The sequence below is a fragment of the Cervus elaphus genome, chromosome 4 (genome assembly GCF_910594005.1).
Source record: "Cervus elaphus chromosome 4, mCerEla1.1, whole genome shotgun sequence".
Classification (NCBI taxonomy): domain Eukaryota; kingdom Metazoa; phylum Chordata; class Mammalia; order Artiodactyla; family Cervidae; genus Cervus; species Cervus elaphus.
In genome coordinates, this window is record NC_057818.1 from 64,369,266 (window position 1) to 64,440,424 (window position 71,159).

Consider the following 71,159-nt stretch of genomic DNA (forward strand, 5'->3'; position numbering starts at 1 on the left):
TCAATATTCAGCATAATACTTTTACGGTGACTGGATTGCCTGAAAGTCACTAAATTTATGTTACAATATTTGTTAGCAAGAAAATTGGCTTGGCATAGGATAAAAATTTTTGAATGAACACTTTAGAAATAATTATGTTTTAGCTTTTCCAAGTTTTAAAAGCTGAGGATTCTACTTGAAATATATAGGTAAAGCTACTAGAAATAATAACGGAAGCATTTTAGTATACAACAGGAAAGTAGGATGTGTGTTTTCAGTGAAGAAGATAGGAGGAATAAAATCACACTTCATTAAGATAAGGGCTCCCCCTTGCTTCTCTTCAAGCAACTCTTTCCATAACTTTGAAACATCTTGAAAGATTTACTTAGGGTTTTTTTTTCCCCATTTATTTTTATTAGTTGGAGGCTAATTACTTTACAATATTGTAGTGGTTTTTGCCATACATTGACATGAATCAGCCATGGATTTACATGTGTTCCCCATCTCAATCACCCCTCCTGCCTTCCTCTCCATCCCATCCCTCTGGGTCTTCCCAGTGCACCAGCTCTGAGCACTTGTCTCATGCATCCAACCTGGGCTGGCGATCTGTTTCACCCTTGATAGTATATTTGTTTCAATGCTATTAGATTTAAAAAACCACATCTCAGAGATAGAGAACTCGCTCAACATGTCCTCTTGTCACCTGTTCCCATCACTCCCTCACTCCGTGGAACTGGACTTCCAGGGCCAAGGGCGGGTGGACATTCTTGACGGCTTGCTGTGTCGTTTTCTCAGCAGATCTGAGCCTCCTCGATTCTCTAGGATGTTGTGTCAGGATGTCCACCAATTTGGCCAGAAGCTGATCCGCAGGCGGCCGCTGGAGCCCAGGGAGGAGTCTGAGAGTGGCAGGGCCCACTGTCTGAACACCATAGACCTGACAGCCCTGGGTGTGAGCGGTACCCTAGGAGCTGGTGTCTACATCGTGGTTGGAGAAGTGGCTGTGTATGAGGCTGGACCAGCGATCGTCATCTGCTTCTTGCTGGCTGGCCTGTCGACTCTTTTGTCCGGGCTCTGCTACGCGGAGTTGGTGGCCTGGGTACCACGCTCAGGTTCTGCGTATCTCTACAGCTACGTCACTATGGGTCAGCTGTGCGCCTTCATCATTGGCTGGAACCTCATCCTGTCCTTTGTTGTCGGTGAGATGGTGGGGTGGGGGAAGGTGTGGGGCTTAAAATCAGGAAATTCAGAGCGGGTATTGAAGTCATCACTGACTCATGAGAACATCGTTAATCCACCTTGTTGGGGGACGTGGGTAACTGTGGCAGGAAACCCTTATAACTATCTTCTAGTTAGGTCAGTTCTGCTCTCCTTAAATGACTGAACCAAGAACAGGGCAGGAAAAGGAACCGAAAGGAGTGGGTGTTAAGGAGGCATGTCCCCCAGGCCCTTCCCCTCACCATATTGAAGTCTCTGTTCTGCTGTTTCCTTTGTGGGATTTTTGTTTACAATTCAACTTAAATTTTCACCCTCACCTCCCAGTCCTCTAGGTCCCACTTCCCTGTTACAGTTTCTGGCCTCACATTAATCTCCTCCTAACGTATTAAATAGTTGACCTGTTTTGTGAATCATCTGGGTCTGCTCTGCGTGCCAAGTCGCTTGAGTAATGCCCAATTCTTTGCGACCCCATGGGCTGTAGCCCACCAGACTCCTCTGTCCATGGGATTCTCCAGGCAAGAACACTGGAGTGGGTTGCCATTTCCTACCACCGAGGATCTTCCCAACCCAGGGACTGAACCTGCATCTCTTATGTCTCTTGCATTAGCAGGCGGGTTCTTTACCATTAGCGCTGTTTGGGAAGGGTATACCCTCTCCACTCCATAAAAGGGAACTTTGTAAGTTAAGTATTTTGTCTGTTTTTCCCCCCAGTACACCCCATGTTACATGATAGGGGTTCAATTTCTCTTTGTCAGTGAGTGTTCTTTTGCTGCTTCAGGCACTGCCAGTGAGGCCAGGGCCTGGAGCCTCACCTTTGACAGCCTCATTGGGAACCACATCTCTCAGGCGTTCCAGGGAACTTTCTCTACGTATATGCCCTACTTCCTGGCCTGGTACCCAGACTTTTTTGCCCTGGGCCTGGTGCTGCTGCTCACAGGTGAGACAGGGTTCAGAGACAGAACAGGAAGAGTGGGGTGTGGAGGGGCAGCTGGGGTGCAGAAGGCTTGGAGTTCCAGAATGGTGGGATAATTAGGACTGGAATGAACTGTCTGAGATAAGACAAGAAGTCAAGATACAAACCACTGTTTTCCACTGACATTCTGGGTGCAATCATTCTTCGAAGTGAGGAAGCTGTCTTATTCATTGTAAATTTTTTTTTCATTCATTGTCAGCTGTTGATTAGCACCCCTGGTCTTTACTTACTAGATAACAGCAATGCCTGTCACCCAAATTATGACAACCAGAATGCCTCAAGATATTGCCAAGGGTCTCTTCAGAGACAAAATCATCCCCACCTGATAATCATTTACTTTAGGCCTACAAGTTCCTTCCTTGTACTGAGACTAAAGATATTTGTTTATTTGAGTGGAAATTCACACAAAATAAAATTAACCATTTTACCATATCCCCCAGATTTTTTGAGATATAATTGAGACTGTTATTGTTGTTCTGTTGCTAAGTCGTGTCCAACTCTTTGCGACCCCATGAACTGCAGTATGCCAGGCTTCCCTGTCCTTCACTATCTCCCCGAGTTTGCTCAAACTCATGTCCATTGAGTTCATGATGCCATCCAACCATCTTATTCTCTGTCATACCCTTCTCCCCCTGCCTTCAGTCTTTCCAAGCATTAGCATCTTTTCCAATGAGTTTGTTCTTCACATCAGGTGGCCAAAGTATTGGAGCTTCAGCTTCAACATCAGTCCTTCCAATGAATATTCAGGGTTGATTTCCTTTAGGATTGACTGGCTTGATCTCCTTGCTGCCCAAGGGTCTCTCAAGAGTCTTCTCCAACACCACAGTTTGAAAGCATCAATTCTTCCATGCTTGGGCTTCTTTATGGTTCAACTCTCACATCCATCATAACTACTGGAGAAACCGCAACTTTGACTAGACAGACCTTTGTTGGCAACGTGATGTCTCTGCTTTTTAAGGTGCTGTCTAGGTTTGTCATAGCTTGTCTTAACTGAGATACAATATTACATAATTTTAAGATGTATAAAGTGACACTGATCAATGTGTTTATTGTGAGAAGATCGCCACAATAAGAAACTAGCCATCTTAAAGTATACCATTCAGTGGCACTTAGTACATTCACAACTTTGTGCAACCATCTCCTCCATGCAGCTCCAAACATCTTCATCACTACAGAAGGAAACCCTGTACCCACTGAGCAGTCACGGTCTACCTGTCACCCACCGGTAAACCCGAGCCTATGGCAACCACTCGTTTTCTTTGTATGTCTATGGATTTAGTTATTTTGGATGTTTCATATTCTATCTTTCCACAGGACTACTGGTTCTGGGACTTCATGAATCAGTCATGCTTAACAAAGTGTTTGCAGGCTTGAACATTTCTGGTCTCATCTTCATCATCATCTCTGGCTTCATTATGGGAGACCTGCACAACTGGAAGCTCACAGAACAAGACTACACATTGAACACATCTGAATCCACTGACACCTCTAGGTTAGGAGAGTACTCTTGGCTGAGTAATGTCTATGTGTGTGATGTGCAGAGCTGAGAAGATAGTGGGGACCAAAGAGATTGGGGCTGATGGATCCAATGGTGGGGTCGTGGAGCCCAGGAGTTGTGATATTAACTGAGGATACAAGTAGAGATGGCTGAACTCACCTCACCCATGTTCTTCCTCATCCCTTCTCTCATCACAGCTTGGGACCTCTGGGTGCTGGAGGGTTTATACCTTTTGGCATTGAAGGGATTCTCCAGGGAGCAGCAACATGCATCTATGCCTTTGTTGGTTTTGATGTCATTGCTACTACAGGTAATAGGGTCACTGTGCACCTTTTTTCCCCCCATTTATTTTTATTAGTTGGAGGCTAATTACTTTACAGTATTGTAGTGGTTTTTGTCATCTTATCAAGGGTCTGGGCAGGTTGGGCCGCCCTTGGGCACAGGGGTTGGGAGAAGGTTAGACTGTGTTTGGAGCTGCAAGGGGAAATTGGGTTTTGTGCTTTCATTCCATTGTGTTTACTGACCTAACACTCTCCCCATCTTGCAGGGGTAGAAGCCAGAAATCCTCAGCGTTCCATCCCCATTAGCATCATGATCACAATCTTGATCTGCTTTTTGATGTATATTGGTGTCTCGGCGGCACTCACCCTCCTGGTGCCCTACTACCAGATTCACCCTGGGAGCCTCCTGCCGCAGGCTTTCCTTGATGTTGGGTGGAGGCATCTAAGATATGTCCTGGCTGCTATCACCATCTGTGCTCTTTCATCCAGGTCAGTATCAAAGCTTTTTCTCCATCCTCTGTCAGATTATCAGCCATCGTAGCCTCGTTTTGAGAAACAAAAGAGAAAGACAGTTAGCCCATGTAGACTAGGGAGCAGAAACCCCAGTCTCTCCTGCTTCTCCCCTTCCTCCCACATGTCCACTTTCTCTCCCAGCCTCCTGGGCACCATGTTCTTTATGCCTCGTGTGATCTATACAATGGCAGAGGATGGGCTCCTTTTCAGGAGACTTGCCGAAATCCATGCCCGCACACGAACTGCCATCTGGACCATCTTGGCTTCTGGAAGTCTTGCAGGTGAATAAACGAAACTTCTTTGATCATTTTTCTTAACTTGCATATTTCCATGGTCTCACTGTCTCCCCCCACTTTGTTTGTGCCCTGATTTTAGCGGTCATGGCACTACTCTTTGAGCTCACTGATCTTGTGGACCTCATGTCAATTGGGACCCTACTCGCTTACTCCTTGGTGGCCTTTTCTGTGCTTGTCCTCAGGTGAGATCCCATGACACGTTGACTGGGGGTCTGACTGGTGGGGATTGATGTGAAGATGATCCTCTTCTGCCTTCATGCTGCCTTCAAAATGACCATGATGATTAATTTGGGAAAGAGATGGAATCATCTGGGTGATGTTGGATGAGTAGGGGATACTATTAATACTGCCTTAATCTTTCTAATTCAGGTATCAACCAGAACAGAATTTAAGCCAGAATGAGACAGCAGAAGAGGAAATAGATATTTTTCAGTTGGAAGCAAGGCCTTTACAATCTGTACCTGAAGCAGAAAATTCAAGGATTCTGAAGACTCTGTGGTTCCCTTCCAGCACTATCCCCACTCGGAAATCTGGGCAGATTGTCTATGGATGTGCCTTCCTGCTTGGTGAGCAGTAGGGCTTCTCTTTGGCTGTATTCTAAATTTGGCAGTATGGGGAGGGCGGTGTGTTTTGGGCAGTTGAGGAGGAATCTTGGAGAGATGATGGCCCTTCCTGAGGTGGGCAGTTTTGAGATGGGTGTGACCCAAGGTCCTGGCATCTTTGTCTTCTGGAGTCCAGCCTGTTCCCCTCCACCTTGACCCCTGCAGTTCTCCTGCTGACCATCCTGAGCCTGATCCTGGCCCTGTTGACCAGCCAGGTGTTCTCTGGACTCCCAGTGTACACGACAGTGGCTGTGCTGCTGCTGCTCATCACTGGGGTCATGGCCATCATCTGGAGGCAGCCCCAGAACCCCTCTCCTCTTCACTGCAAGGTAGGTGACCTTATGTGTCCAACCTCTCCACACTGAGGAATGAAGGCCGCCTGCTCTGACATCTAAATGCTATAGGCTGGATCAGGAGTTGCTCCTGGAAGGGAAGTTGCTAAAACCAACTGACCCTTTCCTGATCCACACTCAATGCTTTACACACACAATCTCAGTAGGCACTGAACACACAGCCTGCGTTGAACTGGACTCTTCCTGCCCATGTGGAATAGGGTCTCCCTTTCAGATGCCTGGGGTGTGTTCATGGATGAACTGACTTTGTCCACAGGTCCTTTGTTGGCCCATCCTCCCACTGGTGAGCATCTTTGTGAACGTTTACTTGATGATGCTGATGAACACTAGGACCTGGGTCCAGTTTGGCCTCTGGATGGGGATTGGTGAGTGACTTTCTTGGAAACTGAGGCCCCTTGAGTGACTGAACCCAAGTGTCTTCCTACTACCTCTCCCCTAAACTGTCAGATGCGACAGAAGGCATAGGACATCTGCTGGGCTTTCGTAAATGAGGAGAGCTCCTACTGTCCCTTCTCACTGTCTCATCTCCCTACTAGGATCTGTCATATACTTTGGATATGGTATCCGACACAGCCTGGGGGAGAACAATGATCAACAGCCTCCGGCCTCCAATCCCCAAATGCTTGATGGAAACATCCCTGGTGATTAATCTTCTTAACCACAGGACATAGATACTGTGCGGAATTCCTCCAGACTCAGAAGTCTCTTTCGGTTCAAGTGGCACTTTGAGCCTCTGTGGAGCCTGAAGGTGAAATGCATTTACAGCTATGTGCTTATTGCCAGCAGATAAAATGACTTTACTGTTGAATAATTTCGAAGTAAACTTTTCAAAGCAAAATATATATTCAGAAAAGCACATGCTTCATAAGTGAGCCTCAAGGTGAATTTCCACAAAGAAAGTACAACAAAATAACCATCAACCAGAGAAAGTACTAAAATATTAATGGGTATATAAGAAGCACCTTCTTGTGTCTGTTTCCACTGAAAATGCAGAGATTGTGACCTGGGAAGGAAATGTAGGTAAGTATATTTTCTGCCCAGGGTTATACTTTAAACATTAAGACATAAATAAGTTGGAAGTAAAAGGAGGGGAACAAACACTCTGTACAAACAGTGACACAAGAATGCTAGGGCAGATATCTTATTATAGAACAAAGTAGAGTTTAAGAAAAAGAGAATAACAGATAAAATAGATCATTGAGTAATGGTAAAGGGAAATGCTCATTTTAATCTCTTCCCCCAGCTTATTGAGATGTAGTGTAACATCGTCCAAATGATCATTTCTCTTTACTCTTCTGTGGTAGAACGTTAGAGTTATACAACAGAGTTGATGAGAAAAAGTTCTTAATTGAAAAAACAACAAGGACACCTGCATTGCTAGAGGGAAGGAAATGGGATGGGAAGTAATAATTGGCTGATGAATGCTTACAGTGGGTGAAACTAAAAGATGGGAAATGAACCTGGAGAAACAAGATGAAAAGTGGTTGCTGCAGAACAGAATGCTTGAAACTGAGATCATGGACTTTCATGATGTTGGTGATAATGATATAGAGGGTTGTTTGTGGGAATGAACAACTGAAGTAGAGTAAAAGGGGGACGGAAGTCAAGAAACTAAACAGCAAAATTATCAGATGGATTAAAGAATAAATGAAGGAGAGGAGCCAAGATGGCGGAGGAGTAGGACGGGGAGACCACTTTCTCTCCTACAAATTCATCAAAATAATAACTGAATGCAGAGCAAACTTCACAAAACAACTTCTGATCGCTAGCTGAGGTCATCAGGCTCCCAGAAAAGCAGACCATTGTCTTCGAAAGGAGGTAGGACAAAATATAAAAGATTAAAAGTGAGACAAAAGAGCTAAGGACGGAGACCCGTCCTGGGAAGGGAGTCTTAGGCGGCCTTGCTTGGGCTAGGGTCCAGGCCTGAGTGCCCTGAGGACAATCGGAGGGAGCTTCTGTGAGGTGCCAACTTGAACTGTGGGAGACCAAAAGAGAGAGAGAAAATTAACCGGCCGGAACACACTGCCGGCCGTTCGCAGAACAAAGGGACGGAGAAAGTCCCGAGAAGAGCTCGCAGGCTGCGGACCGGCCCAGCCCCTCCGGAGGCAGGAGGCAGGGGGGAGGGGAAGGTCGCGGTGAGACACAGGGCGCAGGCGGGGACTGGGGCTGGGGACGCGGAGGGCAGAAGGCGCAGGCACCCGACTGGCGCCAGCGGAAACTGAGACTGGGTCCGCGGAAGGGAGTGGGCGCGCCACACCTGGGGATAGTGCGCCCATCAAGCCCCTCGCTGCCTGGACTGCTCTGACGGGGAAGGCACAGAGAGCAGGCGCAGCTTTTCCTTCCGCGCTTTTGTGTAACACCCGAGGGCTGGAACCTAGCGCAGTGCGGGGCGCGCTCCATATAGAACAGCCGGGAGCCTGAGCAGCACAGACGGAGAAAGCAGCGTCAGCCCCTCCCGGCAGCGCCAGCCCGCCCCCGCAGGGCCAGCCCATCCCCGCAGCGTCAGCCCCGCCCCGCAGCGCCAGCCCCTCCCCGCAGCGTCAGCCCCTCCCAGCAGCGCAACGGAACTAGCTACCTGAATAAGAGTCCACCTCCACCGGCCTGTGTCAGGGCGGAAATGAGGCTCTGAAGAGACCGGCAAACAGAAGCCAAATAAACAAAGGGAACCGCTTCAGAAGGGACTGGTGCAACAGATTAAAATCCCTGTAGAAAACACCAACTTCACCGGAAGGGCCCTGTAGATATCGAGAAGTGTAAGCTGGAACGAGGAGCTATCTGAAACTGAGCCGAACCCACACTGACCGCAACAGCTCCAGAGAAACTCCTAGATATATTTTTACTTTTTTTTTTCTAAGTAAGGAAAAAAAAAAAAATTTTTTTTTCTTTTTTTATTTTTTCTTTTTTATTTTTTCTCTTTTATTTTCCTTTAAAATTCCCTATTACTCCCCCATTACTCCTTAACTTTCATTTTCATAGATTTTTACGATTTTTTTAATTAGGGGAAAAAAAATTTTTTTTTTCTTTCTTTCTTTTTTTTTTTTTGTTTTTTTTTCTTTTTCTTTTTTTTTCTTTTTTCTTCTTTTTTTTTTCTTTCCGTTTTCTCTTTTATTTTCTATTTTTCTTTTTCTCTTATTTCTTTTAAAGTCCTCTAGTACTCCTCTACTACTCTTCATTTTCATTTTCACTACACTATAACCTTACAAAAAAAAAAAAAAAAAGAGAAGCCCTATCTTTAAACCGAAGATTATTCTCTCCCAATCTTGACTCTCTGTTTTCTACCTCAGAACACCTCTATTTCCTCCTTTCCCCTTCTCTTCCCAATCCAATTCTGTGAATCCTTGTAGGTGTCTGAGATACAGAGAACACTCTGGGAACAGACAGCTGCGTAGATCTGTCTCTGTCCTCTTGAGTCCCCCTTTTTCTCCTCCTGCTCATCTCTATCTCCCTCCTCCCTTTTCTCCTGTTCATGTAACTCTGTGAACCTCTCTGGGTGTCCCTAACGGGGGAGAATCTTTTCGCCATTAACCTAGAAGTTTTCTTATCAGTGCTGTATAGTTGGAGAAGTCCTGAGACTACAGGAAGAATAAAACTGAAATCCAGAGGCAGGAAACTTAAGCCCAAAACCTGAGAACACCAGAAAACTCCTGACTACATGGAACTTTAAGTAATAAGTGACCGTCCAAAAGCCTCCATACCTACACTGAAACCAACCACCACCCAAGAGCCAATAAGTTTTAGAGCAAGACATACCACGCAAATTCTCCAGCAACACAGGAACATAGCCCCGAATGTCAACATACAGGCTGCCCAAGGTCACACCTAACACATAGACCCATCTCAAAACTCATTACTGGGCACTCCATTGCTCTCCAAAAAGAAGAAATCAAGTTCCACGCACCAGTACACTGACGCAAGCTTCCCTAACCGGGAAACCTTGACAAGCCAATCGTCTAACCCCACCCACTGGGTAAATCCTCCACAATAAAAAGGAACCACAGACCTCCAGAATACAGAAAGTCCCCTCCAGATACAGCAATCTAAACAAGATGAAAAGGCAAAGAAATACCCAGCAGGTAAAGGAACATGAAAAATGCCCACCAAGTCAAACAAAAGAGGAGGAGATAGGGAATCTACCTGAAAAAGAATTTAGAATAATGATAATAAAAATGATCCAAAATCTTGAAAACAAAATGGAGTTACAGATAAATAGCCTGGAGACAAAGATTGAAAAGATACAAGAATTGTTTAATAAAGACCTAGACGAAATAAAAAAGAGTCAATTAAAAATGAACAATGCAATGAATGAGATCAAAAACACTTTGGAGGGAACCAAGAGTAGAATAACGGAGGCAGAAGATAGGATAAGTGAGGTAGAAGATAAAATGGTGGAAATAAATGAAGCAGAGAGGAAAAAAGAAAAAAGGATCAAAAGAAATGAGGACAACCTCAGGGACCTCTGGGACAATGTGAAACGCCCCAACATTCGAATCATAGGAGTCCCAGAAGAAGAAGACAAAAAGAAAGGCCATGAGAAAATACTCGAGGAGATAATAGCTGAAAACTTCCCTAAAATGGGGAAGGAAATAGCCACTCAAGTCCAAGAAACCCAGAGAGTCCCAAACAGGATAAACCCAAGGCGAAACACCCCAAGACACATATTAATCAAACTAACAAAGATCAAACACAAAGAACAAATATTAAAAGCAGCAAGGGAAAAACAACAAATAACACACAAAGGGATTCCCATAAGGATAACAGCTGACCTATCAATAGAAACCCTCCAGGCCAGAAGGGAATGGCAGGACGTCCTGAAAGTAATGAAAGAGAATAACCTACAACCTAGATTACTGTATCCAGCAAGGATCTCATTCAGATATGAAGGAGAACTCAAAAGCTTTACAGATAAGCAAAAGCTGAGAGAATTCAGCACCATCAAACCAGCTCTTCAACAAATGCTAAAGGATCTTCTCTAGACAGGAAATGCAGAAAGGTTGTATAAACGTGAACCCAAAACAACAAAGTAAATGGCAACGGGACCACACCTATCAATAATTACCTTAAATGTAAATGGGTTGAATGCCCCAACCAAAAGACAAAGATTGGCTGAATGGATACAAAAACAAGACCCCCATATATGCTGTCTACAAGAGACCCACCTCAAAACAAGAGACACATACAGACTAAAAGTGAAGGGCTGGAAAAAAATATTTCATGCAAATGGAGACCAAAAGAAAGCAGGAGTCGCAATACTCATATCAGATAAAATAGACTTTCAAATAAAAGCTGTGAAAAGAGACAAAGAAGGACACTACATAATGATCAAAGGATCAATCCAAGAAGAAGATATAACAATTATAAATATATATGCACCCAACATAGGAGCACCGCAATATGTACGGCAAACACTAACGAGTATGAAAGAGGAAATTAATAGTAACACAATAATAGTGGGAGACTTTAATACCCCACTCACAACTATGGATAGATCAACTAAACAGAAAATTAACAAGGAAACACAAACCTTAAATGACACAATGGACCAGCTAGACCTAATTGATATCTATAGGACATTTCACCCCAAAACAATCAACTTCACCTTTTTCTCAAGTGCACACGGAACCTTCTCCAGAATAGATCACATCCTGGGCCATAAATCTAGTCTTGGAAAATTAAAAAAAATTGAAATCATTCCAGTCATCTTTTCTGACCACAGTGCAGTAAGATTAGATCTCAATTACAGGAAAAAAATTGTTAAAAATTCAAACACCTGGAGGCTAAATAACACGCTTCTGAATAACCAACAAATCATAGAAGAAATCAAAAAAGAAATCAAAATATGTATAGAAATGAATGAAAATGAAAACACAACAACCCAAAACCTATGGGACACTGTAAAAGCAGTGCTAAGGGGAAGGTTCATAGCATTACAGGCTTACATCAAGAAACAAGAAAAAAGCCAAATAAATAACCTAACTCTACACCTAAAGCAATTAGAGAAGGAAGAAATGAAGAACCCCAGGGCTAGCAGAAGGAAAGAAATCTTAAAAATTAAGGCAGAAATAAATGCAATAGAAACTAAAGAGACCATAGCAAAAATCAACAAAGCTAAAAGCTGGTTTTTTGAAAAAATAAACAAAATTGACAAACCATTAGCAAGACTCATTAAGAAACAAAGAGAGAAGAACCAAATTAACAAAATTAGAAATGAAAATGGAGAGATCACAACAGACAACACTGAAATACAAAGGATCATAAGAGACTACTACCAGCAGCTCTATGCCCATAAAATGGACAACTTGGATGAAATGGACAAATTCTTAGAAAAGTATAACTTTCCAAAACTGAACCAGGAAGAAATAGAAGATCTTAACAGACCCATCACAAGCAAGGAAATCGAAACTGTAATCAAAAATCTTCCAGCAAACAAAAGCCCAGGACCAGATGGCTTCACAGCTGAATTCTACCAAAAATTTAGAGAAGAGCTAACACCTACCTTACTCAAACTCTTCCAGAAAATTGCAGAAGAAGGTAAACTTCCAAACTCATTCTATGAGGCCACCATCACCCTAATTCCAAAACCTGACAAAGATGCCACAAAAAAAGAAAACTACAGGCCAATATCACTGATGAACATAGATGCAAAAATCCTTAACAAAATTCTAGCAAACAGAATCCAACAACATATTAAAAAAATCATACACCACGACCAAGTGGGCTTTATCCCAAGAATGCAAGGATTCTTCAATATCCGCAAATCAATCAATGTAATACACCACATTAACAAATTGAAAGATAAAAACCATATGATTATCTCAATAGATGCAGAGAAAGCCTTTGACAAAATTCAACACTCATTTATGATTAAAACTCTCCAAAAAGCAGGAATAGAAGGAACATACCTCAACATAATAAAAGCTATATATGACAAACCCACAGCAAGCATCACCCTCAATGGTGAAAAATTGAAAGCATTTCCCCTGAAATCAGGAACAAGACAAGGGTGCCCACTCTCACCACTACTGTTCAACATAGTGTTGGAAGTTTTGGCCACAGCAATCAGAGCAGAAAAAGAAGTAAAAGGAATCCAGATAGGAAAAGAAGAAGTGAAACTCTCACTGTTTGCAGATGACATGATCCTCTACATAGAAAACCCTAAAGACTCTACCAGAAAATTACTAGAACTAATCAATGAATATAGTAAAGTTGCAGGATATAAAATTAACACACAGAAATCCCTTGCATTCCTATATACTAACAATGAAAAAACAGAAAGAGAAATTAAGGAAACAATACCATTCACCATTGCAACAAAAAGAATAAAATACTTAGGAGTATATCTACCTAAAGAAACAAAAGACCTATACATAGAAAACTATAAAACACTGATGAAAGAAATCAAAGAGGACACAAACAGATGGAGAAACATACCGTGTTCATGGATTGGAAGAATCAATATTGTCAAAATGGCTATTCTACCCAAAGCAATCTATAGATTCAATGCAATCCCTATCAAGCTACCAACGGTATTTTTCACAGAACTAGACCAAAGAATTTCACAATTTGTATGGAAATACAAAAAACCTCGAATAGCCAAAGTAATCTTGAAAAAGAAGAATGGAACTTTCTGCCTGACTTCAGACTCTACTACAAAGCCACAGTCATCAAGACAGTATGGTACTGGCACAAAGACAGAAATATAGACCAATGGAACAGAATAGAAAGCCCAGAGATAAATCCACGAACCTATGGACACCTTATCTTTGACAAAGGAGGCAAGGATATACAATGGAAAAAAGACAACCTCTTTAACAAGTGGTGCTGGGAAAACTTTGCAAAAGAATGAAACTAGAACACTTTCTAACACCATACACAAAAATAAACTCAAAATGGATTAAAGATCTAAATGTAAGACCAGAAACTATAAAACTCCTAGAGGAGAACATAGGCAAAACACTCTCCGACATAAATCACAGCAAGATCCTCTATGACCCACCTCCCAGAATATTGGAAATAAAAGCAAAACTAAACAAATGGGACCTAATGAAACTTAAAAGCTTTTGCACTACAAAGGAAACTATAAGCAAGGTGAAAAGACAGCCCTCAGATTGGGAGAAAATAATAGCAAATGAAGAAACAGACAAAGGATTAATCTCAAAAATATACAAGCAACTCCTGAAGCTCAATTCCAGAAAAATAAATGACCCAATCAAAAAATGGGCCAGAGAACTAAACAGACATTTCTCCAAAGAAGACATACAGATGGCTAACAAACACATGAAAAGGTGCTCAACATCACTCATTATTAGAGAAATGCAAATCAAAACCACAATGAGGTACCATTACACACCAGTCAGGATGGCTGCTATCCAAAAGTCTACAAGCAATAAATGCTGGAGAGGGTGTGGAGAAAAGGGAACCCTCTTACACTGTTGGTGGGAATGCAAACTAGTACAGCCACTATGGAAAACAGTGTGGAGATTCCTTAAAAAACTGGAAATAGAACTGCCATATGACCCAGCAATCCCACTTCTGGGCATACACACTGAGGAAACCAGATCTGAAAGAGACACGTGCACCCCAATGTTCATCGCAGCACTGTTTATAATAGCCAGGACATGGAAGCAACCTAGATGCCCATCAGCAGATGAATGGATAAGGAAGCTGTGGTACATATACACCATGGAATATTACTCAGCCGTCAAAAAGAATTCATTTGAACCAGTCCTAATGAGATGGATGAAACTGGAGCCCCTTATACAGAGTGAAGTAAGCCAGAAAGATAAAGAACATTACAGCATACTAACACATATATATGGAATTTAGAAAGATGGTAACGATAACCCTATATGCAAAACAGAAAAAGAGACACAGAAATACAGAACAGACTTTTGAACTCTGTGGGAGAAGGTGAGGGTGGGATGTTTCAAAAGAACAGCATGTATACTATCTATGGTGAAACAGATCACCAGCCCAGGTGGGATGCATGAGACAAGTGCTCGGGCCTGGTACACTGGGAAGACCCAGAGGAATCGGGTGGAGAGGGAGGTGGGAGGGGGGATCGGGATGGGGAATAAGTGTAAATCTATGGCTGATTCATATCAATGTATGACAAAACCCACTGAAATGTTGTGAAGTAATTAGCCTCCAACTAATAAAAAAATTTAAAAAAAATTAATTAAACAACAAAAAAAAAAAGAATAAATGAAGGAAGATGAACAGAAACGGAGATATCACTATCTTGTGAGTTTGAATGAAATTACTGGATTAGAAATTAATGGGGACTGAAACTGTCAGGTGAAACTTTGATGGAAGAGGTTGACATCACCTGATTGTCATTCTTCCCTTACTGATGAGGGACACCCAGGTTTTGTGCTACCCAATGTGCTGTGATAAGCAGTACAGGACACTTCCTAGAACATAGCCTTGATGACAAACTGCATCAGAATATAATCAAGCCTCTAGAGCAACTCCCAGCTCACAGCAGGTATAAAGGATAGATTCACATTTCAACTGAAAATGCCATCAGCCAAAACCAGAATGTGGGTAATTCTCCAGGAAAGAAAATGGTGCTTTTTCATGACTATTAAATGGTATGGGGAATTCCCTGGTGGTCTAGTCATTAGGACTCCCATTTTTCCACTATAGGGTGTGCAGGTTCTGTCCCAGATGGGGGAACTAAGATCCCACAAGCTGCACAGTGCAACCAATAAAATAAGTGATGTGACCCAAATTGGAGACTCATTCATTAATCAAATACGATTACCTATATGGGTATACGCTGGAAATATTGCTGGTTGGGTCCAGATGACCCAATTTTTTAAAAACTGGCAATAAAAGAGTCATACACAAATTTTTTAGTTTCCCCATGCATGTAAAAGTCATGTTTAAAAAAAGTTATGTTATACTATACTATACTCAGTGTTAAATAACATTTTGTTTAAAAAAGTACACACCTTGATTTAAAAATACTTTTTTCTAAAATATGGTAAACATCAACTGATAACACAGTGGTCACAAATCAATTTGTAAAACATGCAGTATTTGTAAAAAGTGAAGCATGTGTGTACATGTGAATATATCTGTACATAGTAAGATATATATAGTTAAATGCATAAAATATGTATCTATATAAGATTATGTATTAAAATATATATTTTAAATGTTCACAGTTTCTATGAAGTTCACTGCATTTAGGTGTCTTTTATTTTTATTTGCTAAATCTCTCCACCTCTTGGTCTCTTTATATGCTCTCTGTGTTCTAATCACCTCTTCTTATGAGGATATCAGTCATATTGGGTTAGGGCCAACCCTAATGACCTCATTTAAATTTAGTTACCTCTTTAAGGCCCTCTCACCAAACACAGTCACATTCTGTGGTCCTGGGGGTTAGGGTTTCGACAGAGGAATTTGACAACAGGGAAACGTATTCAACTCACAACACGTTTGACCACCATTTTCTCCCCAGCAGCTGAAACAGTGTCTGAAGTGCAGAAAATGTTCAATTATATTTGACGAGATATATAATAAAAGAACCACATGTACATGTAATATTTTGAAAGTGAAAAGTGAAAGTGAAGTCGCTCAATCGTGTCCGACTCTTTGCGACCCCATGGACTGTAGCCCACCAGGCTATGTGCCCCAAAACAGAGAAAATTTTATTTTTCAGGTGATATCAAGGGGAATGAAGAGTATTCACTTGAAAAAAAATATTTTGTGAAACTAATTGAAATGGAAAATGAGAATTTAAAGCTATATCTAATCTATGACTAGATTGGTTTTTCTGGTAGTCATATGTGAATGTGACAGCTGGACCATAAAGACTGCTGAGCACCAAAGAACTGAACTTTGGTCATTTTGAACTGTGGTGCTGGAGAAGACTCTTGAGAGTCCCTTGAGAGACTCTTTTTTTTTTTTTTTAGTTGGAGCCTAATTACTTCACAACATTGCAGTGGGTTATGTCATACATTGACATGAATCAGCCATGAAGTTACATGTATTCCCCTTCCCGATCCCCCCTCAAATTTCCCTCTCCACCTGATTCCCCTGGGTCTTCCCAGTGCAACAGGCCTGAGCACTTGTCTCATGCATCCCACCTGGGCTGGTGATCTGTTTCACTATAGATAATATACATGCTGTTCTCTCAAAACATCCCACCCTCACCTTCTCCCACAGAGTTCAAAAGTCTGTTCTGTACTTCTGTGTCTCTTTTTCTGTTTTGCATGTAGGGTTATCATTACCATCTTTCTAAATTCCATATATATGTGTTAGTATGCTGTAATATTCTTTATCTTTCTGGCTTACTTCACTCTGTATAATGGGCTCCAGTTTCATCCATCTCATTAGAACTGATTCAAATGAATTCTTTTTAACAGCTGAGTAATATTCCATGGTGTATATGTACCACAGCTTCCTTATCCATTCATCTGCTGATGGGCATCTAGGTTGCTTCCTTGTCCTGGCTATTATAAACAGTGCTGTGATGAACATTGGGGTGCACGTGTCTCTTTCAGATCTGGTTTCCTCAGTGTGTATGCCCAGAAGTGGTATTGCTGGGTCATATGGCAGTTCTATTTCCAGTCCTTGAGAGACTCTTGAGAGACAGCAAGAAATTCAAGCCAGTCAATCCTAAAGAAAATCATTCATTGGAATATTCATCGGAAGGGCTGATGCTGAAGCTACAATACTTTGGCCACCTGATGCGAATAACTGACTCATTGGAAAAGACCCTGATGCTGGGAAAGATCGAGGGCAGGAGTAGGAAGGGGTGGCAGAGGATGAAATGGTTAGACAGCATCACCGACTCAATGGACAGCAGTTTGAGCAAATTCCAGGAGACAGTGAAGGACAAGGATGCCTGGCATGCTGCAGTCCATGGAGTTGCAAAGAGTTGGATATGACTTCGTGAATGAATGTAACAACAACAAACTCCTAATTGGTGCTGAGCTGGGCTTAGGGATTCCCCACAACTGAGTGTCTCAGGTCACAAGCACATTGTGCAAGGCCAAGTTGTATAAATAAAACTGGGAGGGAGGAGGATTGAGGGTTGGGTCCCCGGTTTTACAGCCCCTCTTTTTCAGGGTTCTTGATGATCAAATGAGTCTGTGTCCACAGAAGCAATCAATAAAGAACCTACCATAGGGATAGAAAAAAATTTAATTTGAACCAAACTGAGGGCTATAGTTGGGAAGGAAGCCTCTCAGAAAGCTCTGAGGAACTGCTCTGCTGAAGCATGATTTCCAGCATCCTCTTACACCTCATCCAAACAAAGCTCACACATCAACATGACAGGGCGCATTCCTTCAAGGTTTCAAGAGGGTCAGACTTAGTACAGAGACAGTGAGACAGCAGGACCCTGGTGTCTAGGAAGGGAAACTTATCTTGGAGGGAGTGTTAACACGGATGCCATGAAAGGGAGTTACTCATTCTTATCTTCCAAACAGACTCTCTTTGCCTCAATGGTTAAAGCAGATGAGCTGTGAGGGCTGGACAGGCTGTCCTAGTTCACACACAGTTCAAGATGAACCATAAGAAAAAATGACTTCATACCCCAGAATGTGAATACTTCTCCATCACAAGCAGACAAAAATCTATATGATCCAGCCATTCTACTTCTGAAAGAGAGTGTGTTAGTCACTCACTCGTGTCTGACTCTTTGCAACCCCATGGACTGTAGCCCGCCAGGCTCCTCTGTCCCTGAAATTCTCCAGGCAAGAATACTAGAGAGGGTAGCCATTCCCTTCTCCGGGGGATCTTCCTGACCCAGGGATCGAACCTGGGTATTCCCACATTGCAGGCAGATTCTTTACTGTCTGAGTCACCGGGGAAGCTCGTTCTACTTCCGAGGCTAAGCCAAAACAATTGATAGCACACTCTGGAGGAGGTATTTGTACACTCATTTTTATAGCAGCATTATTCACAAAACTAAAACATGAAAGCAACCCAAGTGCCCATTGACCAACATATGAATAAGCCAATGGGGTAGGTACAAATAATAGAGTATTATTTATCATTAAAAAGGGAGGGAATTCCAACACATGCTACAACATGAAAGAACTTGGTGGACTTTTCACTAAGCTAACTTAACCAGACAGGAAATGACAAATATTCTGATTCTACTTAAATGAAGTATCTGGAGTGGTCAGATTCATAGACACAGAGGAGGAGGGTAATTGCCAGGAATTGGGAAAGGAGAAAGGGGGGGTTGTTGTTGAATGGGGATGGAGTTGAAATTTTGTGAGATGAAAACAGTCCTGGAGTTTGGTTGCACAAAATGCGAATGTGCTTAACATGACTAGACACTTAAAATGGTTCATATGGTCAATTTTATGTTATAGGTATTTTGTCACAATAAAAAAAGACCTCTCAGAACCTCCTCCTGAGGGTAACCACATAAGTGTCAAGAGCTGATAGCAACACTGCTCCCCGCCTATCCAGCTCCATCCCCACCCCAACAACCCAGGAGTAAGGACTGTCTTCTGTGCTCAGGACTCCCTGCTTCAGTTTTTAGAGATGCTTCAGCTCCAACCTCGCACGGCTTAACCTCAGCCTCCCTGACTGACCCAGTGCTCCAGGCTCTGCTCCAAGTATCCAGTAAGTCTCGGGCCACCCTCTTCTGTAGGAGACTGGGCACTGAGTTCACATCCTCCCAAAGAGACCTCTGCAACCCCAGAGTGCAGGAGGTCAGCCCGGCTCCAGCCTGAGGGTGGAGAGACCCATTTTATGGATGAAAGCAGAAGGAAATGAGAACTCAGTTTGTGTGTGTATGTGTGTGAAGAGGTAGTGTGGGGGAGATTGCATTAGTGTCTTGAGTCTCTAGATGTGTTGAGTGGTGTTCAAACAATAAAGGTTTCACTTACATAGAGTTTATGATATGTGGACCCCTGGATTCAGTCTCCTCTATATTGTGGGATCTCTGTATTTTCTGGTCCTTCACCTGGGACTTGAACATTCGCAGGTCCCTTGGGAAGACTGTGATGAGTTATATTAAATCAGACAAGCTAATGTGTGTGTGTGTGTGTGTGTGTGTGTGTGTGTGTGTGTATGCTTAGTCACTCAGTCATGTCCAACTCTTTGTGACCCCATGGACTGTAGCCCACCAGGCTCCTCTGTCCATGGGGATTCTCCAGGCCAGAATACTGGAGTAGGTTGCCATTTCCTCCTCCAGGGGATCTTCCCAAACCAGGGATTAAACCCAGGTCTCCCACATTGCAGGCAGATTCTTTACCATCTGAGCCACTAGGGAAGACCAAGAATACTGGAGTGGATAGCCTATCCCTCTGACAGGGGATTTTCCTGACCCAGGAGTCTAACTTGGACCTCCTGCATTTCAGGAAAATTCTTTGTCAGCTGAGCTACCAGGGGAGCCCATAAGCTAGTAAGTAGTAGTATAGGTGGATTTGAACCAGGAGAGCTAGTTGATTCAATACAAAAATCACTATCTTCACCCACTCGACTCATACCAAGTAAGCATCTACTGTGCCAAGTTCTGTGTTGGTGGCTTTTGCTTCTGTGGGGCAGAAACCTTTTCTTTCCGGGCTCTTTGCCCAGTCTAATAATGAAGTTGACATAAGTCAGATGAACAAGTTTAATTTGCTATGCATTGGAACTCAATCAAAACTCTAAGGCACATAGACAATCAGGCAGTTGAGGCTTATACACTCCACTGAGTGAAGAAAGAAGGGTAGGTAGGAATCTGGGGCTTCAAACAAGAGGAAGAGAACCCACAGGAAAGATGGAAAGAGACAACACTTGGTGAACAAATGTTTGCTCTTCCATGCAGGCAAGTCTTTCTGAGATAAAAATGTATCTCTGGTATTAGCTCTCCTCTAGGCATAGGCCCCTAAACTATGTTGTGTTGAGCAGTTAAGGGGATGGGCAAGGAGTTTCTGAGTCTGCTGGGTCTTCATTGCCTTCAGCTCAAAACTATCCGTATTCCAAAGGGGCACAATTGGAGGGGGAGGGGGGAGATGCAGTCCACTCCACCTCACTTCTCTTTAAACAACCTTTCTGCTAACTTTTAAAAAGTATTTAATTAATTAATGACTATGCAGCATCCTTGTTGCTGTGTGCAGGCTTTCTCTAATTGTGGCGAGCAGAACTACTCTCTAGTTTTGGTGCGCAGGCTTCTCATTGTGGGGACTTTTCCTGTTGCAGACGATGGGCTCAAGGCATAGAGGCTCAGTAGCTGAGGCTCAGTAGTTGAGGCTCAAGGGATCCAGAGAACAGGCTCAGTAGTCGTGGTGTCCCAGTTTAGTTGACCCTCGGCATGTGGAATCTTCCTGGGCCAGGGATTGAACCCATGTCCCCTGCATTGGCAGGTAGAATCTTAAACACTGTGCCACCAGGGAAGTCCCTTCCAGTAACTTTGAAACATGTTAAAAGTCTCCTTTATGTTTGAAGAAACCAATGCTCAGAGATGGAGAACTTGCCCCAAGTGTCCTTTCACCATCTGCCCCAATCACTCCATTGCTCCATGGAATTGGACTCCCAGGGCCAAGAGTGAATGGACATTCTTCATGGCTTGGTGTCTTCCTTTCTCAGCAGATCACAGCTCCTCAACTCCATCTAGGATGCGGTGTCAGGATCCCCGCCAGTGTGGTCAGAAGCTGATCCGCAGGCAGCCCCTGGAGCCCAGGGAGGAGCCTGAGATTCTTTTATCCCGTCATCTGAACATCTTCCACCTGGTGGTCTTGGGTGTGGGCAGCACCCTGGGGGTTGGAGTGTACATCGTGGTTGGAGAGGTGGCCCTGTTCGTCGCTGGACCAGCGATCATCATCTCCTTGGTGGCCGCCCTGTCTTCTGTGTTGTCTGGGCTCTGCTATGCTGAGTTTGGGACACGGATAAAGTGGACCAGTTCTGCATATCATTATAGCTACATCAGCGTGGGAGAACTGTGGGCCTTCATCGCTGGCTGGAACCTCATACTGTCCTATGTCTTTGGTGAGATGATGGCTGGAGAAGGTGGGGGGTTGAAGACCGGGAAACTAGAAGTGGGGATTTGGTCTTCAGTCATTCATGAGCATTTTGTCATCCACTTTGTGAGGGGAGGAGAGTAATAGTGTCAGGAAAATTCCACAACTTCATTCTACTCAGCTCTCCCCTGCTTTCCTTAAATGATGGACCAAGAATCCAGAGGAAAGGGAACCGTGGGGAGAGGGTGAGAGGGAGGCATGGCCCACAGGCTCATCCCCTCACCATACTGAATTCTCTGCTCTGCTTTGGCCTTCATGGAGTTTCCATTAGCACTGGATTTAAAATTTTAATCTTTATCTCCCAGAGCTCTTGTTCCCTCTTCCCTGTTTTCTTGCATAACATTGATCTCCCACTAAAATACTTAATAATTGACCTATTTTGTGAATCATCTGGGTCTACCCTCCCCACTTCATGAAAAGAAATTGTTTGACATTTGACATTTTGCAATTTTCCTCCCCGAATATATCCCAGGGTGCATTCAGTTCAGTTCAGTTCAGTTCAGTTCAGTCGCTCAGTCATGTCAGACTCTTTGCAACCCCATGGATTGCAGTACACCAGGCCTCCCTGTCCATCACCAACTCCCAGAGTTTACTCAAACTCATGTCCATCGAGTCGGTGATGCCATCCAGCCATCTCATCCTCTGTCACCCCATGGTGCATAGAGGGATTCAATTCATGTTTACCAATGAATGTTTCTTCTCCTCCTGCAGCCACTGCAAGTGTGTCCAAGGCCTGGAGCTACACCTTTGATGGCCTGATCGGGAAACACATCTCTCAGGCATTACAGAGAGCCTTCTCTCAGTATATGCCTGACTACCTGGCCCGGTACCCAGACTTTATTGCCCTGGCCGTGGTGCTGCTGCTTACAGGTGAGACAGGGGTCGGAATTAGGATGGGAAGAGAGGGGTGTGGTGGAGGAGCTGAAAGGCTTGGAATGGCAGAATCGTGGGGGATTAGGACTTTGAATAAAGGTGTGGGAGATGGCTTCCCTGGTGGTTCAGTAGTGAAGAACCTACCTGCCAATGTAGGAGATGTAGTTTCAATCCCTGGGTCAGGAGGACCCCCTGGAGGAAGAAATGGCAACCCACTCCAGTGTTCTTGCCGGGAAAATCCATGGACAGAGGAGCCTGGTGGACTGCAGTCCATGGGGTTGCAAAGGGTTGGACACAACTGAGCAACTGAGCACACACACACAGTCCATCCACCAAGAAGGGTCTGGGGCAAGAGAGACAGGAAGGCAAAACATAGATTGTTGTTTCCCACTCTTGGCACTACCAACCTTCTAGACTGGAACAGCTTTCAGTATTGGGGGTTGTCCTGTCCATTGTTGTTGTTGTTGTTGTCAGTTCCTAAGTCAGGTCCAACTCTTTGTGATTCCATGGACTACAGGTTTCCCTGTCCTTTACTATCTCCCAGAGGTTACTCAAACTCATGTCCATTGAGTCAATGATGCCATCCAACCATCTCATCCTCTGTTGCCCCCTTCTCCTTTTGCCTTCAATCTATCCCAGCATCAGGGTCTTTTCCAATGAGTAGACTCTTTGCATTGTAAGATTTCCTTAATTTTATCATTGCCAGATATATAGCATTCCTGGACTTTCCTCACTAGATACCCTGCCTATCTAGACATTATGCCTATCTCCCAAGTAGTGACAATGACAATCAAAATGTCTCCAGACATTGGCAAACATCCCTAGGGCACAAAATCAACCCCCATTGAGAATCATTTACTTTGACAAGTTCCTTCCTCTGTATCGAGACCAAAGATGTTTTTAATTGGGAAATAATTCACTTGGCATAAAGTTAACAATTTTACTATCTTTCTTTGGTTTTATTGAGATATAATTAACATGCAACATTGTATAAGTTTAAGGTGTTAGGTGTATATATTGTGAGATGGTTGCAACAATAAAAAAATTAACCTTCTGAAAGTATACAATACCGTGGCACTTAGCACATTCACAACATTGTACAACCATCACCTCTATGTAGTTCCAAAGATGTTCATCACAACAAAGGAAACCCTGCACCCACTGAGCAGTCACTGTCCATCCATGTGTCCCAGTCCCACAACCCCCAGCCCCTGGTAACCACTGGTCTGTGTTCTGGCTCTATGGATTCTGTTATTTTCGATCTCATATTCCATTTTTCCCACAGGGGCACTTACTCTGGGAGCTCGTGAGTCACTTCTGGTTACCAGAGTGTTCACAGGCATCAACGTCTTGGTTCTCATCTTCATCATCCTCTCTGGCTTCTTTAAGGGAGACCTGCACAACTGGAAGCTCACAGAACAGGACTACACATCCATCACACCTGGATCGGGTGGCATTTCTAGGTTAGGGTGGTACCCTTGATCTTAGTAATGCATGGGTTGAAGGGTGCAGAGCTGGGACTAAGAGACCATGGCTGATGGGTCCAAATGATGGGGGTCTAGAGCCCAGGACTTACGGTATTAACTGAGGATTCCAGTAGAGATGACTGAACACACCTCACCCATGTTCTTCCTTTTTCCTTCTCTCACCATAGCTTGGGTCCTCTGGGTTTTGGAGGATTTGTGCCATTTTGGTCTTGATGGAATTCTCCGTGGAGCAGTGATATGTTTCTATGCACTTGTTGGTTTCGATGCCATTGTCACTAAAGGTAGCATGGTCATTATGTGTCCCATCAGGGGTTTGGGGATAGATTGGGCTGCCTCTTGGGCAGAGGGGTGGGTAGAAACTTAGGCTTATTTTCATGGTACAAGAAAGAGAGGGATTTTTGTGCTTTCATCCCAGTGTGCTTTCCTGACCTCCATCAATGTTGCAGAGGGAGAAGCACTAAACCCTCGTCGTTCCATCCCCTGGAGCATCTTGATCACGATCTTCATCTGCTTTCTGGCGTACTCTGGTGTCTCAGCAGCACTCACCCTCATGGTGCCCTACTACCAGATTCACCCTGAGAGCCCCTTGCCACAGGCTTTTCTCTACATTGGGTGGGACGTTGCCAGATATGTCATGGCTGTTACCACCCTCTGTGCTCTTACATCCAGGTCAGTGTCATGGTTTTCTCCCCATCTATGGTCAGATGCTCAGGTTCCCAACACTTTAGGATTGAGAGACAAGAGATACAGGCAGCTTACACCTTGTAGACCAGGGAGCAAGTGCCCCAGTCTGTCCTCATGTTCATATTTTTCCTTCCAGGCTCCAGAGCATATTCTTCCCCATACCCCAGATGATCACGGATATGGCACGTGATGGGCTCCTTTTCCGGGGACTTGCCCGTGTCTTTGCTCACACAAGAACCCCCATCATGGCCATCATGTCTTCTGGAAATCTTGCAGGTGGATAACAAAACCCACTCCTTCTTTGATCAACTTCCTTAGCTTGAGTACTTCCTCCAGTTTCTCCCTCCTTCCACCATCTTTCTTTTTTTTTGCCTTCATTCTAGGGCTCTTGGCATTGCTCTTCAAGTTCAGTGACCTTGTGGACCTCATGTCAATTGGGAATCTGCTAGTTTACTCCCTGGTGTCTTTCTCTGTGCTTGTCCTCAGGTGAGACTCCATTGCACCTTGACTGGGGTCTTGGACTCGTGGGGATTGATGGGGAAGTAATCATCTTATGCCTTCATAAATTGAAGTGAATGAAAGTCACTCAGTCATGTCCAACTTTTTGTGACCCCATGGACTATACAGCCCATGGAATTCTCCAGGCCAGAATACTGGAGTGGGTAGAATTTCCCTTCTCTAGGGATCTCCCCAATCCAGGAATAAAACCCAGACCTCCTACATTGCAAACACCTTTTAAATGTCTTCTTCTAAATCTATCTTCATGCCACCTTCTAAATGTCCTTCTATGCTTAAGGCAAGAGAGAGGTGGAACAGGCTGTCTAATGTTGGATGAGTAGGGGCTGCTGTTAACACTGCCTTAATATCTCTAATTCAGGTACCAACCAGAACAGACTTTAAGCAAGAAGGAGGAAATTGATATTTCAAAACATGAAGCAAGTCCTTCAGAACCAGTACCTGAAGCAAGAACCTCAAGGATTCTGAAGACTCTGTGGTTCCCTCCCAGCACCATCCCCACTCTGAAATCTGGCCAGATTGTCTATGGATGTACCTCCCTGCTTGGTGAGCAGTGGGATTTCTCTTTGGTCATATTCTGAGACTGACAGGAGGTGGTGGAAGTGTGCATTTTGTCAGTTGAGGAGTCTTGGAGATACAATGGCCCTTCCTGAGGTGGGCAGCCTGGGGTGGGTGGGGGTGACCCCAGGTCCTGACATCTTTGGCTTCTCAAGTCCAGCCTGTTCTCCTCCACCTTGACCCTTGCAGTTCTCCTGCTGACCATCCTGAGTGTGATCCTGGCCCAGTGGCCCAGCCAGGTGTTCTCTGGAGACCCCGGGCTCACAACAGTGGCTGTGCTGCTGCTGCTGCTCATCACTGGGGTCACGGTCATCATCTGGAGGCAGCTCCAGGACCCATTTCCTGAGTACTTCAAGGTAAGTGACCTTATGTGCCTAAACTGTTCACCTTGAATGAATGAAGTCTGCAGGCTTTGAAGTCTGAACATCCTTTGCTGGCCCAAAGAAGAGAAGTTGCTAAAACAAATGGACCCTTCCCTGATCCACACTCAGTGCTTTACATACACAATGTCAGTGGGCACTGAATGCACAGCCTGAAAAAGACTGGAGTCTTCCCACCGATGTGGGGTGGGATCTCCCTTTCAGACATCTGGGGTGTGTTCAAAAATTAACTGATTCTGCTCACAGGTCCCTGCTCTGCCTGTCCTCCCACTGGTGAGCATCTTTGTGAATGTTTACTTGATGAAGCTGATGACCCCGAGGACTTGGACCCAATTTGGAATCTGGAATGCAATTGGTAAGTGGTTTTCTGGGATAAAGAGGCCCCTTGGGTGACTGAACCCAATCCTGTTTCTACCACCTCTCCGCTAAATTGTGTCAGACACCATAATAGGAGCCCATTTTGCATTTGTAAGTGAGGAGAAGCCCTACTTTCCCTTCTCATTGTCTCATTTCTCTACTAGGATTTCTCATATACTTTGGCTATGGGATCCGACACAGCCTGGCAGGGAGCAATCATCAATAGCCACCAGCCTCCACCTCCCAGACTTGATAAAAACATCCCTGATGCTGAGCCATCTTAACCACAGGAGGTGGATGCTGTATGGAATCCCTACATGCCCTGGAGGATCTTCTGTTTCAAGGGGCACTGTAAGCCTCTATGGACTGTGAAGGTGGATGCACTTAGAGCCCTGTATTTTATTGTTCATGGACACAATGACTGTAACATTGAATAAATTTTAAATAAACTTTTTAAAATTTCATCAAGTGAAGCAAGATGAATTTTCACAAGGAAATTACGATGTAAGCAGCAAGAAGAAGAAGAAATAAAATACTCACCTGCACATAAGAGTTCCTCCTGCCTCTTTCCAGTAAAAACACCAGCGACTCCCACATGGGAAGGAAATTCAGGTAACAATATATGTGTCCAGTATTGCACTTGAAATATTAGGACACAAATATGTTGGAAGTAAAATGAACAGAACAGGTACATTTTGCAAACAGTAACACAAGAAAGCTAGCATGGCTACATCAATACCAGACAAAGCTGACCTTAAGGAAAAGAGAGTAATAACAGATAAAGTGGATCCTTTCATAATGAGAAAGGGATATGCTCATTTGTGCCTTTCCTCTGGCGTTATTGAGATATAGTGTCAATAGTGAAAATAATCATTTTTCTTGACTTTTCTGTCTCAGACTCTTAGAGCTGCATAGTAGAGTTGATTAGGAAAAATTCTTAATTGGGAAAAAAATCTGCACTGCCAGAGGTGGGTCAAGGGGGTGGGCAGTAAGGGTTTGCTGATAAACGTTGGGTGGAACTGAAAAATAGGAAGTGAAACTGAAAAGACAAGTTTAAGCTGTTGCAGGACAGAATGCTTGAAATGGAGATTGTGAACAATGAAGACAGTGGTTATAATGAAGTACAGGATTGGTTGTGGGGTTGAGAAACTGAAACAGAGTGAAGGAGGGATGAAAGTCAAGAAACTGAGTGGCGGGCTTCCCTGGTAGCTCAGTGGTAAAGAATCTGCCTGCCAATGCAGGAGACACAGGTTCGATCCCCGGTCAGGCAAGATCCTACATGCCATGGAGCAACAAAGCCCCTGGGCCACAACTACTGAGCCTGGGATCTACTGCCCATGACTTGCAACTATTGAAGCCTGCATGCCCTAGAACCTGAGCTCTGAAACAAGAAAAACCACCACAATGAGAAGCCCGTGCACTGCAGCTACAGGAAACCCTGTTCATCAACGAAGACCCAGAACAGTCATAAATAAACAAATGAATAAAATTATTTTTTAAAAAACAAATGGAGTAGAAACCTCATGAGATGATATAAAACTAGATGGAAGATGGGACCTCGCCAGTGTTCCAGTGGTTAAGAATCTACCTGTCAATGTAGGAGACACAGATGTGATCCCTGGTCCAGGAAGACCCCACTTGCCATGTAGCCGGTGGGCCACAGCTACTGAGCCTGCGCTCTAGAACCCGGGAGCCATAACTCCTGAAGCCTGCATGCCCTGGAGTCCGTGCTCTGCACTAAAAGAAACCACTGCAATAAGGAGCCTGTGCACCACAACTAGAGAGGAGCCCCTGCTCATCACAACTACAGAAAAGCCCACACAGCAACAAAGACCCAGAACAGCCAATAATAAATAAATAAAACAATAATTTAAAAAAGAAACTGAGTAGCAAGTTATTAGATGAATTAAAACTAGATGGAACGCGGGACTTCCCCAGTGGTCCAGTGGTTAAGCATCTGCCCTCCAATGCAGAAGACATGAGTTTGATCCCTGTCAGGGAACTAAGATCCCATATGCTGGGGGGTGACTGAGCCTGCACACCACAGCTAGAGGGAAGCCTGCCTGCCACAGGGAGAGTCTTCACGCCACAATGAAGGACTCCAGGTGCCACAGCTGAGACCCAGCGCAGCCAAATAAGAAAAATAGTAAATATTTTTTTTTAAATAGATGGAGGAGGTTGAACAGAAGTAGGAAAATCACTAAATTGAGAGTCGTGATGAAATTAAAGGCATAGAATCCAAGTCAGGGAGACTGAAACTGCTAGTGAAACTTTGATAGAAGAGATTGACCTCACCTGATTATCATCCTTCACTTACTTCCGGGACAACCGGATATCCTGTGCTACTCCATGTGCTGTGATAGGCAAGACTCGATGAGAAGTTGAATTAGAATGTAGTCAAGCCTCCAGATCAACCACCAGCTCATAGTGGACAGGAGGGATAGATTCACATTTGAACTGAAAGCACCATTAACTGAAACCAGAATGTGAGTAATTCTCCAGGAAAGAAAAGGGTGCATTTTCATAACTGTTGAATGGTATGGGGAATTCCCTAGTGGTCTAGTCATTAGGGCTCCGTGCTTCCACTGCAGGGATTGTGGGTTCTGTCCTTTATGGGTGATCTAAGATCCCACAAGATGCACAGCACAACCAACAAAATAAAATAAGTGATATGACCCAAACTGGAGATTCATTCATTAATCAAATACTATCACCTGCATAGGCATACTTTGGAAATATCTCTGGTTGAGTCCAGACAACCCAATTAAAAGAACTGGCAATAAACAGAGTCATATACAAATTTTTTTAGCTTCCCTGTGCGTGTAAAAGTTATGTTATACTACACTCTACTCAGTGTGCAAGAGCATTCTGTAAAAAAAATAATGCACATACCTTGATTTTAAAATATTATTTTTAAATGTGGTAAACATTAACTTCAGTGGCCACAAATCTTCAATTTAAAAAAAAGAAGAAGAGGAAGAAAAGAAAAAGAATCATTATCTGGAAAGTACAAAAAATCAAGTTATGGGTGTACTTGTGATTGTATCTGTACATAGTAAGATATGTATATATGTATAGTCAACATGCATAAAATATGTATCTATCTAAGACATATGTATTAAATATACATTTTAAAATGTTCTCTGTTTCTATGAAATTCACTACCTGTAGGTGTCTTGTATTTTTATTTGCTAAATCTCTCACCTCTTGGTTTCTGTGTATACTCCCAGCATTCTAATCCTCTTCTTATGAAGACATCAGTCACACTGAGTTAGGACCCACTCTAGTGACCTCATTTAAGTTTAATTACCTCTTTCAGGCCCAATGACCAATACAATCACATTCTGTGGTTCCTGGGGATTAGGATTTCAACATATGAATTTGAGAGCAGGGAGATGCATTCAGCCCACTACACTTTTGACACTATTTTCTTCCCAGCAGCCAAAATAGTGTCTGGAATACAGACATCAACTATATTTGATGAGATATGTGATAAAAGATTCACACGTACATATAATATTTTATGTGCCCCCAAACAGAAAATTTTATTTAGCAGTTGTTATCAAGGGGGATGCACAGTATTTGTCTGGGAAGAAAATATTTGTGAAACTAATTGAAAAGGAAAATGAGAGTTTAAAGCTTGGGCTAATCTATGAGCTATGGGTTTTCCAGTAAGTCATGTATGAATGTGAGAGTTTGACCATATAGAAGGCTGAGCACTGAAGAATTCACGCTTCAAATTGTGGCACTGGAGAAGACTCTTGAGAGTCCCTTGGACTGCAAGGAGATCAAATCAGTCCATCCTAAAGGAAATCAGGCCTGAATATTCATTGGAAGGACTGATACTGAATCTGAAACTCCAATACTCTGGCCACTTGATGTGAAAAACGGAATCCTTGGAAAAGATCCTGATGCTGGGAAAGATTGAAGGCAGGAGGAGAAGGGGATGACAGAGGAGGAGATGGTTGGATGGTATCACTGACTCGATGGGTATGAGTTTTAGCAAGCTCTAGGAGATGGTGAAGGACAGGGAAGTCTGGCATGCTGCAGTCCATGGGGTCACAAAGAGTTGGACACAACTGAGCATGCATGCAACACAACACATAATGAAAGAATCCCATATACATAAAAAGCTCTTACAGATCAACATTTCTTCTGGGCAGAAGAAATGATGAGACATTTTTCCAAGGAGGAAATGCAGACGGCCAACAGGCACATACTCTGTTGAAGCATGGTTTCCAGCACAGTCTTATACCTCACCCAAACAAAGTACATACATCAACATGACAGGGTGTATTCCTTCAAGATTTAAAGAGAGAGAGACTTAGTACAGAGACAGCAAGACAGCAGTTCCCTGCTGTCTGGTAAGGGAACTTTATCTCACAGGGAGTGTTAACATGGAGGCCATGAGAAGGGAGTTATTCATCCTTATCTTCAAAACAGATGCTCTTTACCTCAATGGTTAAAGCAAATGAGCTGTGACAGTTGGACAGGCAGTCTTAGTTCACACACAGTTCAGGCTGAACCATGGATAAGCCACAATGACTTCTCCATTCCTCAATATGTGAACATCTTCTCCATTACAAGCAGGAAAAAATCTTAAAACCATATGATCTAGCAATTCCACCTCTGGACCTATACCCAGAAGAGTTGAAAGCATACTCTGGAAGAGATATTTTTACACTCAGGTTCATAACAGCATTATTCACAATAGCTAAAACATGAAAGCAACCCAAGTGTCCATTGACCATTAAATGGATGAACCAAGGTGGTAGGTACCCATAATGGAGTGTTAGTCAGCATTTAGCTCAGATGGTAAGAAATCCACCTGCCAATGCAGGAGACCTGGGTTTGATCCTTGGGTATGGAAGATCTCCCTGGAGAAGGGAATGGCAACCCACTCCAGTATTCTTGCCTAGAATCCCATGGACAGACTATGGGGTTGCAAAGAGACGGACATGACTGAGTGACTCACACACACACAAACACACAAGAACTTCCCTAGTGGCACAATGGAATGGAATCCTCCTGCCAATGCAGAGGACACAGGTCTGATCCCTGGTCCAGGAAAATTCCTCAAGCTGTGGGGCAATCTCAGGCCACAAGCTGCAACCACTGAAGCCCATGCACCACAACAAGAGGAGCCACTGCAGTGAAAAGTCCATGACCGCAACTAGAGAGTAGATCTGCTCACTGCAACTAGAGAAAGCCCACCTGCAGCAGCAAAGACCTAACAACCCAAAAAATAAATCAATTATTTTTTTTAATGGTAAAAATGTGCATGAATCTAGTAGACATTGTACTAAATAAAAGAAGCCTGACAGGAAAGAACAGATATTGAATGATTCCAGTTAAATGAAGTACATATAGTGGTCAGATTCATAGAGACAAAAAGAGGAATGGTGATTGCCAGGAACTGGGAAAGGAGAAAGGGGGATTTGTTTAATGGGAATGGAATTTCAGTTTTGCCATACGAAAAAAGCTCTGGAGTTTGGTAAGGCAAAATGTGAATGTACTAATGCAACTGAACTGGACTCTTAAAATAATTAAAATGGTAAATAATATGTTGTGGGTACCTTACCACAATTTAAAAAAAAAAAACAAAAACCTCTCAGAACCACCTCCTGAGGGTAACCACATAAGTGTCAAGAGCTGATAGCAACACTGTTCTCCACCCACTCAACCCCATCTGCACCCCACATCCCAGGAGTAAAGGCTGTCTTCTGTGCTCAGGACTCCTCACTTCGGTTCTTACAGATGTCTCAGCTCCAGCCCCGCACGGCTTAACCTCAGTCTCCCTGACGGACCCAGTGCTCCAGGCTCTACTCCAAGGACCAGTAAGTCTCAGGTCACCATCTTCTGTGGGAGACTGGGCACTGAGTTCACATCCTCCTAAAGAGACCTCTGCAACCCCAGAGTGCAGGGGGTCAGCCCGGCTCCAGCCTGAGGGTGGAGAGACCCGTTTTCTAGACGAAAGCTGGGAGCTGTTGTGTTTGTGTGAGAATTGGTTGGGATTTAATCAGTTCCTGGAGATTCTAAGACTTATGTTTTAAATTTTATTTATTTATTTATTTTTTATTATTTTTTATTTTTCCCCATTTATTTTTATTAGTTGGAGGTTAATTACTTTACAATATTGTAGTGGTTTTTGTCATACATTGACATGAATCAGCCATGGATTTACATGTATTCCCCATCCCGATCCCCCCTCCCTCCTCCCTCTCTACCCGATTCCTCTGGGTCTTCCCAGTGCGCCAGGCCTGAGCACTTGTCTCATGCATCCAACCTGGGCTGGTGATCTGTTTCACCCTAGAAAATATACATGTTTTGATGCTGTGCTCTCGAAACATCCCATCCTCGCCTTCTCCCACAGAGTCCCAAAGTCTGTTGTGTACATCTGTGTCTCTTTTTCTGTTTTGCATATAGGGTTATCGTTACCATCTTCCTAAATTCCATATATATGTGTTAGTATACTGTATTGGTCTTTATCTTTCTGGCTTACTTCACTCTGTATAATGGGCTCCAGTTTCACCCATCTCATTAGAACTGATTCCAATGAATTCTTTTTAATGGCTGAGTAATATTCCATGGTGTATACGTACCACAGCTTCCTTATCCATTCGTCTGCTCATGGACATCTAGGTTGCTTCCATGTCCTGACTATTATAAACAGTGCTGCGATGAACATTGGGGTACACGTGTCTCTTTCAGATCTGGTTTCCTTGGTGTGTATGCCCAGAAGTGGTATTGCTGGGTCATATGGCAGTTCTATTTCCAGTTTTTTAAGAAATCTCCACACTGTTCTCCATAGTGGCTGAACTAGTTTGCATTCCCACCAACAGTGTAAGAGGGTTCCCTTTTCTCCACACCCTCTCCAGCATTTGTTGCTTGTAGACTTTTGGATATTAGCCATCCTGGCTGGTGTGTAATGGTACCTCATTGTGGTTTTGATTTGCATTTCTCTGATAATGAGTGATGTTGAGCATCTTTTCATGTGTTTGTTAGCCATCTGTATGTCTTCTTTGGAGAAATGTCTGTTTAGTTCTTTGGCCCATTTTTTGATTGGGTCCTTTATTTTTCTGGAATTGAGCTTCAGGAGTTGCTTGTATATTTTTGAGATTAATCCTTTGTCTGTTTCTTCATTTGCTATTATTTTCTCCCAATCTGAGGGCTCTCTTTTCACCTTGCTTATAGTTTCCTTTGTTGTGCAAAAGCTTTTAAGTTTAATTAAGTCCCATTTGTTTATTTTTGCTTTTATTTCCAATATTCTGGGAGATGGGTCATAGAGGATCCTGCTGTGATTTATGTCGGAAAGTGTTTTGCCTATGTTCTCCTCTAGGAGTTTTATAGTTTCTGGTCTTACATTTAGATCTTTAATCCATTTTGAGTTTATTTTGGTGTATGGTGTTAGAAAGTGTTCTAGTTCCATTCTTTTACAAGTGGTTGACCAGTTTTCCCAGAACCACTTGTTAAAGAGGTTGTCTTTTTTCTATTGTATATTCTTGCCTCCTTTGTCAAAAATAAGGTGTCCATAGGTTCGTGGATTTATCTCTGGGCTTTCTATTCTGTTCCATTGATCTATATTTCTGTCTTTGTGCCAGTACCATACTGTCTTGATGACTGTGGCTTTGTAGTAGAGTCTGAAGTCAGGCAGGTTGATTCCCCCAGTTCCATTCTTCTTTCTCGAGATTACTTTGGCTATTTGTGTTTTTTTGTATTTCCATACAAATTGTGAAATTATTTGTTCTAGTTCTGTGAAAAATACCATTGGTGGCTTGATAGGGATTGCATTGAATCTATAGATTGCTTTGGGTAGTATAGTCATTTTGACAATATTGATTCTTCCAATCCATGAACACAGTATATTTCTCCATCTGTTTGTGTCCTCTTTGATTTCTTTCATCAGTGTTTTATAGTTTTCTATGTATAGGTCTTTTGTGTCTTTAGGTATATATACTCCTAAGTATTTTATTCTTTTTGTTGCAATGGTGAATGGTATTGTTATAGTAAAGTTACAGGATATAAAATTAACACACAGAAATCCCTTGCATTCCTATACACTAAAACGAGGAAACAGAAAGAGAAATTACGGAAATAAAATTTATTTTTAACTAGAGGATGATTGCTTTACAACGTTGTGTCAGTTTCTGCCATCTAACAACATGAATGAACCATGAGTATACGTATATCCCCTCCCTCTTGAACCTCCCTCCCACCCACCCCCATCCCACCCCTCTAGGTCATCACAGAGCACCAAGTTGAGCCCCGTGTGCTATATAGCAGGTTCCCACTGGCTACCTATCTTACACATGGTGGTGTACATACATCTATACTACTCTCTCAATTTGTTCCACTCTCTCCTTCCTCTGCTGGGACCACAAGTCTGTTCTCTATGTCTGTGCCTCTATTCCTGCCCTGCAAATACATTCATCAGTATCATTTTTCTGGATTCCATATATATGTGTGTTAAATTATGACATTTGTTTTCTCTTCCTGACTTACTTCACTCTGTATAACAGGCTGTAGGTTCATCCACCTCAGTTTAAATGAACTAAGACTCACTTTCCTGACTGGTGCTCAAACAGTATCAAGGATTCCCCTTGTACAGGGTTTATGGTGTGGGGACCATAAATGATGTCAGTCCCCTGTGTAGTGTTGACCCTTTTATCTGCAGGTTTCTCCTCTATGGATACCCAGGTGGCTGTAAGGGACTTGAGCATCCATGGATTTTGGTATCTGGGAGGAGGGCTGTATGGTGATTTATATTAAATTAAGTCACCAATGGGTTTGTTAACCCAATGTGAAGCTGCCTCTATTATTTTTCACTGGCACTAATTTTAAAATATGGTGGTAAATTACATATGGTATAAAATTTGCCATCTTAACCATTTTTAAGTGTACAGTTCAGTGATGTTAAGTATATTTACATTATCAGCTACCAGGACTCTTCTCATCTTATAAAACTGAAACTGTTTTATAGTCATCATATTTGAACAAGAGGAAGCGGAGGTCCAGAGAATTAAATGACTTCTCCAAAGACACAGAGATGGTGGTGAAGCCAAGATTCTCATCAGAGTTTTCTGGCTCTTGGAATGCTTGTTCTTGTAGCCAAAACTCGGCCTCTCTTCACTGATGCCCAGTAGATGCTTGGAGTCAGAGTTCTGGGTGAAGTAGAAAAGAGAAGAGTTGATTGCCTTGCTAGGCACAGGGAGCCACAGTGGCCTAGTGCCCTCAGTACTGTGTGTCTTGCCCTGGACCAGGTAATGAGGAGTCATAGTGTTCAAGGAGCTGGCTGTCATCAGGTCATGGACACTCTTCTGATTGGTTGGTGGTGAGGTAATTGGAAGTCAGCATCATAAACTTTCTGGTTCCAACCAGTCTGGGGTCTCTGTGCTTGTGAGTAGCATACAGCCAACATCTTCCACCTGGTGAGGGTTTTAGTATCTGCAAAACCCCTCAAAGGACATGACTCAGAGTATTATTGTAATCCTTGAGGAAGAACTTTGACTTTAACAGCTAAAGTATTATTATTTTGTCTTGCTTGACTGTTTTCATTCTGCATTTTCTCACTTCTTTGATTAAATTTATTCTTTGAGGTTTTTCTACAGATAAAAGATAGGTGGAGGACATGGATGGGGGTCTATTCTGGGAAAACCTCACAGGGTCCTGCTCGGTTACACTTTTAATCCAAAATGCTGAACTTGGACTTTGGAATATCACAGACGGAAGCCTGCAGATGGTAGCTCAGGGTCACTGGCTCAGCCTCGCCCTGCAGAGCTGTGTAGTGAGGAGACATTCCATGCCCCAAAGGAGAGGACACAGAGTCCTGTCATTTCTTTTTGCTTCTTTCCCCTCTGAATAAATATGTGCTTTTATTCAATTGCTCTGAAATATTTCGTGTTTCCTGGATACTTCTCTTTTTTAAATTATTTTTATATCAGAATTTAGTTGATTTACAATGCTGTGTTAGTTTCCGGTGTACAGAAAGTGATTCAATGATACATATAACCATTCCTTATCAGATTCTTTTCCCATCTAGGTTATCATAGAATATTAAATAGTTCCCTGTGCTATACATCAGGTCCTTGTGGATTATATATTTTGTATATATATACAAGTGTGTATATGTTAATTCCAATATCCTAATTTATCCCTCCCCCCTACCTTTCCCATTTGGTAACCACAAGCTTTTTTCCTATGTTTCTGTTCTGCAAACAAGTTCATTCATATTATTTTTCAAATTCCACATAGAAGTGATGTCATATAATATTAGTCTTTCTCTGTCTAACTTCACTAAGTATAATCGCCTCACATATATGTATATAGATGTGTGCACATACATACATATTCATATATGTCTATCATTTTATTCATCCATTCATCTGTTGATGGATACTTAGGTTGCATCCATGCCTTGGGTATTATAAATACTGTGATTATGAACATTCGGTGCCATACATCCAATTTTTTATATTGTTGTTATTCAGTCAATAACTCATGTCTGACTCTTTGCAGTTCCATGGACTGCAGCATACCAGGCTCCCCCATCCTCCACTATCTCCCAGAATTTGCTCAAATTCATGTTCACTGAGTTGGTGATGTTATCTAACCATCTCATCCTCTGCCACCCCCTTCTCCTTTTGCCTTCAATCTTTCCCAATATTTTATAATAACTATAAATGGCATAAGATCCCTAAAAAATACATCTGAAATTTAAAAATATTGTACATTAACTATACCTCAATTAAAATAAAAATTTTAAAAACCTTCCAGGGTGTTCCCTGGTGGCCTTTTGGTTAGAATTCCAGGCTTTCACTGCCATGGCCCAGGTTCAAGCCCTGGTCAGGGAACTAAGGTCCTGCAAGCTGTGAGCTTGGCAAACAAAAAGAAAAAAAGGAAAAAACTATCATGATTCTTACCACCCAAGTCATAACAATTAAGCAGCTACTGTGTGCCAGGCCCAGTGCTGGATGGACATGCTTGATGGTTTGGTGTCTTGTTTTCTCAGCAGATCACAGATCCACAACTCCATCTAGGATGCGATGTCAGGATCTCCGTCAATGCAGTCAGAAGCTGGTCCGCAGGCGGCCGCTCAAGCCGAGGGAGGGGTCCGAGGGCCGCATGTCACGTTGTCTGAAAACCCTCGACCTGGTGGCCTTCGGTGTGGGCATCACCCTGGGAGCTGGCGTGTACATCCTGCCTGGAGAAGTGACCAGGAACAAAGCTGGACCAGCGATCATCATCTCCTTCTTGGTGGCCGCCCTGTCTTCTGTGCTGTCAGGGCTCTGCTATGCTGAGTTTGGGGCCCGAGCACCTGGGTCCGGTTCTGCATATCTCTACAGCTATGTCACCGTGGGAGAACTCTGTGCCTTCATCACTGGCTGGAACCTCTTACTGTCCTACGCCATCAGTGAGATGATGGGGAGGGGAAAGGTGTGGGAATTAAGATGAGGAAACCAGGAGGGGGGATTAGGGTCTTCAGCTCATTCATGAGAACTTCATTGTCCACTTTGCAGGGGAAGTGGGTAATAGTGGCAGGAAAAAGGCACAATTTCATCATACCCAGGTCTATTCCTTCCTTCAATGATGGATTAGGAACCCAGAGTAAAGGAGACTGTAGGAAGTGAGTGGGTGAGAGGGACGCATGACGCACAGGCTCATCCCTTCATCATATTGAAGCCTTTGCTCAGCTGTTGGCTTATGGAAGTTTTCTTTACACTTCAGCTTAAAATTTCAATTCTTACCTTCCAACACTCCTGGTCCCAATTTCCTGTTATCTTTTCTTGCAAAACACCGATCTCCTCCTAACACACTGAGCAGATGACCTGTTTTGTGAATCAGCTATGTCTTCTCTCCCTATCCTGTGAAATGAAACTATTTGAGATTAATTACTTTGTCTGCTCCCCTCCATGACATACATTCCATGGCACATGGTAGGGATTCAATTAAAGTCTGTTCGTGAATCTTTCTTCTTCTGCACCTGCAGCCATTGCAAGTGTAGCCAGAGCCTGGAGCTCCACCTTCGACAGCCTGATTGGGAACCACATGTCTCAGGCGTTAAGAGGAACTTTCCCACTGCACGTGCCCTCTTTCCTGGCCAAGTATCCTGACTTTCTTGCCCTGGGTGTGGTGCTGGTGATGATGGGTGAGATGGGGTCAAAGATAGGATGGGAAGAGAGGGGAGTGGGAGGGACTCTGAGGTGGGAAAGGCTTGGGGTGGCAGAATGGTGAGGGAATTAGTACTGGAAAGGATTTGTGATATGATAGACAGGAAAGCAAGACAGACCATCATTTCCCACTACTGACATTCTTGATAGGAACATTCTTTAGTCTGAGGGACTGTCTTGTGCCTTGTAGGTTTTTTTTTTTTTTTAAGTCATTGTCTAATGATTGAGTGTCCTTTATTTATGAGACAATTGTGAAGCCCATATCCAAAATTGTGACAACTGGAATGTCTCTAGACATCCCCAAAATTCCCTTGGGAGATAAAATTTTCCCAGCTCAGAATCATTGACTTCAAATGACAACTTTCTTCTTCTGCACTGAGATAAAACTTCTTTTTTTTTTTTTTTTTTGATTGAGAGGACATTCATCTAGCCTCAAATTAACTGTTTCACAATTGTTCCCAGCTTTATTGAGACATAATTGACAGACAACATTTTATAAGTTTAAGGTGTACCCTATGGTGATTTGATCCTTGTATCATGTGATACTGGCCACAGTAAGAAATTAACCATCTTAAAGTGTATAATTCAGTGGCACTTAGTACATTCACAATGTTGTACAACCATCACCTCCATCTAGTTCCAAACAGGTGCATCACCCCTAAAGGAAACCCTGTACACACTGTCCATCTGTCCACTCCCACCCTCTACAACCCTCAACCCACAGCAACCACTAGTCTGCTTTCTGTGTCTATGGATTTGGTTACCTTGAATGTCTTATATTCCATCTCTCCCACAGGAATACTGGTTCTGGGAGCCCGTGAGTCAGCACTGGTCAACAAATGGTTCACAGGCATTAACATTTTGGTTCTCAGCTTCATCATCATCTCTGGCTTCATTAAGGGAGACCTGCACAACTGGCAGCTCACAGAACAGGACTACACATTGGCTGCAGCTGGATCCAATGATTCCTCTAGGTTAGGAGGGTACCCTTGTCCACAGTAATGCATGTCAGATGGTATGGAGCTGAGAATAAGGTGGGAACTAAAGAGACCTGGGCTGATGGATCTAAGTGATGGGGACCCTAGAGGCCAGTACTTGTGGTGTGAAGGGAGGAGTCCAGTAGGGATGGATGAACTCACCTCACCCATGTTCTTCCTCATTCCTTTTCTCATCATAGCTTGGGCCCTCCGGGTTCTGGAGGGTTTGCACCTTTTGGTTTTGATGGGATTTTCCAGGGAGCGGCAACATGCTTCTTCGGGTTTGTTGGGTTTGATGCCATTGCCACTACAGGTAACATGATCATTGTGCTTCCCATCAGGGGTTTGGGCACAGGTTGGGCCGCCCTGAGACATAGGGATTGGGAGAAGATTAGCCTGCTTTTGAACATGGAGGAGGAAATTTGATTTTGTGCTTTCACCCCGGCGTGTTTACTGACCCAGTACTTCCTCCCATCTTGCAGGGGGAGAAGCCCAGGATCCCCAGCGGTCCATCCCCTTCAGCATCGTGGTCTCACTCTTTATCTGCTTTGTGGCATATTTTGGTGTCTCAGCGGCACTCACCCTCATGGTGCCCTACTACCAGATTCATCCTGAGAGCCCCTTGCCACAGGCTTTTCTCCATGTTGGGTGGGGCCCTGCCAGATATGTCGTGGTTGTTGGCACCTTCTGTGCTCTTTCATCCAGGTGAGTGTCAAAGTTTTCTCTCCATCTACCATCAGATGTTCAGGTATCCCATCCCTTGTTATTTGAGAGACAAGATGAAGAGACATCTTACTCCACCTCAGGTAGGCTAGGGAGGAGAAACTTTGGTCTGTCCTATTTCTCCATGTTCTCACCTACACTTTCATCTTCTCTTCCAGCCTCCTGGGTACCATGTTCTCCATGTCTCGAGTGACGTACGCAATGGCAGATGACAGGCTCCTTTTCCAAGGACTTGCCCAGATCCATCCCCGTACACACACTCCCATCATGGCCATCTTGGCTTCCGGAACTCTTGCAGGTGAGTGAACAAAACTCATTCCTTTGATCAATGTCTTTAACTTGTATGTTTCCAGTGGTTTCTCATTCTCTCCCCATACCTTGTTTGTACCCTCATCCTAGGGGTCACAGCATTACTCTTAGAGTTCAGTAACCTTGTGGACCTCATGGCAATTGGGACCCTGCTTGCTTACTCCTTCGTGGTGATTTCTGTTCTCGTCCTCAGGTGAGACTCTGCTACACCTTGACTGGGGGTCTTGGCCTGTGGGGATTGATGGGGGAGGCAATCGTCTTCTATATTCATGCCACTTTCTAAATGCTCCACGGGCTTAAGGCAGGAAAAAAGTTGATGGGACCATCTATGTTGAGAGACTAGGGGCTGATGTTTTTAGGTTGGTGCAAATGTAATTACAGTTTTGGACCGTGAATTTTAAATGCAGTTTAAAATTGTCATGGAGAAGAATTGGGTCCTTTCTGTTGACCAATGCTGGCTGCAGGCATTGCAGATTTCAGTGCATCTAATTGATTTGCTGAGCACACTTCTCAGATGTAATGGTTTCACCAGGATTCAGAAAGCTGTAGTGGATCAGACCAGCAGCAGACCATCAAACAGTGATCATGATGTTTCTTTTGATGCAAGTGCTTTGGAACTTCTTGTCAGTCCAACCACTGAGCTGGTCATCACCAGTTGTCATATAAAATCCACTTTTCATCACATGTCACAATCTGATCAAGAAATGGTTCATTGTTGTTGTTGCATTGATAGAGAAGGTGAAACTTCAAAATGACAATTTTTAAAAAATTTTCAGTCAGCTCATGAGGCACCCACTTATCATGCTTTTTCACCTTTCCAATTTTCTTCAAATGCTGAATGACCATAGAAGGGTCAATGTTGAGTTCTTCAACAACTTCTCATGTAGTTGGAAGAGGATCCGCTTTGATGATGGTTCTCAATTCAGTTCAGTTCAGTTCAGTTGCTCAGTCGTGTCTGACTCTCTGTGACCCCATGAACTGCAGCATGCCAGGCCTCCCTGTCCAGCACCAACTCCCGCAGTTCACCCAAACCCATGTCCATTGAGTCAATGATGACATCCAACCATCTCATCCTCTGTCATCCCCTTCTCCTCCTTCCCTCAATCTTTCCCAGCATCAGGGTCTTTTCAAATGAGTCAGCTCTTCGCATCAGGTGGCCAAAGTATTGGAGTTTCAGCTTCAACATCAGTCCTTCCAATGAACACCCAGGACTGATCTCCTTTAGGATGGACTGGTTGGATCTCCTTGCAGTCCAAGGGGCTCTCAGTTGGTTGGTGTCAATTTCCAGTGGACAACCACTGTGCTCCTCTTCTTCAGATCTCTTGTCTCCTTTGCAAAATTTCTTGAACCACCACTGCATTGTACATTCAATAGCAGTTCCTGGGCCAAATGTGTTGTAGATGTTGCAAGTTGTCTCTGCTGCTTTATGACCTATTTCGAACTCAAATAGAAAATCACTCAAATTTGCTTTTTGTCTAACATCACTTCCATAGTCTAAAATAAATATAAAATAAACAGCAAATGATGTCACTAGCAAAAACAAATAAATAAATAAAACCCATAATGTGCATTAAAATGTTGTATAATATAGCCAAATTTATTTAGAATGTATTTCAATATCAAGTGGTAAATTTCAACAATGTAAAAACCACAATTACTTTTGTTCCAATCTAATAATACAGCTTTAATACCTCTAATTCAGGTACCAACCAGAACAGAATTTAAGCAAGAAGGAGAAAACAGAAAATGAAATTGAGATTTCTGAACGTGAAGCAAGTCCTTTGGAATCTGTACCTGAAGCAGGAATCTCAAGGATTCTAAAGAGTCTGTATGACCCTATTAGCACCAACCCCACCCGGAAATCTGGCCAAATTGTCTATGGATGTGCCTTACTGCTTGGTGAGCAGTGGGATTTCTCATCGATCATATTCTGAAATTGGCAAGATAGAGTGGGAAACTGTGTCTTTGGCTGTTGAGGTGTCTTGGAGATATGATGGCCCTTCTTGATATGGGCAGCTTGGGGAGGGGTGTGGCCCAAGGTCCTGACGTCTTGGTCTTCTGGAGTCCAGCCTGTTCTTCTCCTTGACCCTTGCAGTTCTCCTGCTGATGATCCTGACTGTGATACTGGCTCAGGGGTCCAGATATGTGTTCTCTGGAGACCCCGTGTACACAACAGTGGCTGTGCTGCTGCTGCTGCTGATCATTGGGGTCACAGTCATCATCTGGAGGCAGCCTCAGGACCCCTCTCCTCTTACGTTCAGGGTAGGTGACCTCATAGGCCCAAAGTGTCCACCTTGAGTGAAGGAGGTCTGTGTGCTTTAGATCTAAACACCCTTTGCTGGACCAGGGAAGAAGGGGTGTTGCTAAAACCAATGGACCTTTCCCTGATCCACACTTACTCCTTTACACACCCAATCTAAGTAGACACTGAATACACAGCTGAAATTGGGCTGGAGTCTTCCCACCGCAGTAGGGTCTCCCTTTCAGACATCTGAGGTGTGTTCAGGGATGAACTGACTTGGCCCACAGGTCCCTGCTCTGCCTGTCCTCCCACTGGTGAGCATCTTTGTGAATGTTTACTTGATGATGCAGATGACCTCTGGGATCTGGGTCCAACTTGGCATCTGGAATGTGATTGGTGAGTGGTTTTCTATGAAAAAGAGGGATCTTTGTTAATATTTATTTATCTGGTCACATTGGGTCTTAGTTGCAGCTCGAGGGCTCTTTGTTTTGGTTTGTGGGCTTCTCTCTAGTTGTGACACACAGACTCCAGAGCATGTCGGCTCAGTAGTTACAGGTAACTGCTCAGTTTTGGCATGTGGTCTCAGCGCAGGCTTAGTTGCTCCAAGGTAGGTGGGATCTTAGTTCCCAGACCAGGAATTGAACTCGAATCCTCTGTATTGGTGGGCAGATTCTTAACCATGGAACCACCAGGGAAGTGCCCTAAAGAGGGCTGTTGAGTGACCGAACCCAATCCTCTTCCTACTATCCGTCCCCCCACATTGTGTCAGATGCCATAATAGGAAACCCACTGGGCATTTGTAAGTGAGGAGAGAGCCTACTTTCCTTTCTCACTGTCTCATTTCCCTCCTAGGCTTTGCCATATACTTTGGATATGGGATCCGACACAGCCTGGAGGAGAACAATGGGCAACAGCTGCCAGCCTCCACTTTCCAGACTCTTGATGAAAACACCCCTGGTACTGAGTCATCTTAACCAGAGGAAGTATATGCTGTGTGAAATCCTTCCAGGAACTGGAGGATCTGCTGGTTCAAGGGACACTGTGAGCCTCTATGGAATTTGAAGGTGATAGGCATTTAAAGCCTGTTTTTATTGCCAGCAGACAAAATGACTCTTATGTTGTAAAATTCTTAAGTAAACTTTTCAAAGCATGATATACATACAGAAAAGCACATTCTTCATAAGTGTGCACCAAAATGAATTTTCACAAAGTACAACAATATAACCAGCAACCGGAGGAAGAAATAAAATATTAACCTGGTACATGAGAAATAAGTTCTTGGGCCAGAAGTTTGCCACTTCTGGAAGGAAACACAGGTAACTGTATATTGTGTTGAGAGGTGCACTTTAAATATTAGGACATAGTTGTGTTGGACATAAAAGGAAGGAAACAGATAAATTGTGCAAACAGTAACACAAGAAGGCTAGGGGAGATATGGTAATATCAAAGTATATTTTGAGAAAAAGAGAAATAATAACAGATGAAGTGGATCATTTCATAATGGTAAAGAGAAATTATCATTTTAATTCTTTTTTCCAACTTTATTGAGATATCATGCAAGAAGGTATAAATGATTACTTTTCTGTATAAGACCCTTAGACTTACACAATAGAGCTGATTAGAATAAGCTTTTAATTGAAACAAACAAAACAAAACACCCACATTGCTAGAGGAAGGGCAATAAGATGGGAAGTAATGGTTGATTGATAAATGGTTACAGTTGAGTGGAACTAAAACAAAGTTAAATTGCAGAGACAAGATTAAAATATTATTGCATGAGACAGGGTGCTCAGGGCTGGTGCACTGGGATGACCCAGAGGGATGGGATGGGGAGGGAGTTGGGAGGGGGATTCAGGATGGGGAACACATATACACCCATAGCTGATTCATGTCAATGTATGGCAAAAACCACTACAATATTGTAAAGTAATTGCCTCCAATTAAAATAAATAATTTTTTTTAAAAAAGTTATTGCTGCAGAACAGAATGATTGAAATGGAGATTATGGACACTGAAGATGTTGGTAATAATGAAGCATTGTTTGTGAGAATGAACAACTGCAGTAGAGTGAAGGGGGTATGGTGGTCAAGAAAATGTATAGCAAAATTATTAGGTGAATTAAAAAGTAGATGGAGGAAGACTAACAGAACTGGAAAAATCACTATCTTGCAAGTTTTACTGAAATTACCAGCTTAGGAAACAATGAAGACTGAAACTGTCAGGTGCAACTTTGATGGAAGAGGTTGACCAATCACCCGACTCTTGTTCTTCCCTTATTGTGGAACAACCAGATATCATGTGCTTCCCACTGTGCTGTAATGGCAAAACAGAACACCGCCCATAGTCTTGATGAAAAGTTGTATCAGAATATAATCAATCTCCAGATCAAATACCAGATCATAGCAGACATGAGGGATAGCTTCCAATTTCAACTGAAAACAAAATCAGCCAAACCCAGAATGTGGGCCATTCTCCAGGAAAGAAAAATTGTGCACTTTCTGTAATAATTAAATGATACGACCCTACAGGCAGGCCTCAGAGACATTACTGGTTTGATTTCAGACCACCACAGTAAAAAGAATTGGCATTAAGGAGAAACACACAATTTTTTGGTTTCCCAGTGCATGTAAATACGTGTAAATCTATGGCTGATTCATATCAATGTATGACAAAACCCGCTGAAATGTTGTGAAGTAATTAGCCTCCAACTAATAAAAAAAAAAAAAAGAAAAAAAAAAAACTTATGTTCACACTACACTGCAATGTGTTCAATGTTCTATATAGCATTCTGTCTTAAATAAATGTACATACCTTAATTTAAAAGCACTTTATTGCTAAAGAAAAAAAAAATGTGAATCATCATCTGATAACCCAGGGTTGCCATGAAGCTTTAACTGGAAAAAAGTGCAACATCTGTGAAGCACAATATAATAACGTATGCTTGTACATGTGTATGTATGTATATATATCTAAATGTGTATGTGTATAATTAATATGCATAAAATATGTACATATGATATATGTATAATAATATGTGTTAAGGCTTATTGTTGACCTAAATATAGCATATCTAATTGTCTTGTAATTTGATCTAAGACCCTCTTGGAATAAGAAATATGGGCTTCCCTGATGTCTCAGATGGTAATGTCAGGGGAGTTTGTAATTTCCTTGGTTCTGTCTTGTCGCGACAAAAATTTCAAATAACTGACAGGCCAGTGTTACAGTCCCATGTAAATTTCCTCGGACAGACCAGTGTTACAGCTCAGTTTTATTTAGAAAGCAAAGGGAAATCCATCCTTGAGGCGTGAGGGCAGACCGACCCGAAAGACTTGAAGAGAAGAGAAGCCCCTGGATCAATTGTGGCTCCTCTATTTACACATTTGTCTCCTCCCCTCTGAGCCTGCCCTTTGTAAATTCAGCTAGCCAGGAGAGCTGTTTGTTTTACCTGAGGTTCTCACTCCAGCCCTTGGACCTTCCTTTGTTCTATTTTTGCCGGCTTTTCCCTCCTTTGTCCTTTAGCCAGCACCACTCTGGACTCCTTTTCCTATTCTAACTACCTAACAGTAAAGAATCTGCCAGCAATGCAAGAGACCTGATTGGATCCCTGCATTGGGATGATACTCTGGAGAAAGAATTGGAAACCCACTCCAGTATTCTTGCCTGGAGAATCCCATGGACAGAGGAGCTTGACAAGCTATAGTCCATGGGCTTGCAATGAGTCAGACATGACTGAGCAACTAACACACACAAGCAGTTTAGTTATATTCCTTATGGCTTAGGTCCCATCCTGATGACCTCATATAATCTTCATTATCTCTTTAAGGCCCTGTGACTAAAACGTTGTTGCTGAACCGTGAAAGATGCTGGGATTCTTGGCCTCTGGAGGAGAGGAATTCCATCTGAGGCCAGTGACGAGGCTTGATCACTCAGAGCTTTTGTGTGATATAGTTTTTTAACAAACTATTAATAATAATAATAAACTATTTAACGTATAAAAGAAATAGACAAACCTTCTGACATAGTCATCAGAAGGGGGCAGAAAGAGTGCCCCCCTGCTAATTTTCCCAGGAAGTTATATAGCTACTAGCAGGCTGCAAATTAGAGAAAGGAAATGTGTCAAAACCCAGAGACTGGTACCAGGCCCCTCACAAAATGCATTTTGAGATAACATTGGCACAATGTGAGTCACCTGAGCCATAAAATGATTGACATGAATCTTGAAGAAAGGGAGGTTTCCAATCAAATATATAGTTTCATTAACATAGGAGAATAATTGTGTGAGTAAAACATACTGGTTTGATGAGCCATTATCAGTTCTGAGTCTTAGCTGGAACTGACTTGAAGAAAGACAGAGTTTAAGGTAAACATATGGTTCAAGTTAAGAAAAACATTTCCATAAGAAAAGCACATTAGTTAGCTCAAGGTTTGAGAAAAGTTAAGTTCAGATGGAACCAGGTGTTGTCATGGCAACACAGAATTTTAAAAGAAACCTTTTTTAAAATTTGTATAGAGAAAGGGAGAAGAATCTGACACTTGTAGTTTGTTTCCTCCTGCCACTTAGGAGAGAGATAAAAAAAATGTCTGAAACTTTCAGCCTATTTGGAGACCTCTGACCTTCTTGCCTGCTACCCTCTCACCACCAAATAGAGTCATATTCCAAGGTCCTAAGGTTTAGAACTTCAATATATGAGTTTGAAAGTGGGGAGATACATTCACTCCCATCACACTTTTGACTACCATTTGCTTTGTAGCACCTAAAACAGCTTCTGGAATACAATAAGTGCTCAGTTATATTTCATAAGCTGCATAACAAAGAATCACACATACAGGTAATAATTTACATGACCCAAGATGGGGAACTTTTTATTCACCAAAAATTATTAAAGTGAGACAACAGTATTTGATTGGGAAAAATAATATTGTTAAACTACTTGGAGTTAAAATTAGATTTTAATGCCATCTCTATGATTGGGCTTCCCTGGTGCCTCAACAGTAAAGAATCTGCCTGTCAGTGCAAGAAATGTGGGTTTGACCCCTGGGTTGGGACGATCTCCTAGAGGGGGAAATGGCAACCCACTTCAATATTACTGCCTGGAGAATTCTATGGACATTGCAGCCTGGTGGGCTATAGTCCATGGGGGCGTGAAAGAATCAGACATGTCTTAGTGACTAAGTTACAGCAGTCTATGACTAAAGCACCTGCAGTGATAAGCCCACACAACGCAACTACAGAGTGAACGACATCTAGAGAGTAGCCTCCACTCGCTGCAGCTGGAGAAAGACAGTGCCCACAAACAAAGACCTACTGCAACCAAAAACAAATCAGCTAATTACTGGGAGGGAGGAAGGCTGTGAGCTGGGTCCCCTAGTTTTACACTCTGTCTACTTTGGTGTCCTTGCTGATCAGTGAATTCAACTGTCCAGGGAAGTAATCAAGAAACACAATAGAAATGGGAAAGGTGTATTTGACCCAAACTGAGGGCTATAGCTTGGGGGTACCCTCTCAGATAGCTCTGGGGAACTGCTCCATTGAAGCACAATCTTATACTTCATCCAAAGAAAGTATATACATTAACATGACAGGGTGTATTCCTTAAAGTTTCAAAAGAAACAGACTTAGTACATAGACAGTGAGACAGCAGGACCCTAGTGTCTGGGAAGGGAACATTATCTTTCAGGGAGTGTTAACATGGATGCCATGAGAAGGGAGTTATTCGTTCTTATCTTCAAAACAGATGTTCTTTACCTTGGGGTTAAAGATGTTCTGGGAGAGTTGGACAGACTGTCTTAGTTCACACACAGTGCAGCCTGAACCATGGATAAGCCAAAATGACCTCCCCGTTCCTCAATATGTGAACATCCTGTCCATCACAGGATATAAAAATGTTAGAACTTTATGATCCAGCAATTCTACCTTGAGGATATGCCCAGAATAATTGAAAGCACTCTGGAAGAGATATTTCTACATCCTTGTTCATAGCAGCATTATTCAAAATAACTAAAACATGAAAGCAAACCAAGTGCCCACTGATCAAAGAATCGCTAAGCCCATGTGGTATGTGCATATACTAGAGTATTATTCAGCATTAAAAAGGACAGGAATATAACCCATGCTACAACATAGAGGAATCTAGTACACATTCTACTAAGCAAAACAAGCCTGACAGGAAGGGATAAATAATGTTGACTTCACTGAAATGAGGCACCTGGAGTGCTCAGATTCAGAGAAAGTGGAACAACAACTGCCAGGAACTCAGAAAGGAGAAAGTAAGGATGGTTGTTGAATGGGTACAGAGTTGATATTTTGCAAGGTGAAAAAAGTTCTGCAGTTTGGTTGCAAAAAATGCAAACGTATTTAATTCGACTGAAATGGACACTTGAAAGTGAAAGTGAAGTTGCTCAGTCATGTCTAACTCTTTGTGACCCCATGTACTGTAGCCTACCAGGCTCCTCTGTCCAGGAAAGAATACTGGAGTGGGTTGCCAGTTTCTTCTCCAAGGGATTTTCCCGACCCAGAGATCAAACCTACGTCTCCTGCCTTGTAGTCAGACATGTTACCGTATGACCACCAGGGAAGTCCTCTTGGACACTTAAAGATGGTTAAAATTGGTCAATATCATGTTATGAGTAATAACAAATTTAAAAAAAAAAAAAAAAAAACCTCTCAGAACCACTCCCTCAGAGTTACCACAAAAGGGTCAAGGCTGATAGCTATATGGCAGATGCTCCCCACCCGACCAGCCTCATCTCCACCTTAACAACGCATGGGGTAAGGGCCATCTTCTGTGCTCAGGACTCCCCGCTTTGGTTCTTAGAGATGTCTCAGCTCCAGTCCTGCATGACTTAACCTCAGCCTCCCTGACTGATCCAGTGCTCCAGGCTCTGCTCCAAGGATCCAGTAAGTCTCAGGTCACCCTTTTCTGTAGGAGAGTGGGTGCTGAGTTCACATCTTCCAAAAGAGACCTCTGCAATCCTACAGTGGAGGGATTGCGCTCCTGACTGAGGGTGGAGAGATCCATTTTCCAGATGAAAACAGGAACTGGGAGTTGACAGGTTTATGTGGGAGTTGGTGACGCAGGGTATTGGATCAGACCATGGAGATTCTAAGACTCATATTTTTTGACTAGTGCTCAAACAATATCAAAGATTTCCTGGAACAGGGTTTATGGTGTGAGGACCACTGATGTCAGTCTCCTGTGTAGTGTTGACCCTCTGATTCTGCAGGGTCCTCCTCTGTGGATGCCCCAGTGACTGTAAGGATCTTGAGCATCCATGGATTTTGGTGTCCTCAGAGGAGGGCTGTGTGGTGATTTATATTATATCACCATTGGTTTGCTAACCCAGCAACTCTGTGAAGTTGGCTCTATTTCTTCTTATTGGCAGTAATTTTTAAATATGGTGGTAAATTACATATAGCTTAAAATTTGCCATCCTAACCATTTTCAAGTATACAGTTCAGTGATGTTAGGAATATTTATATTGTTGTGCAACCCATACTAAGAACTTTTCCCACATCTTTTTTCTCTTCTTTCCTAAGAAGAAAAGTAAACCTGGGTCTCTGTTTAACAATAACTCCCAGTTTCACCCTTCATTCAAGACCCTGGCAAACCACCATTCTACTTTGTCTCTAAGAAGTTGACTCCTCTCAGTACCTCATAGATATGGAATCATAGCATGCTTTTTTGTGACTGGATTACGTCACTTAGCATAATGTCCTCGGTGTTCCTCCACATTATAGCATACCTCAGAATTTCCTGTCTTTTTTAGACAACAGACTTGTGGACACAGAGGGGGAAGGAGAAGGTGGGATGAATTGAGAGAGTAGCATTGAAACATATATACTACCATATGTAAAATAGATCACCAGTAGGAATTTGCTATGTAATGCAGGGAGATCAACTTGGTGCTCTGTGACAACCTAGAAGGGTGGGATGGAGTAGGGGGATGGGCGGGAGATTCAAGAGGGAGGGGACATATGCATACTTATGGCTGATTCATGCTGATGTATGGCAGAAACCAACACAATAGTGCAAAGCAATTATCCTCCAATAAAAATAAATTTTAAAAAATATTTGAAAAAAAGAATTTCCTATCTGTTTAAGACTGAATAATATTCCACTGTATGTACAGACCACATTGTGTTTATCCATTCCTTCATGGATGGACATCTGGGTTGCTTCCAACTATCAGCTATTGTGAATAATGCTTCTAAGGAACACAGGTGTACAAATATGTCTTAGAACCCTACTTTCAATTCTTTGGGCTATACACCCAATGTGGCATGGGTGGATCATGTGGTAAATGCATTTTTCATTTATGAGGATCCACTATACTGCATCCATAGCTGCTGCCCCATTTTACATTCCTATTCATGGTGCAGAAGGGTTCACCAGCAGCATTTGAGCAAGAAGAAAACAGTCCAAAGAAGTATATGACTTGTTCAAGAGTGCCGGAGTGTTTGCAGAACCAAGGTTCTATTCAGAGTTTCCCTGCTCTTAATGCTTGCTCTTAATCAAAATGTTAAACTTGGACTTTGGAGTATCAGTGGTGGAATGGAAGCCCCCCTCACAATAACTGGTGGTCATTGGGTCAGCCTAGCCCTGCAGAGCTGTGTAGGCAGGAGACATTTCATGTCCCAAGGTAGCAGGAAACACAGTCCTGTCATTTCTGATTCAGAATGAAGGTTGGTTCCCCCTCCCTCCAGGCAGTTGGGAGGCCACTGTAGTTTGATGCTTTGACTGAGCTGGGCTAGAGTCTGTGCCTCCCCTCAAATGTCATCTCATTCTGCCGCAGAGCAGAGTTCCTATTCCATGTCACTCTGCAAACAATGAAACAGAAAGTGTCCAGGTTTCAGGATCCTTGGTGAAGAAAAGTGCAGAGTCGGAGCGCTCTGCTCAGCAAGCCCCTAAAAGAGTCACTTCACCCCTATCAAAGAGGGGAGGGAATAATGATGATGATTTGCCCTGTTCTGCAGGCCAAAGGAGGACAAAGATGAAATGTAGTTTCAGCAAAATCAGACAAAGAGGACTGGTTGATTTCAATTCAAAAATCAGCATTTTTATCCATCCAACTTATACCAATTCAGCACCTGTGGTGTGACAGGCTGTGTGTTGGAAGCTTTTGCTCCTGTAGGGGTAGAAGACTTGGCTTTCTAGATTCTTCAGCTGGGCTAGATAAACACAGTTAGTTTAATATGTTCAGGAGCTCCATAAAAAATTTTGAGGCTCAAAGACTGTCAAACAGTTGAGGCTTATATGACCCCCTGAGTTAAAGAGAAAGGGGTGGGGATCTGGAGCTTCAAATGAGAGGAAGACCACGCACAGAAGGATGAGAAGAGCAAGTGCCTGGTGAACAAATGTTTGCCCACTCCATGCAGGTAAGTCTTTCTGAGATTAAAAAGTTCTCTGTGGTAATAACTCTCTTCCTGCATAGGTCCCCTAATCTGCATTATTTTGAACAGTTGAGGAAGAGGTAAAGAGCTTCTCCTGAGTCTAATGTGTCTTAATTAACTTTAGCTCAAAACAATTTACCCATCAAAGGGCACGTTTGGGAAGACATAATCCACTCCATCTCACTTCTTTTCATACAAATTTTCCAGTAACTTTGAGACAAATTAGAAGTCTTCTCTATGATTGTGGAAACCAAATCTCAGAGATGGAGAGCTTGCCTAATGTGTCCTTTTACCACCTGTTCCCCCATCACTTCCATACTCCATAGCATTGGAACCCCAGTGCCAAGGGTGGATGGACATTCTTAACAGCTTTATATCTTGTTTTCTCAGCAGACTGTAGCCTCCTCAACTATGCCTAGGAGGTTGCGTCAGTTTGTTCGCCAATTTGGTCAGAAGCTCTTCCGCAAGTGGCCGCTGGAACCCATAGATGAGTCTGAGAGACCCGTGGCTCATCTGAACACCCTAAACCTGGTGATCTTGGGTGTGGGCGGGATGCTGATGGCATTGATGTACCTTGTGACTGGTGGACTGGCCAAGTACATAGCTGGACCAGCGATCATCATCTCGCTCTTGGTGGCTGCCCTTGTTTGTATGTTATCTGGGCTCTGCTATGCTGAATTTGGGGCCTGGGTACCATGCTCCGGTTATGCATATCTCTACAGCTATGTCACAATGGGTCAACTCTATGCCTTCGTCATTGGCTGGAACCTCATACTTCGTTCAGTCACGGGTGAGACGATGGGCCAGCAAATGGTGTGGGGCTTAAGCCTGGGAAACTATGTTGGAGGATTGGGTTCAGTCATTCATGAGCACTTTATTCTTGGCCTCATAGAGGGAAGTTGATAATAGTGTCAGGAAGACCCCACAACTGCATTCAACTCGATTCTATCCTGTGTCCTCAAATGATGGACAATGAACCCAGAAGGAAAGGGAACTATAGGGAGTGGGTGAGAGCATGTCCCACAGGCTCATCCCCTCACCATCATGAAATCTTTGCTCAGTTGTTGCCCTCCTGGGATTTTCCTTTACCACTTGATTTCAAATTTCATGCCTATTCCCAGCCCTCCCAGTCCCACTGACGTGTTTTCTTGTATAACATTGATCTGCTCCTAACATATTAAAACACCTGACATTTTGATGAATCATTTGGGTCTACTCTCCCTAACCCATGAAAAGAAACTCTTTGATACTTTGTATTTTGTAGCAGGTATTTGTATATACAGGTATTTGTGTATATATGGGCTTTTTGTATATACAGGTATTTTGTCTGTGTTTTTAGATACTATGGTGCATCAATTTTTGTTTGTCAATGAATGCTCCTTCTTCTGCCTCTGCAGGCACAGCCATCTTGGCCAGGGCCTCGAGTTTTATCTTTGACAGCCTGATTGGGAATCACATCTCTCAGGCTTTACAGGAAACTTTCTCTCTGCACCTACCTTACTCCCTGGCCACATATGCAGACTTTTTTGCCCTGGGCCTGGTGCTGCTGCTCACAGGTGAGGCAGGGCTCAACAACAGGATGGGAAGAGGAGGGTGTGGAGCAGGCAGCTGATGTAGGAAAGGCTTGACATGGCAGAATGGTGGGGGCTTAAAAATAGAAAGAAGGGTCTTGAGACAGAAGCTAAGACATAGACCATTGTTTTCTACCCTTGGGACTATTGACAATTTGGGCTTATCATTCTTTGGTGTGGGGGGACTGTCCTGTGAATTTTATTTTCTTTTTTTTAATCATTATTGAGTGTTGAGTATCATCCTTGGCCTTTGCTCGCTAGATACCAGTGACAACCGCCCACTCCCAACTGTGGCAATCAGGGTGTCTCCAGACAGTGCCAATGTCCCTTGGGGAATAAAATTACCCCAAGCTGAGAATCATTTACTTAGACAACAAGTGTTCCTTTCTACTGAGGTCAAAGTTTTTTTTTTTAATTGAGAAGAAGTTCACAGAGCATAAAATTAACCACTTTGTAATTTTTCCCAGCTTCAGTGAAATATAACTGACATACAACGTTGTGTAAGATTAAGGTTTCTGATTACAGTTTCAATTTCCATGCTTGTGATGGGTCTGTAAAGATCTTCTATTTCTTCCTGGTTCAGTTTTGGAAAGTTATACTTTTCTAAGAATTTGTCCACTTCTTCCAAGCTGTCCATTGTATTGGCATAGAGCTGCTGGTAGTAGTCTCTTATGATCTTTTGTATTTCAGTGTTGTCTGTTGTGATCTCTCCATTCTCATTTCTAATTTTGTTGATTTGGTTCTTCTCCCTTTGTTTCTTAATAAGTCTGGCTAACAGTTTGTCAATTTTGTTTATCTTTTCAAAAAAACCAGCTTTTAGCTTTGTTGATTTTTGCTATGGTCTCTTTTGTTTCTTTTGCATTTATTTCTGCCCTAATTTTTAAAATTTCTTTCCTTCTACTAACCCTGGGGTTCTTCATTTCTTCCTTCTCTAATTGCTTTAGGTATAGAGTTAGGTTATTTATTTGACTTTGTTCTTGTTTCTTGAGGTAAGCATGTAATGCTATGAACCTTCCGCTTAGCACTGCTTTTATAGTGTCCCATAGGTTTTGGGTTGTTGTGTTTTCATTTTCATTCATTTCTATCATATTTTGATTTCCTTTTTGATTTCTTCTATGATTTGTTGGTTATTCAGAAGGGTGTTATTTAGCCTCCATATGTTTGAATTTTTAATAGGTGTACATCTTGCTTTGTTAGACAATTATTATGAGAAGATTGCCACAATAATTAACCATCTTAAAGTGTACACCTCAGTAGCATTAAGCACATCTGTAATGTTGGGCAACCATCACCTCCATCTAGTTCAAAACACGTTCAACACCTCTGTACCCACTGGGCAGTCACTGTCTGTTTGTCCACCACCACCGACTGCCAGCCCTGAGCAACTATTTCTCTGCTTCCTGTTGTTGTTCAGTCACTAAGTCATAGCCAACTCTTGTTAACCCCATGGATTACAGCATGCCAGGCCCCTCTGTCCTCCATTATCTTCTAGAGTTTGCTTAAATTTATGTCCATTGAGTCAGTGATGCTATCCAACCTTTTCATTCTCTGTCACTCTCTTTTTCTCCTGCCCTCAATCTTACCCAGCATCAGAATCTTTTCCAATGAGTCAGTTCTGTCCATCAGGTGGCCAAAGTTTTGGAGCTTCAGCATCAGTCCTTCCAATGAATATTCAGGGTTGATTTCCTTTAGGATTGATTGGTTTGTTCCCCTTGCTGTCCAAGGGACTCCCAATAGTCATCTCTAGCATAATTTTCAAGCATCAATCCTTTGGTGCTCAGCCTTCTTATGGTCCAACTCTCACATCTGTACATGACTATTGGAAAAACCGTAGCTTTGACTATATGGACCTTTATAGGTAAAGTGATGTCTCTGCTTTTTAGTATGCTGTCTAGGTTTGCCATAGCTTTCCTTCCAAGAAGCAAATGTCTTTTGATTTCATGGCTGCAGTCACCATCTGCAGTGATTTTGGAGCCTAAAAAAAGAAAATCTGTCACTGCTTCCACTTTTCCCTCTTCTATTTGCCAGGAAGTGATGGGACCAGATGCTATGGTCTTAACTTTTTGAATATTGAGCTTTAAGCCAGCTTTTTCACTCTCCTATTTCACTTTCATCAAGAGGCTCTTTAGTTCCTGTTCATTTTCTGCCATTAAGGTGGTATCATTTGCATATCTGAGATTGTTGATATTTCTCCTAGAAATCTTGATTCCAGCTTGTGCTTCATCCAGCTTGGCATTTTGCATGATGTACTCTGCATATAAGTTAAATAAGCAGGGTGACAATATACAACCTTGATGTATTCCTTTCCCAGTTTGGAACCAGTCCATTATTCTATGTCTAACTGTTGCTTCTTGACCTACATAAATTTCTCAGGAGACAGGTAGAGTGGTCTGGTATTCTTATCTCTTTAAGAATTTTCCACAGTTTATTGTGATCCATACTGTCAAAGGCTTTAGTGTAGTCAAATGAAGCAGAAGTATATGATTTACTGGTATTTCTCCCCGCTTTCTCTGTGATTCAATGAATGTTGCCAATATGATCTCTGGTCCTTTGCATTTTCTTAATTCTGTTGTACATCTGAAAGTTCTTGGTTCACCTATTGCTGAAGAATAGCTTGAAGGATTTTGAGCCTAACCTTGCTAGCATGTGAAATTAGTGCAATGGTACAGTAGTTTGAACATTCTTTGGCATTGCCCTTCTTTGTGATTGGAAAGAAAACTGATCTAGAAATCCTGAAGCTACTGTTGAGTTTCCCAAGTTTGCTCAACATGTCGAATACAGCACTTTCACAGCATCATCTTTTAGGATTTGAAGTAGCTCAGCTGGAATTCCATCACCTCCACTAGCTTTGTTTACAGTATTGCTTCCTAAGACCCACTTGACTTCCCACTCCAGGATGTCTGGTTCTAGGTGAATGACCACACCATCTTGGTTATCCAGACCATTGAGAACTTTTTTGTATAGTTCTGGGTATTCTTGCCACCTCTTTTTAATCTCTTCTGCTTCTGTTAGATCCTTACCATTTCTGTCCTTTATCATGCCCATCCGTCCAAGAAATGTTCCCTTAATATCTCCAATTTTCTTGAAGAGATCTCTAGTCTTTCCCACTTTACTGTTTTCCTCTATTTCTTTGCACTGTTCACTTAAGATGGCTTTTTTGTCTCTCCCTGCTATTTTCTGGAATTCTGCATTCAGTTGGTTATATCTTTCCCATTCTCCTTTGCCTTTCACTTCTCATCTCCTCTCAGCTATTTGTAAAGCCTCCTCAGACAACCATTTTGCCTTTTTGCATTTCTTTTCCTTGGGGATGGTTTTGGTCATTGCTTCCTGTTCAATGTTATGATCTCTGTCCCTAGTTCTTCAGGCAGTCTGCCTACCAGATCTAATTCCATGAGTCAATTTGTCACCTCCACTGTATAATTATAATGAATTTTATTTAGGTCATAACTGAATTGTCTAGTAGTTTTCTCTACTTTCTTCAATTTAAGCCTGAATTTTGCAATAAGGAGCTGATGATCTGAGCCACAGTCAGCTCCAGGTCTTGCTTTTGCTGACTGTATAGAGCCTCTCCATCTTCAGCTACAAAGAATATAATAAATCTGATTTCAGTATTGAACTTCTGGTGATGTCCAAGTGAAAAGTCATCTCTTATCTTATTGGAAAAGGGTGTTTCTATGACAAGTATGTCTATAAATGTATCAATAGTTTGAGTGTTTCATATCACATCTTTCCCACAGGACTACTGGTTCTGGGAGCTCGTGAGTCCATCCTGGTTACCAAAATATCCATGGGAATCAACCTTTTGCTTCTCATTTTCATTATCATCACTGGCTTTGTTAAGGCAGATCTGCATAACTGGAAGCTCACGGAACAGGACTACATACTGAACACATCTGGATCTACAGACATCCATGCCTTAGGAGGGTAATATTGGCCATAATATATGGGTGAAGGGCATGCAGGGCTGAGAATATGGTGCTGACTAAAGATATATGGGCTGATGGATCCATGAAGTGAATCCTGGAGCCCAGAACTTGAGGTATGAAGGGAGAAGCTCAGTAGAGATGGCAAAATACACCTCACCCACGTTCTTTCTCTTTCCTTCTCTCACCATAGCTCAGGCCTTCTGGGTTCTGGAGGGTTTGCACCTTTTGGCTTTGAAGGGATTCTCCAGGGAGCAGCTACATGTTTCTACTATTTTTTTGGTGTTGATACTGTTGCCACTAAAGGTAACATGGCCACTGTGTATCCCATCTGGGGTTTGGAAACAGACTGGCTGCCCCTGGATTGGGGAAACCCGCTTGTGAAATGCAAAAGGGAAGGGGATTTTGAGATTTCACCCCAGTGTGTTTTCCTGGCCCAAAACTTCTTCCCTTTCTGCAGGGGTAGAAGCTCTAAGTCCTCATCGTTCCATCCCATGGAGCATTGTGATCACAATCTTCATCTCCTTTCTGGCTTACTCTTGTGTCTCGGCGGCACTCACCCTCATGGTGCCCTACCACCAGATTCAGCCTCACAACCTTTTGCCACAAGCCATTCTCCATAGTTGGTGGCTCCCCGCCAGATACTTTGTGGCTATTGGCACCCTCTGTGATCTTCTATCCAGGTCAGTGCCATGGTTTTCTCCCTGTCTACTCTCACATGCTCAGATCTCCCAACCCTTAGGATTGAAAGAGAGAACAGAGAGACACCTTATCCCAAGCTGAGAAGAGAGCAGAAATCCCAGTCTATCCTGCTTCTATATGTCCTTACATGTTTCCATCTTTTCTTCAAGACTCCATAGTGCCGTGTTTGGAATGCCTTCTTTGATCTACACGATGGCAGAGGATGGGCTCCTTTTCCGGGTACTTACCCGGATCCATGTCCACACAGGCACCCGTGTCGTGTCCATCATGTCTGCTGGAAATCTTTCAGGTTAAAAAATATATATATATTGAAACCCACGCTTTAACTTACATATTTCCAGCTGTTTCTCACTCCCTTCCCCACCTTGTTTGCGCCCTCATTCTAGGGCTCATGGCGTTATTCTTCAAGTACACAGATCTTCTGGAGCTCGTGGCAGCTGTGACTCTGCTTGTTTACTCTCTGGTGGGATTTTCTATTCTTGTCCTCAGGTGAGACCCCACTACACCTCGGTAGGGAGTCTTGGAGATTATTTGGGAGGTAACTGTCTTATGCCTTCATGCTATCTTCTTAAAGCCCTGCTCTACTTAAGACAGGACAGATGTGGAATAGGCTGTGTGATGTTGGATGAGGAGGGGATGCTGTTAATATTGCCTTAAAACCTCTAATTCAGGTACCAGCCAGACCAGAATTTAAGCAAGAATGAGAACACAGAGGAGGATTTTGGGGTGCTTGGCCTTGATGAACATCCTCTGGACTCTGAGCCTGAAGCAAGAAACTCAAACATTCTAAAGAGGCTGTGGTTCCCTCCCAGCACCACCCCCACTAGGAAATCTGGCCAGATTGTCTACAGATGTGCCTCACTACTCGGTGAGCAGTGGGATTTCTCTTTGGTCGTTTTCTGAAGTTGACAGTATGGTGTTGGAATGTGTATTTTGTCAATTGAGGAGTCTTGGTGATATGATGGCCCTTCCTGAGGTGGGCAGCCTGGGGAGAGGTGTGACCCAAGGTCTTGACATCTTCAGCTTCTGAAGTTGAACCTCTTCTCCTCCACCTTAACCCCTGTAGTTCTCCTGATGATAATCTTGAGCCTGATCCTGGTCCAGTGGTCCAGTCAGGCGTTCTCTGCAGACTCTGGGTACACACCAGTGGCTGTGCTGCTGCTGCTGCTCATCATTGGGGTCATGGTCATCATCTGGAGGCAGCCCCAGAACCCCATCCCTCTTTATTTTAAGGTAAGTGACCTTATGTGCCCAAACTGTCCACCTTGAGTGAACATGCTTCATGGTCTAAACATCCAGGGAGTGAGGGGAATGGCTAAAACTAATGGACACTTCTCTGATCCACACCCCGTACTTTACCTGCACAGTCTGAGTAGGCACTGAATACCATCTGAAAGCTGGTCTTCTTGCCCACGTGGGGTAGAGTCTCTCATTCAGGCATCTGGGGTGTATTCAGGGATGAACTGACTCTGCCCCACAGGTCCCTGCTCTGCCTGTCCTCCCGCTGGTGAGAATTTTTGTGAACATTTACTTGATGATGCAGATAACTTCTGGGACCTGGGCCATATTTGGCATTTGGAATGTGATTGGTAAGTGGTTTTATGACATAAAGAGACCTCTTGAGTGACTGATCCCAAACTGAGCTCCCCTAAATTTCTTGGCCACCATAATAGGAGGCCTATTGAACATTTGTAACCAAGAAGACTGCCTACTTATCCTTCTCATTTTCTCATTTCCTTACTAGGATTTCTCATATACTTTGGATACGGGATCCGACACAGTTTGGAGGAGAACGAAGAGCAACATCCACCAGTCTCCACTTCCCAGACTCTTGACAAAAACACCCCTACTGCTGAGTCATCTTAACCAAAGGTCACAGATGCTGTGTAGAGTCCCTACATACATAGGAGGTGTCTTCTGCTACATGAACACTTTCAGCCTCCATGGAGTGTGAAGGTGTATGCATCTACATCCCAGTCTTTATTGCAAGTGGACAGACTTTAATGCTGTCTAATTTTTAAGTAAGCTTTTCAAAGCATGATGTACATACAGAAAAGTACAGGCTTCTTAAGTGTGCAGCAAGACCAATTTTCATAAAGGAAGTACAACAACATAACCAGTGGGAGAAATAAAATGTTAAGCTGGCACCTGAGAAACAACTCCTTGGTCCCATCTCCAGCATGAGCACAGAGCTGGCCACTTGAGGAGGAAACACAGGTAATCATATACTGTGTAAGAGTCACACTATACATATTAGGTCATCAATAAGTTTGAAGTAAAAGGTCAGTTTTCATTCCAATCCCAAGAAGGGTAATTTCAAAGAATGTTCAAGCTATCAAACAACTCTGCTCATTTCACAGCCTAGCAAGGTAATGCTCAAAATCCTAAGCTAGACTTTGGCAGTACATTAACTGAGAACTTCCAGATACAAGCTGGGTTTAGAAAAGGTATGTGAACCAGAGATCAAATTGCCTATGTCTGTTGGATCACAGAGAAAGCAAGGGATTTCCAGAAAAACATAAACTTCTGCTTCATTAAATATGACAAAGCCTTTGACTGTGTGGATCACAACAAACTGTGGAATATCCTTAAAGAGATGGGCATACCAGACCACCTGACCTGCCTCCTGAGAAACCTGTATGGAGCTCAGGAAGCAGCAGTTGGAATCGGACATGGAAGGGTGGACTGGTCCAAGACCAGCAAGGGAGCATGTTAAGGCTGCACGATGTCCCCGCTTATCTAATCTAATGCAGAGTACATCACGCAAAATGCTGGGCTGGATGAATCACAAGCTGGAATCAAGATCGCCAGGAGAAGTATCAGCAACCTCAGATGATACCATCCTAATGACAGAAAGTGAAGAGGAAACAAAGAGCCTCTTGATGAAGGTGAACGAGGAGAGCGAAAAGCCTGGCTTAACACTCAACATTCAAAATAGCATCTGGTCCCATCACTTCCTGGCAAATAGAAGACGAAAAAGTGGAAGCGCTGACAGATTTTCTTTCCTTTGGCTCCAAAATCACTGCAGACAGTGACTGTAGCCATGAAGTTAAAGAATGCTTGTTCCTTGGAAAGAAAGCTATGACAAACCTAGACAGCATATTAAAAAGCAGAGAGATTATCTGCCAACAAAGGTCTGTCTAGTCAAAGCTATGGTTTTTCCAGTGGTCCTGTACAGATGAGAGTTTGGCCATAAAGAAGGCTGAACACTGAAGAATTGATACTTTTGAAAACTGTGGTGCTGGAGAAGACTATTGAGAGCCTCTTGTACTGCAAGGAGATCAAACCAGTCAACCCTAAAGGAAATCAACCCTGAATATTCATTAGAAGGGCTGAAGGTGAAGTTGAAGCTCCAATTCTTTGGCCACATGATGTGCAGAGCTGACTCAGTGGAAAAGACCCTGATTCTGGGAAAGACAGGGCAGGAAGAGAAGAGAGAACAGACAATGAGATGTTTAGATAGCATCACTGACTCAATGGACATCTCCAGGAGATAGTGGAGGATAGAGGAGCCTGGTGTGTTGCTGTCCATGGGGTCACAGAGACTTGTACAGCACTTAGCAACTGAACAACCACAACAGGACCCTGCAGGCATGCCTCTGAGATATTCCTGGTTTGATTCCAGACTACCATAGTAAAGAGAGCTGGCAATAAAGAGAGTCACACAAATTTTTTGGTTTCCCAGTGCATATAAACATGTTTACACTACACTGTATTCTATTCAGTGTGCTATATATTCTGTCTAAAAAATGTACATACTTTAACTTAAAAGCATTTTATTGCTGAAAAATGCTAGCTGTCATCTGACAACCCATAGTTGCCACAAACCCTCAGTTTGCAAAAAGTGCAACATCTGCAAAGCATAATGAAATGATATCTGTTTGTACATGTATATGTATATATTAAAATATGTATAGTTAATGTACATAAAAAATGTATATGTAATATATGTATTAAAGTATATGTGTTAAGGTTCATTGTTGATATAAAATCAATGTATCTAGTTGTCTTGTAGTAATATTTGCTAATCTGTCACCTCTTGCTGTCTGTGTATGCTCTCCACATTCTAATAACCTCTTGATATATGGGTATAGTCAAACTGTAGCAGGGACCATCCTCATGACCTCATTTAATCTTAATTACCTCTTTAATGCCCCCCACAAAATGCAGTCACATTCTGAGGTCCTGGGGATCAGGACTTTAACATATGAATTTGAAAGAGGGGAGATGTATTCACCTCTTCACACTTTTCACCACCATTTAGCCACTTCCTAGTGGCTAAAACAGTGTCTGGAATGCAATAAGTGCTCTGTTATATTTGATGAGATATTTAATGAAAGAATCATATGTACATGTATTATTTTACATGACCCAAGATGGGGAATGTTTTATTTACCAGTAATTATCAAAGGGAGACCACAGTATTTGTTTGGGAAAAATGATATTTTGTTAAAGTACTTGGAACAGAAAATGAGACTTTAAGGCCATGTCTAATCTATGACCGGTCTTCCCTGGTGGCTCCATGGTAAAGAATCCACCTGCCAATGCAGGAGACACATTCAATCCCTCGATTGGGAAGATCCCCTGGAGGAGGAAATAGAAACTATTTCCAGTGATTTTGCCTGGAAAATCCTATGGACAGAGGAGCCTGGTGGGCTACAGTCCAGGGGATGGAAAAAGAGTCAGACATGACTTAGAGACTAAACAGCAATGTCTGGTGCTGGCTAGAACATTTCACAGGAGAGAAAAAATGCAGAGAGAAATTGGGAAGAGGAGAAAAAAGAGAGGGATAAGGAGAAGGTGCTGAAGGGTTCTGTGAGATGAGAACCTCTTCCCTTGTTCTGATCTCATTTTCATATGAAAATTATGAAGTGATTGATGTAGGTAGGCATCCCATGGAAAGAAACATTTTTAAAATGATTATTCTAGGTGTAGGTTGATGAGGGGGGGAAACAGTTGGCAGAAGAAGGAGAAAGAGCAAATCATGAGTGTGTTATTCCATGAATGTGTTATTTAAATGGGTGGTTCCCACAGATCGCAGGAAGTCAGTGAGTGGTAGTGAGCAGGGCAAGAAAGTGAGGAAGGGGTTTGGGGAGATGACTGAGGGTCTGCTGTCTCTCCAGGGACAGGGGTACTACATGGACACCCTCCAGGCTTCACACATTCCTCTCCCCTCACCCCATGTCTCCCCACTTTACTGTCCATGTGAACCTGGAAAAGTCACCTAACCTTCCCTCTAACCCTCTAAAGGCTTGGCAAAGAAATACAGAAATAAGACACAGGATGAGTCCTTACATAACCTAGCTAAGATGGGAATTTCAGAGCTAGGGTGTTTGGCTCTGTTGATGGAAAATTAAATAACAATCAAAGTCAGAAAATTCACTGGGAAGACCCAGAGGGATAGGGTAGAGAGGGAGGTGGGAGGGGGGGTCGGATGGGGAATACATGTAAATCCACGGCTGATTCATGTCAATGTATGACAAAAAACCATTACAATATTGTAAAGTAATTAGCCTCCAACTAATAAAAATAAATGGGAAAAAAAAAGAGCATTTTGGTTATTTCTGTAACATTCAGATTTTTAAGATAACATCCGGAATTGCAACTGATAATTTACCAGGACATATCAGATTTTTAGGAATTTCATAAAAATTTTAGAACACATATTAATAACATTTATCCTTCCGATATAACCTAAGAAGGTTTATCATCACTTGTTTGACAATGCATGTGTTCTCTGTCACTTCAATTGTGTCTGACTCTTTGAGACCCAACAGATTATAGCCCGACAGGCTCCTCATTCCATGGGATTCTCCTGGCGAGGATACTGGAGTGGGTTGCCCTGCCTTCTAGCAGGGGATCTGCTGATGGTACCCACATAATTATATGTGCCAGTATGCCTAAGTGTAATGAGGTCAGTATCATTCTTTGAGATGTTTTAGGAGCTCTCTGAAAAATGCCCAGAATAGCCAGAGGTCAAAAAATATTTCATTTAGGGCCTCTTTGGTGGCTCAGTGGTAAATCTACCTGCCTAGGCAGGAGACATGGATTCTGACCCGGGCAGACTCTCGTGTGTGAGAGAGAACTTGCAGAAGGTCAGCTTCCCTGCAGGGAGGTTCAGGCACTCCAAAAAAAAAACAATTCTGGTCAAAGCAAAGATGGAGGTGAGAGGATCTTTCCACTCTCCCACATAAGCAAACATCCCCCCACAGAAAAGGGGAGTGATGAGTGAGTGCTCAGCTACCCTCGTTCTGTAGGACATCACAGGAGACACCTGAGAAGGACATCTACAGCAGCCCCAGAGACCTGAGACGGGACCTCCATGAGGAGGGAGAGGAAGAATATTTGGAAAGATGCAGATAAACATGTCAAAAGGCATGAAAGGGATTGCTTTTCTCAGGGAGTCCAGTCGCATGCCTCTGGGAGCACCACACTGGGGAATCTCTCTGCTGCGTCCACAGGCACCCTCAGTACCCCAAGTGCTGGACCCACACCTCCCCCCACTCTTCGGGGGATTCTTGTGGGACCCTCCCCCGGCAACATCCTGGGGAGCTCAGGTAGTCCAGAAGCATGCTCAGAACACCAGTCCCTGCTCTGTTCGAGGGCACCCGCAGACTGGAGCTCTAGAGCCACCTTCTAGAAATCCAGAGACAGGTTTCTGGGAGGCAGCCTGGTGGATTGTCAGAGCAGATGAGATAGAAAAGCTTACATGTAAATCCGTGGCTGATTCATGTCAATGAATGGCAAAAATCACTACAATATTCTAAAGTAATTAGCCGCCAACTAATAAAAATAAATGAAAAAAAAAAAAAAAAAAGAATTCTCCCACAAGGCCTCCCTGGTGGTTCAGTGGTTAAGAATCCGCCTGCCAAGGCAGAGGACCCAGGTTCAGTCCCCAGTCTGGGAGGACCTCATATGCCGCGGGCAACTAAGCCCACATGCTGCAACTACTGCAGTCTGTGCTCTACAACAAGAGAACCCACCGCAATGAGAAGCACATGCACTGCAACTAAGGGAAGACTGTGCAGTAACCAAGATCCAGGGCAGACATACTTAATCAATCAATTAATTAAAAATTATTAAAAACAATTATCCCACAAGAGGGAACAGAAAGAGTGAAATAAGTATACTGATACAGAGAAAACCCCAGAAAATACCTCCAAAGGTAACCACTAAAGATTGAAGGAGGTGTCTACTACAAATACAAAACCATAGTATAGAATTATACTCCCAGTTTTACTCACCTTCATCCTCTTGGGAGCAGCCTCTCCACTAAGGAATTTATTACCACTTTAATTCCCAGAATTTTCTGCTTTGAGTCATATGTGAGAAACTCAGAGAAGGCTTCTTTCTGTTTCCATTGCATCTCAGATGTTTTCCCTTTAAAATAATCTTCCTAACAGCTCTGGGTTCAAGAGCATCCCCATACAACCAACTAAAACTCACCACAACAGCTTAAGCTGCCTCATTCCTTTTGTAGAGTTGGCTTTTCAAGGATAGACATATATATCAATGGGATAGAATTGACAGTCCTGAGACAAATAGTTACATTTATGGTTGATTTTACCCACGGAAACCAAGAAAATACAATGGGTAAAAGATAGTCTCATCAACAACAGTGCCCAGACAAGTATACATCCACATGCAAATAAATAAACCTGGACCACTACTTCACAGTAAAAAAATAAATAAATAAAAATTAATGGAAGCTTCAACTACGACATGTAATCCCCACACTGGCGGTCTCTGGCCAGTGTTTTAGTAATTGTATCACTTGTTGTATGTCAGAATCTTGTCCACTCACTAACTGCTCGCTAACTTGCTCAGCCCTCCCCTCCAACTCCTGATTTTCTCCTTCTGTGAGACGTGGTGCTTTTGACCTCTTACAGCATCCTTCCCTTTCCCACCTTGGTGCTCAGTCTCCCCAGATAACAGACTCCTTGGAATCCTATTCCATCCCTTCATGCAAGGCTGGCTGCAGACACGATATCTGTTCAATGCCTTTGTTGTTTGAATTCACATCAGAGATTGTAAGCTCTCCTTCTCCTGGTTGGGGTCCAGCTGGGCTTCGGGGGTCCCCCACAATGGAGTGTCTCAGGTCAGGTGCAGGCTGTGGGGAATTGAGTTGTGTAAGAGGACTGGGCGGGAGGAGGAGTGTGAGTGGGTCCCCAGTTCTACTTAGGGTCCTTGATGATCAATGAATTCAAGTGTCCCTGGAAATAATCAAGAAACACAATAGAGATGGAAAGGCTTTATTTGACTCACACTGAGGACTATAACTTAGGAGGCAGCCTCTCCAAGAGCTCTGAGGAACTGCTCTGCTGAAGCATCGTTTCCAGCACAGTCTTACACTTCATACAAACAAAACTCACACATCAACACAACAGGGTGTATTCCTTCAAGGTTTCAAAAGACACAGACTTAGTACATAGAGAGTGAGACAGCAGGACTCTGGTTTCTGGGAAGGGAACCTTATATCTTCCAGGCAGTGTTAACCCAGACACCATGAGAAGGGATTTGCTCATTCTGATCTTCAAAACAGATTTTCTTTACCTCAATGGTTAAAGCAGATGAGCTGTGAGGGTCTGACAGGCTGTCTTAGTTCACACACACAGTTCAGGCTGAACCATGGATGAGCCAGTATGACTTTCCCATTCCTCAACATGTGAACATCTCCATCACAATTCAGTTCAGTTCACTTCAGTTGCTCGGTCATGTCCGACTCTTTGTAACCCCATGAACCGCAGCATGCCAGGCCTCCCTGTCCATCACCAACTCCCAGAGTCCACCCAATCCCATGTCCATTGAGTCAGTGATGCCACCCAATTATATCATTCTCTGTCATCCCCTTCTCCTCCTGCCCTCAATCTTTCCCAGCATCAGAGTCTTTTCAAATGAGTCAGCTCTTCGCATCAGGTGGCCAAAGTATTGGAGTTTCAGCTTCATCATCAGTCCTTCCAATGAACACCCAGGACTGATCTTCTTTAAGAACAAGCAGATAAAAATCTTAGAACCACATGATCCAGCAATTCTACATCTGAGGATATACCCAGAAGAATTGAAGTCATGCCCTGAGAGAGATATTTGTACACTCATGTTCATAGCAGCTTTATTCACAATATTTAAATTATGAAAGCAACCCGAGTATCCATTGACCAAAGAATAGGTAAGCCAAATATGGTGTATGCCAATAACAAAGTATTATTCAGCATTTAAAAAGAAGGGAAGGGACTTCCCTGGTGGTCTAGTGGTTAAGAATCTTCCTGGCAAGGACATGGAAGCAACCTAGATGCCCATCAGCAGATGAATGGATAAGGAAGCTGTGGTACATATACACCATGGAATATTATTCAGCCATTAAAAAGAATTCATTTGAACCAGTCCTAATGAGATGGATGAAGCTGGAGCCCATTATACAGAGTGAAGTAAGCCAGAAAGATAAAGAACATTACAGCATACTAACACATATATATGGAATTTAGAAAGGTGATAACGATAACCCTATATGCAAAACAGAAAAAGAGACACAGAAATACAGAACAGACTTTTGAACTTTGTGGGAGAATGTGAGGGTGGGATATTTCAAAAGAACAGCATGTATACTATCTATGGTGAAACAGATCACCAGCCCAGGTGGGATGCATGAGACAAGTGCTCTGGCCTGGTGCACTGGGAAGACCCAGAGGAATCGGGTGGAGAGGGAGGTGGGAGGGGGGATCGGGATTGGGAATACATGTAAATCCATGGCTGATTCATATCAATGTATGACAAAACCCACTGGAAAAAAAAAATAAATAAAATAAAAAAAAAAAAAGAATCTTCCTGGCAATGCAGCATATGTGGGTTCAATCCCCAGTCAGGGAATGAAGATCCCACATGCCCCAGAGCAAGTCTGAGACCTGCAACTAAATAAAGCTTGCCAGCTGTAACAAAGACTCAGCACAGCCAAAAAAATTTTTAATGTTTTTTAAAAGGAAATATAATATCAGCTACAATGCAAATGACCTAGTGGACATTGTGGTAAGTAAAAGAAGTGTGACAAGAAATAACAAATGCTATATGATTCCATTTACATGGAGTAAATGGTCATATTCATAGAGACAGAAAATAGTGTGGTGATTGACAGGAACTGGAAAAGAAGAAAGGGGAAATTTTGTTGCATGGGTAGAGTTTCAGTTTTGCCAGATGAAAAAAGTTCTGGAGTTTGGTTACACAAAATGTGAATGAACTTCACATGACCAAACTGCACACTTAAAGATGGCTAAAATGGTAAATGTAATGCAATATGTATTTTAAGATAAAAGAAATTCAGAACTTCCCCCAAGGATAACCAAAGAAGAGTCAAGAGCTGATAGCAACACGGCAGATGCTCCCCACCCACCCAGCCCCATTCCCACCCCTACAACCCCGGGGATGAGGGCTGCCTTCTGTGCTCAGGACTCCCTGCTATGGTTCTTGGAGATGTCTCAGCTCCAGCCCTGCAAGGCTTAACCTCAGCCTCCCTGACTGACCCAGCGCTCCAGACTCTGCTCCAAGGATCCAGTAAGTTTTGGATCACCTTCTCCTGTAGGAGACTGGGTGCTGAGTTCAAATCCTCCCAAAGAGACCTCTGCAACCCCAGAGTGCAGTGGGGTCAGCCCAGCTCCAGCCTGAGGGTGGAGAGGCCTGTTTTTTAGTTGAAAGGAGAAGGAGCTGAGAACTATGTGTTTGTGAGAGAAAGGGTGGGTGGGGGTTTGGATCAAGTTTGGAGGTTGGGAGACCCTTTTTAGTCTGATGTTTAAACAATATGAAAGAATACCTTTAGTATAGAGGGATGGGGTAGTTAGGGAGTTTGGGATGGACATGCACACATTGCTATACTTAAAATGGATAACCACCAAGGATATACTGTAGACACAGGGAACTCTGCTCTATGTTTTGTGGCAGTATGGATGGGAGGGGAGTTTGAGAGAGAATGGATACATGTATATGTGTGTGTATATATATATATGCTTGGTGAGTCCTTTTGCACTCCACCTGAAACTATCACAACATTATTATTTAATAATCTGTTTATAAATTTTAGATAACTTTTTCAAATATACATTTTATATAAACTTTTTCTAAATCTGCCTGGGTACAGATCCCCAGGCAGGCTGAGGCATGACAGCCTCCCAAGAATTGGGTCCCTAAGCAGGTCAAGGCATGTCGACATCCTGGGACCCCTGGACTGGCAGATCTCTGAGCAGGTTGAGGTATGAGAACCTCCCGGGGACCATACCCCTAGGCAGGTCGAGGCAGGTCGACCTCCTGGGACCCCCAGACTGGAGTTGGGTGCCCCCAGGTTCTCCAGCGTGAACAGTGCTGGGTAAAAAGACCCTGATGCTGGGAGGGATTGGGGGCAGGAGGAGAAGGGGACGGCAGAGGATGAGATGGCTGGATGGCATCACCGACTCGATGGACATGAGTTTGAGTAAATTCCGGGAGTTGGTGACAGACAGGGAAGCCTGGTGTGCTGCAGTTCATGGGGTCCAAAGAGTCGGACACGACTGAGCGAATGAACTGAACTGAAATCTTAACCCACTGCTGGTTTGTCCACCGTGGATGGGAATATACACCATGATGTAAAGCAATCCAAGCCAGAGCCCTGAGACTGGGAACCTGGTGAACCAGCCATCAGCCTTATTCTCTTATTGCTGATAGTCCTCCCAGGAGCAAATTAGGGTGTCTCCAGTAGTAAATATTTCAAAGTCATAGACCCACTTTAGGTAATAGCAAAAGTAATGACAAAGGAGTGGGTTATCTGGTCCTGTTAGGGGCATTAAGAGTATTCTAGGGGGCAGAGTCCTGGTTGTAGGAGTTAGTAAGTGGCATAAGAACAAATTGACAAAAGGCAATAGACCAGATGTTCCATAAAGTGGAGTGGAGATTTGATCTGGGGGTATGATTGTAAGGAGACAGGTGGCAAGGGTTTGGGCCCAAATGGCCTGCAGCACTAACTCCCAAAGAGGCAAACATTATCCCTGGAAGCCCAATTGCTCTTGAAGGATGCCACCAACAGATGGACTTCTAACAGGCATTGTGTGCCTGTCACCTGCCCTAGCAGGTTCCCTGGGAGATGCTCTGGTTGCACATGTGGTAGGAACCATGGAAGATGAAGGCCTGAATATCTAGAGGGATTGGATATTATACAGTATTTCCCTCCCAAGGCCAGCTATTCTCTAGTTGTCCCTCCAGAAGGTTGTAGAGGCAACATTGTGTACTCAGATGGGTCTCAGGAAGAGAGCATGAAACAGGAGGAAAAGGGGTAGGGCACAACTTTTGAAAGAATGACATAGCCCAGTTCAGTTCAGTTCAGTCACTCAGTCGAGTCTAACTCTTTGTGACACCAGGGACTGCAACACGCCTGCCTTCCTGTTCATCGCCAACTCCTGGAGTTTACTCAAACTCATGTCCATTGAGTCGGTAATGCCATCCAACCATCTCACCCTCTGTCATTCCCTTCTCCTGCCTTCAACCTTTCCCAGCATCAGGGTCTCTTCAAATGAGTCAGTTCTTCACATCACGTGGCCAAAGGATTGGAGTTTCAGCTTCAACATCTGTCCTTCCAATGAATATTCAGGACTGATTTCTTTTAGG

The 71,159-nt window shown here is 43.0% G+C and overlaps 4 protein-coding genes across 10 annotated transcripts in view; all 4 read left to right on the forward strand.

Moving 5' to 3' along the window:
- The window catches only part of LOC122692493 (cationic amino acid transporter 3-like), a 9,878-nt gene extending 2,521 nt beyond the window's left edge, over nucleotides 1-7,357 (forward strand). Inside the window, exons 2-12 of one of the 7 annotated variants that reach the window (XM_043900095.1) lie at nucleotides 775-1,175; nucleotides 1,973-2,131; nucleotides 3,482-3,659; nucleotides 3,863-3,975; nucleotides 4,213-4,435; nucleotides 4,601-4,740; nucleotides 4,835-4,937; nucleotides 5,125-5,321; nucleotides 5,523-5,686; nucleotides 5,967-6,075; nucleotides 6,247-7,357. In XM_043900095.1, coding sequence (XP_043756030.1) covers nucleotides 775-1,175; nucleotides 1,973-2,131; nucleotides 3,482-3,659; nucleotides 3,863-3,975; nucleotides 4,213-4,435; nucleotides 4,601-4,740; nucleotides 4,835-4,937; nucleotides 5,125-5,321; nucleotides 5,523-5,686; nucleotides 5,967-6,075; nucleotides 6,247-6,359 — 1,900 coding nt within the window. In that variant the 3' untranslated portion in view covers nucleotides 6,360-7,357. The remainder of the gene's footprint in view (nucleotides 1-774; nucleotides 1,176-1,972; nucleotides 2,132-3,481; nucleotides 3,660-3,862; nucleotides 3,976-4,212; nucleotides 4,436-4,600; nucleotides 4,741-4,834; nucleotides 4,938-5,124; nucleotides 5,322-5,522; nucleotides 5,687-5,966; nucleotides 6,076-6,246) is intronic. The other 6 variants (XM_043900097.1, XM_043900098.1, XM_043900096.1 and 3 more) reach the window with 6 other exon arrangements.
- Nucleotides 7,358-21,279: 13,922 nt separating this feature from the next.
- On the forward strand, nucleotides 21,280-26,789 carry LOC122692503 (cationic amino acid transporter 3-like). Its single transcript, XM_043900117.1, is given in 12 exon segments — nucleotides 21,280-21,649; nucleotides 22,393-22,551; nucleotides 23,840-24,017; nucleotides 24,209-24,242; nucleotides 24,244-24,322; nucleotides 24,488-24,710; nucleotides 24,862-25,001; nucleotides 25,109-25,211; nucleotides 25,603-25,787; nucleotides 25,989-26,155; nucleotides 26,426-26,534; nucleotides 26,701-26,789. Coding segments are annotated over 12 exon segments (1,836 nt in total).
- A 10,784-nt stretch (nucleotides 26,790-37,573) lies between these two features.
- LOC122692868 (cationic amino acid transporter 3-like) lies at nucleotides 37,574-43,928 on the forward strand. Its single transcript, XM_043900680.1, has 11 exons — nucleotides 37,574-37,946; nucleotides 38,523-38,681; nucleotides 39,500-39,677; nucleotides 39,881-39,993; nucleotides 40,163-40,385; nucleotides 40,562-40,701; nucleotides 40,803-40,905; nucleotides 42,415-42,611; nucleotides 42,808-42,974; nucleotides 43,242-43,350; nucleotides 43,807-43,928. Exons 1-11 carry the CDS (start codon nucleotides 37,574-37,576, stop codon nucleotides 43,926-43,928), a joined length of 1,884 nt encoding a protein of 627 aa, XP_043756615.1.
- Nucleotides 43,929-52,756: 8,828 nt separating this feature from the next.
- Nucleotides 52,757-60,407, forward strand: LOC122692869 (cationic amino acid transporter 3-like). The gene is made up of 11 exons (XM_043900682.1): nucleotides 52,757-53,135; nucleotides 53,743-53,901; nucleotides 57,654-57,840; nucleotides 58,033-58,145; nucleotides 58,300-58,522; nucleotides 58,691-58,830; nucleotides 58,928-59,030; nucleotides 59,213-59,409; nucleotides 59,608-59,774; nucleotides 60,022-60,130; nucleotides 60,286-60,407. Exons 1-11 carry the CDS (start codon nucleotides 52,757-52,759, stop codon nucleotides 60,405-60,407), a joined length of 1,899 nt encoding a protein of 632 aa, XP_043756617.1.
- The last annotated feature ends 10,752 nt before the right edge of the window (nucleotides 60,408-71,159 follow it).

What these genes read in the sequence shown, in the direction of transcription:
- LOC122692869 (XM_043900682.1), top strand. Translation starts at nt 52,757, where the DNA reads ATGCCTAGGAGGTTGCGTCAGTTTGTTCGCCAATTTGGTCAGAAGCTC. An exon ending in CCATCCCTCTTTATTTTAAG is followed by an intron (nt 59,775 to 60,021) that starts GTAAGTGACCTT and finishes TCTGCCCCACAG; the next exon opens with GTCCCTGCTCTGCCTGTCCT. An exon ending in TGGCATTTGGAATGTGATTG is followed by an intron (nt 60,131 to 60,285) that starts GTAAGTGGTTTT and finishes TTTCCTTACTAG; the next exon opens with GATTTCTCATATACTTTGGA.
- LOC122692868 (XM_043900680.1), top strand. Translation starts at nt 37,574, where the DNA reads ATGCGATGTCAGGATCTCCGTCAATGCAGTCAGAAGCTGGTCCGCAGG. An exon ending in CTTACTGTCCTACGCCATCA is followed by an intron (nt 37,947 to 38,522) that starts GTGAGATGATGG and finishes CTGCACCTGCAG; the next exon opens with CCATTGCAAGTGTAGCCAGA. An exon ending in GGATCCAATGATTCCTCTAG is followed by an intron (nt 39,678 to 39,880) that starts GTTAGGAGGGTA and finishes TTCTCATCATAG; the next exon opens with CTTGGGCCCTCCGGGTTCTG.